Here is a 72,089-nt window from a genome sequence, read left to right on the forward strand (position 1 = left end):
TCAGTGTGTTTACAGATGCTGCCAGGCTGTAAATCTCTGGCTCTCACGGTGACTATTGATTGGTAAGAACAGCACCCTTGTTTTTGACTAATAAAAAGGAATAGTTTCTCTTTACTTTAGAGCAGATATCATATTGAGTAGTTAATTTTTCACTTTTGGAAATGTTTCCCATTTGGAAATGTATTCACTGGCTCCTTGGAGATTCCACAACTATTTTAAGAAAAGATGTGAAGTCACAGTATTACATAAAAGATCTTGGTTTGGGCCTATTCATCTTTGGTTACCTTCAGCCTTAGGATTAAAATCATATCAACAACATAAGAAGACATCCTTTAAATGCATTAATATTTATTTTATTTCTTTGCTGTTTAGGTTTGTTTTTCCAGAGAAGTACTCTAAGATTGAATTGGTGGATACACAATAGAAAGTATAGGGGATAGAGCAGGAACTCAGGTGGTTAGCACATGCCAGAAAACATGAGAACCAGAGGTTGACTTCCAGAACCCACATAAAAGACAGTCATGAGAATCTGTAATCTTAGTGTTGAGAGGCAGAGATGAGTTTGATGGCAGCTGGTCTAGCCAATAAGTGAACCTAAAGTTTAAAGAGAGAGAGAGTCAAAGAATCAAATTGGAAAGCAACAGAAAAAGACATACAACTTCAAATTCTACTCTCACATGTACACTCAACATGTATGTGAACATCTTTATACATATATACACACACATAGACAGGTACACATGATACATCTCAGACACATTTACATACACAAAGAACACATAATTTTACTAAAAGTTGCTTATATTGGCAGAAATTATTCTTTTTGAGATTTACTTATGCAAGACTGTAAATGCCAGATACCCTAGCACTCAGGATGCCAAGAGGACCATGATGTAAAAGCCAGCATGAGTAACTTACTGGAAGCCTATCTCAAACTATTACCATATCTAGGAGTATAGCTGAAGGGTAGAAATACTGCTGGAAAAGCTTTTATCAAGAAAACCAAGGTAAAAATCCCTTTAAACATTAGATACTTTAAAATTAGTGACCACATTCATCCTACTTCACTTATAACGGGGGTTTCAGTCATTTGTCCCTAAAACGAAAGGGGGAGTGAAAATATTTTCCTTTGATTTGGTCAATGTGCTTTTGGAACAGACAGATCATGCTTTTTGCCATTTATAAGCCTGGAGATTTAATTTAAAGTTCAATAATTGAATAAGATGATACAGTGACTTTTCACACATATTCATCATTTCTTATCTTTCCCAGATAACAAAATGCCCTATGTGCCATAGTCAGCACTGTTTACTTTCCTATAAGGTCTTTGCTGTAATTTCTATAACTTACCCTGTATTATGTATCTGCTGCCATAATATAGTGCAGTTTTGTTAACAAGAGCTCAGAGCTAGTGTGGAAACTAATATCTCTTTCTTAAATAAAAAACCTGAAGTTCTGTAAGATCCCTTTCCATGGGGTTTAAGCATATCACTCTCATATGCTTCCTGCTTAAAACAACAACAACAAGAACAACTTGGGAACTTTAGATTTGAGTTTCATAATTTATTTATGTCAAATGTTTTCTCTCTCTCTTTTACTTTCCACTTCTTTCTTTTCCTTAGTTTGTGCTTTTTAGAAGAATAGAGAAGGAGAATGTACTACCTATCTTGACGTTCAAGAACTATGTATTGCAAGAATCTGGAAGAACATTTAGAGATGTAGCTCAGAAGCAGAGCTCTTACTTTTCTTATATGCAAGGTCGCAAGTTCAATCCCCATTACTTAGGTGAAGGCAGCTAGAATGAATAAGTCTGAAAGTTCTTGCCATTGGTAATGATATATGCTTGACCAGATATATGTACTTAGATGGACTGAAGTTGATGTAGTGTGTTTGTAAAAAGACCTTTTCATTTGGCATCTCTTTAACGCCTTCAACGTTCATCTTTTTCTGTGTGTTACCAGTTAAGAATCAAACTAAGAAAAATATAGGAGCATTTGTGTTTATCCTATTGTTCTAGATTGTATGAGACAGATTCCATTTGAAATGATGCATCTGCCTAAATTTCACTGCTAACCAACTTTATTTGTAAAGGACTTATACACTGTAGTGGACTGAATGTACCACCAAGGCAATTGTATCTTGAACAGCTAAACAGACACTGCATCCAGCAAGGGCTTGGGGTTGGGCAATGCCATGGGCCCAGGAGATACAGCCATTGTACCATACTGGTCAGGATGACATCAATGCTGTTTCATTGCTCTGTTGCATGTCTGGAGACCTGTCTTGTCAGCATCCCATTGGGAAGTACCCACTGGAGCCCCTCTCACAGCTTAGCTTCTCCCCAGACCTTCCATCTCCACCTGCTTGTTTTTTGGCAGTGTTGTTAGAGTCTCCTTTCCTAAGGAGATTATTGAATTGGTTAGGGTCTTGTCTAATATAAAAATCTTCTGTTAGGCAAGGTTTGAGGAGCAGTTATCTCACAGCCCATCAGTCTCCTTTTTTACTCATCCATAGAAGTGTTCCCTTTTTTGAAGCGAGACTGTTCTTTCGTATGTAAATCTATCCCACACATCGCCATATATTCACAGCCTTGCTCCTAGCACTAATTACTGGTGCACTTGCCACTTAACATATCATGGCAACTATATCTTCATAGCTCTCACTGAGTACATAGCTCTCATTGGGTGAGGCTTTAAGCATCTCCAGGGTTTTCCTCTCTTAAAGCCAGAAAAGAGATTCAGTTTTTGGCATCACAACTGTCATTGGAATTTGTCTCTAAAGTACAAATGCTACCAATATTTTATTTAAAAAATATGCTGGGTGCACATAACTTGAGAAATCTCTGTTTTCCCTAGTAGAAAACTACCTAGAGAAAGGAAAATAAACCATGTCCATTATGATCTGTGATTTGGTATTAAAGACACAGCTGGATTTTTTAGCAGCTTTGATGCTTGTTCTTGATCTTAAATTTATCTTAAGATGTTCGCTGAATCAATTGGAACATTTTATGTGTCTTTAACAGTAGCCATAATCATGTACAATTTAAAAAGAAAAATCCTAAAAGTCAAGATATATGCAAGTCATTAAAAAACAAAATCTTGGATTTGTAGTCTTAATTTCATGTAAGCAACAGCTTGAACGGCTACTTCTTTGTGATGAACACTACACAAGTTGCACAAAGTCCACTTGAAGATCACACAAGACCCTTACATTTTATTTAAAATTAACAAAAATGTGTTCCAAAATATCTTGAGCATCCAGCCTTTAGACCTATGAAGGAGCAACTCTTAAATGATGAGTAACCAAGGGCAGAGCAGTATGCCATCTTATGATCTCCTCCCAGGCAAGATTCAAAGCATCTCTTCTTTGAATCATGCAGGGCTTACACTGCCTATCTAGAGGCATTTGGAAATAGCCATGTTCTATTAGAACTTAGTATTTGAGGACCAGTGACTTTAAATTACATCTTATACAGTAAGAATAATTATATAAAGCAGAACCATCTTGTGTAAATACCAACAGTCAGGATTGAGAAATACTGTCACTCATGTAACAACATGAACTCCAAGTCCATTCTCTGGGACAAAAGGAAAGTTAGTCGCATGTTTCTTTTTGAAATCAACAAAGCCCAGAGATGCTTTTCACTATCTTTTGGGTTTATGTACACTTCCTGGTCAGCTACTTGATACCTGGCAAATAAGCCTAGAGAGCAACCATATACTACATTGTCTGAAAGGATGTTCATGCATCTCCTATATCTCCTTCTATACACATCTGCTGGGTGATTACATGAAATAGTCTTCTAAATAATCCTCAGGTTAAAGACTCCCCTAGGCAGCCTGTCTCTCCCCACATTGACCTGCTACATACTCCTGGAACATCATTTATTCAAACAATTTCTCCATCCTCAAATCTTTAAGCTTTAATTTCCTATCACCCCCACCCCTTTGTCTCCATACAAGGAAGCTTTATGGTATGGCAGGTACCTCCTTCATTTTTGTATTTCCCATGTTATATAACATAGCATCTGACAACGCTAAATATGCCTTTAAATGTTGGTTCCTAACTCTCAAGAATTGTGTTCAAATGCTCCTTAATGATGTTATTGCATTCCAAGCCTATAGTTTCATCCTTCTTTGTAGTCATAACAAATTATTAGTCAAAGGAATAGAACACTTCATTTCATATTTCTCGTGATTTGCTAATACTGCAAACTTTCTCTGCTTGTTTGTTAGATCATACTGTATGCTGCTAAGTGGGCACACTACTAAGAGATTCTTGTATAGTTAATGGAAGTCTTCTAGAATAGACCATCAGTCTTCAAGCCACAACATATGGAAAAGAAAAATAAACAGATGTAAATAGACAGTGCTGTCAGTTGCATTGCTTAGCTGTAATTCAATCTGAACCAGCCTTTGCATCCAGATTATCCCTGGATACCCATTATTCCTTTCCAATTTATAAGAAAAGTACTCAATAAACAACTGTTTTTTTAAAAAAAAAACAAGAAAAATTAAACAGTCTAAACCTAATTTATTAGCATTTACAGTCAGGAGTCTGATATACAAATACCCTTGAATAATACAGTCTTAAGCAGCAGGCTTTATTTATTCTTTCATTTCATATCCACAGTACTTTGGCCTGAAGTCCCCACATTCTTCAGAAACAGTATCAATCCCAAAAGCAATCACAGCTTTGAAAATGTTTTCATACATTCTTTTTTATTTCCTCTTATCATTTTAAATAAAGAAGGAAAGTATTTATCATTTCTATTTAGTCACATAGAATTGGAACACTGCTATGTAACAGAAATCACCACGCTAGTGCACAGGGATAGAAGGACAAGTCACTTGGATCCAGGCTACATACTATAAAGTCTTGACCTTGTAAACATTTCCACAGGAGGTAGACCTTAGACATTTGACTTTGGTCAAATAGGTGATAGTAAACAATGATTATAAATTAAAGATATTGTGAAGGCATTGAATATACTTTTTCTTCTTTCAGAAACCAAAGATGAGAGAAGACAGATTTTTTTTCAATAGATTAGAAAGTGAAATATTACATCTTTGTAGTGTCTGCATCTTTAAATTTCCATTGGCTTCATTTGATAGTATTTTAAGTTATGATCAATAATGACTTTACATTTTAGCCTATTCCTATTTGTGTGCAATATAAGTATCTCCTTTCACTAATGGAGTTGTCCAGCATAGCAGTGATCTGAAAATAACATTCAGCCACTACACCTTCAACCTTCTCTTCTCTCATGGCAGCTGGAGGGGGAAGGGATATGACATCAATGCAGCAGAGCGTTTGAGTTTCACCTGCATTCTACATTGTTCATTTAAGTGCCTCCCGCTGCTGTCCCCATAAACACAGTGTTGATGGGTGGTAAAGAGGACACCATTTCTCTGTTGCTTGCTCCATTGGTGTCCAGATTATCTTGTACTGGATACTGACTGGAAATTCCATACATACACTGGGATGAAGATGAGGGAATCTGGGCTTGCAAGTTGGAAGCTACAAGGGAAAACACAAACAATTAAAACAATTAAAAACAAATTGATGTATTCTGTATTCCACAAATACCACTCCCTTTGAATCTTTTATGGTTTTTGCATCTAGCATATATAAGCTGTTTTAAATGCAAGTGTACATAATTCACCAGGAAAATAATATTTTCTTTGATTTTCCCACTTGTTGTTATCCTGTGTATTATTTCTACATATTTTCACAGAGAAAACACACATTATTATATTACATTCTGTCACTAAAATATGTCTTCACTACCTCTACCTCCTGTCTGCACCTCCAATCACCATTCCTCCTAGACCCATATAGCAGCCTCAGTCTCTCACCCTTTGGAGAAGAGCTAGGAAGATCACACTGATATGTAAAGAAGTTTCTACTTTTCTATCACATGACCATGACTTACGCTCTAGGAATAAAATCTTGTCTTCTTGCCATGATTCACAAAATTCTACACAAACCACAAACTGACTTGAAATTTATTCTGCTCTACTCTCTCATATGTTTAGCTTCTCAAGACACATTGACTTTTCTTTCCGTTCACTGAACTTTGCAAAATTTTCTCTGAATTCAAAGGCTCTGTAATGACCGTTTTTCTGTCTAGATCTCCTTCATCTGATTTTCAGTGTTTCTGGATTTCCCAGCTCTCAATTCAAATGTCTTTGCCTCAGGATTCCATGCCTGACATCTGCCTGCTCCCACTTTGCCAGTCACCACTTTACATACTTCAAAAAACTTTAACGTATCTTTTAATAAACTGTTTTAGGTGAGTGTTTCAAGTAATGGGCTTTATCATAGCATATACATATATGTTATATTCATTACATATAGTCTTTATACTTGTGATTTGTTCCCATCCCCCCACTGTCCTTCCGAATACTCTGATCTCTATCCAGCTGGTTCCTCCTTCCCCAATTAATTCTATCTCATGCATTCCATTACTATATATTTTTATGTCTATTAAGAGCCCTTCCTCTTCTCTCATGATGCTTCATGACATACATGCATACACATATATAAATGCATCTCTCTCTCTCACACATACACACACACACACACACATGTATATATACAGGTTTCACATATGAGAGAAAGCATATGGTAGTTATCTTTCTAATGAAATTATCTTTGTAATGTATTCTTTGTATATTCATTTCCTTACTCTCCCCCTTCTAAAACATAAACTTTCTCCAAGAAGAGACTGTGTCCTGATTACCTCAGTAACCTCATACCCAGGATCTGATATATAGTTGCTCTAAAAACCTTCTTTAACATGTTCAAAAGGTCTACTTCTTTCTTGCATGGTTGATCCATTCTCTAGTCATGGTAATGTGCTGTCTGTCTCTAAGGATCAGGCTTGCTACTGATGAGGACAGAATGGGTCCAGGCCCCACTTGTTCTCTTTCCTCTGATGCCCAGTTTGCAATCTGCTCATTAGTCATCTCTGACAGCTAAAGCTTAGAATCCACCATACTTCCAAGCCATGTTCCATCAAAGCTTCCATTATCTCTACAAGTAAACAGAACTAATAGTAACAATAGCAACACGGTACATTTTAGTCTGATGGTGAGGACACTTCCTGAAGTGGAATTTTCTGCTTCATTAGAGTAACCTAGAAGCAATGACTATTATCAGATAGCAGGAGATGAGCTACTAGACTGCCCAGGATGCACTTGTGATGGTCACAGGAAGGGAAGAAGTACTTCCTATTGAATTATTGGAAAAGTACACTGAGTGATGAGAGATGGAATTTATTTCATCTTTTCAGTGCTCCTATTGGGTGTCATGTGCCCTTCATTTACCCTAATGCAAAAATGAATTCCATTGAAGATTTCAGGTGTCTCATATAAACATCCACACTTGTTTTGATATGTTATGGATGCATACTTTCTCAGTGATACTTCATTATTAGTTTTCCAAACTTAATGTATACATTGCTTCGGGTTCAATACTTATCAGAAATAACTTACTAATTAAAGTAGACCAAATGTGTGTACATATTTAAGATTGTTAGCTTGATGCTAGAAGTCAAACCCTGGGTTTTATACATGACAGAAAAGTAAGTGTTCTGCTGCTGGAGCCATACGTGAAGCCCCTAAATTTATTTGGACTTGTCCATCACTCATTGATTTGTTAAGTTTCTTCTGTGCACTCAACTTGGTGGTGCATCTATAAATGAGGCTAAAATTGGAAGGAGCAGCTAGAAGACTTCCTGGAAGGCAACTGTCTTGCTCATGTTGACTTGAATTATATCTTATATATAACAATAAAGAATAGCAACAGTTTCTACAAGGATATTCAATCTCAGTTTGCAAAAAATTGAGAAAATACTAGCTGCCACCATTACAGGATTTTTGTTTATTACTGTAAACACTCAGAGTGGTATGGGGTGCTAATGGTAATTATGGGGTCCAAAGATCATTCTTGACACTTCCTAGTGAGTCTAATGATGGTCATAAGAAAGTGAGGAAAATGTAATATTTTTCTTCTCAGAAAGTTCACTATCATTTCGAGTGCCTTTGACAAGCTGTGCTAAGATTTTTATACATACTAAATATAAGTTATTATATCTGGAAGAACTAACAGATCTTAAATAGGTGCGTATTAATCATTTCAAAGAACGAGAAATGGAAATTTATTCTTTACTCAAACACAAAAATATAACGTAAAATAATGATTAAAATTACCTTAGGGCCATGCATGCCTAGTTCAGTGAACATCCACCCTCCCAACCCAGGCCAGGTCGTTTTGCATAGCTAGAGTTCATCACTTCTTAAAACACTTTCACTGACTATGAAAACAATTTACCTACTACAGGAGTCCGACATGCGACAGGAGAGGATGTGTCTGCATAGAACGAGTTGCTCTGCTTCCGGCTGCTGTCATCTAAAATGTTAAGTGGATCATGGATATCACTGTAGGGAGGCAGGGAGCGAACACTGCTGATGACTGAAACATGTTGGTTCACCATCGATCCAAGCCTATGTGCCTCTGAGTAGTTTACATTGTTTCCATAGTATCCTAGAATGGAACAGGCTGTGAATATTCTCTTTGTTTGCTACTGAATCACCCCAGGAAAGATAAAAGGAACAACATAGCTGTGTGTAGCCCTAAACATATCTAGTAGTCAGGATGATTTCTATTAGCTTGAGACTTAAACTTATGCTTTAGTATATAGTATATAAATACTATTAGTATGGTTTACTATGATAGTTTTTAGTTAAAAGGTAATTAGCATATTATTCATTTTGAAACTGACTACATGTTTTTCATAATCTGTATCTAAATTTATAAAGCATATCTATGAAGAAAGATACAAGTACTGCTAGCCCTGTAAAGCATAGCATTTTCTCAAACAAAATTTCTACCTACAGAATCATGTTTCTGGAGATATGTATGCTTACACTTAGGAGAAAGTCTTCTTAATAAATCCAACAGTCTTTCAATCTCCTTAACTTCAGGTTTTTTGTTTTATTTTTAAATAAATAGATAATATTGATTTTAGAGCCAATCTCTAAAATATACTGTTAATTTTCTGGAAGATGTAATCTCCATTGAAAATATTTTCAAAGGACAGAATATTCTTTTTTAAATGTATCTAGCATAAGGTTTGACTTTTTAAAAAATTATGTATAAAAAAACTTTAATAAAGCCACAAGAATTAAGGAATATGTTTGAGTGTGGCAGATACACTCTACAAGTAGCTAAGATTCTGTGATTTTTTTTTTTTACATTTTTTTACTGGATATTATGATGCTCAGCACAGGTGAAACTCAGTGTTAGATTTTGCTTTGCTCCCTTCTCAAAGGCCAAAAACATCTTTAAAAGTTACATACCATTAGGAGAATTAGAAGGCAGTGTTGATCCTTGGCAGCTGCCAGCTCCTGCATTACTAAGAAAGTTGAAGCTTCCTGTGTTCAAAAACTGCATGCTGTGTGACTCTTGTGTGTGGGGAGATGGTGCATAACTGGAAGATGGCCTGGAATTATATGGAGACCCAGCACAACTGCCACCAAAGAAGTCTCTAGAAAGATGCTGTTCAGTCCAGGCCATGCACCTCCCATGCTCTGCACGGTGAGCATAGAGGCTTGATGCAGGGTGAGACTGTCCCCTAAACACGGTCTGATAGTTAGAGTTGGTCCCATAAAAGTCGTGGTTGGCTGGAGAGAGCGTAGGATAAATTGGTTCTGCATATGTTGAGCAGTGTGTTGAAGCTGAGAGGACTGTGCCCACGCTTGGGGGTCTGCCAGCCATTGGCCCTTGGTTAATAACACTTCCTCTGCTTGCTATGGCTGGAGAAATAGGTGGTGTCATCAGATGGCCAGTACTTTGTGAAAGCTCTATTTGACCTAGAAAAAAGAGACCATTCTATTTGTGACATAATAAGTAGATGGAATCATGTCTTTCAAAGTATTCAAATTATTTATTAATGTACCCTTTGTTCCAACTAAGTAGTGCCTCTCTCATGCAAATAACTGGAGAATATGTGTGCGTGCAAATTCACAATCATAGAATAGGGGGTGGGGGAGCTTTGGGAGGATGGGGAGGAGCTGGAAGGAGCTGAGAGGAGCTAGAGGGTGTAAAGAAAGGGAAGAACATGATCAAGATATATTGTATGAAAAATATTTTAATTAAAAAATAACTCACAAGTAGGAAGGGAAATGCAGTGTGATGCCCACACTGTACCATAACAAAACCCAAAATGAATGAATAATGATTTGAGCTTCAGTAATATAAAAATGCACTAACATCACAATGCCCCGTTTCACAGTCAGCTGAACTCAGCACACTAGTACCACTGGTGAGTGAGGATTCACTAACATCTTCCACTCCCTGAGCCTGTGGCTTTCAATTAATATAGTTAAGCGACAGCATCTTAAGTCCCCTCTTGTTTTAACCTTCTGTATGCCCAATACATTAACCTATAAAATGGAACTTTTGTAACAGTCCATGAGCTGAAGCTATATTTAAAATAAACTCTGACATTTCATTCAAATCACTGAAAATTTATTTTGCTGCGAAGCACAAAATTTTTGCATCGTTGTCCTAAAGTGGCTGGACGATAAATCTCACTGAAGCCAAAATCAAATAAGCAACCCCATTCTAAAATTTCTTTTTTTTTTTTTTTTGTTATTTTGTTTGTATGAGTGTTTTGTCTGCATGTGCATCTGTCTACTACATGCAAGCCTGATGCTTGCGGAGATGGCAAGCTTCCATGTGGATGCTGAGAATCAAACCAGGGTCCTTTATAAGAACAATTGCCCTTAACCACTAAGCCAATTCTGCACCCAGTAACACAGTTTTTAATGGCAGAGTTTTGCTATCCAACCCAGCCTGGATTAAACTCATGACGTTCGTACCTCAGTCTCCTGAGTGCTGGGGCTTACAGATGCGTGCCACCACTCCTAGAAGCTGTCCACATTTCATCTTCAAAGTATCTTAGGGATTTTATGCATATCTAAGATATGTTTTCTTCTATTAAATGAAAAGACCTAGTCACACTTGGTATGAGTTACCATCTGTGTGTGTAATAACTACATTTCTAACGGTATAAATATGAATGCTAATGGCAAAAAAATCATAAATATAAACCCTTAATTTTAAAATTTTAATCAGCTAAAAGAGTTTTCTCCGTGGCATTCCTGGGAGTCAGCAGTACTGAGAGAAATGAAGAGATGGGTCTTCTGTGATGGGTTGGAAAGGCTGTGTTGGTGTTCTTTACTGTTGCCCCACATACCTGGGAGTGGCATGTTCTCAGTGTTCTCAGCTGGGAATGAGTGTAGAGCAGCAGGTACAGCTCCAGGCTGGCTGGAAGGCAGAGGGACATAGGATGTTTCCACATGGCTTTCATTCTTCACAGTGTCACTGGAAAGTAAGCTGCCCTTGTTTCGGTTGGCCAGAAAGCACGAGCTTGGGGAAGCTGTGAAGGCAGCTTTACTCGCATCTGGAAAGATTGTTTTAAAATGACAGGTGAGATTACATGATACTCCTTATTGACAAGCCCAAGCAAAAGACACTGAATATGGCTCCTGTTTGAGTAATAAATCTGGAAACTCCTGCATAATATTTTCCATAGGAAACAGGCTGGAGGCTTTGGTGGTTAGTGACAGTGCTGGATTTAGTAATTGAGTATTTGTGGGTAGGTGCATTCTGAAAGGCACTGAACAAGCCACTCTGGGATAAACAGTCTTCAGAATGCAGGCTTCTTACCAGAAATGGGTTAACCTCTTTTGCACCAAACTCTTGTATTTCTACATGGTATTTCTACATGTGTTGCCTTGAAATACAATGATTTGCGGGCATTTTATGGCAGAGTTTTCTTTAACTTTAATGAAAGTCTCAGAAATAAAGAACATAAGTTGTGTAAAAAGCCAGATTCCATTGAGAAACTTTCACTGCTATGTCTAAATGAAAGGGATAAGGTGCTCCCCATCAGTATTCAGGAGTGATACTAGTGGTCCTGAATGTGGAGCAAAACTGAGGCTACTCTGAACCCACTTGTATACCTGCAGATTTTTACACTTAGACCTAAACAAAGAGATACGAAAAGTATAATGGCTGTGTCAGTTACCCGAGTTCTTCATATACTTGTCCAATAAATTCTGTAGTTCCTGCTCCTTGTCATTATTAAATTGAGTCTCCATGGCCAGAAGAATGTACTCATCCAGAAGCATTCGAATCAAATGGAATGAGCCTAGTGTATAGAAAAGGGGGCACGTACAGGAGAAAAGAGAGGAAGGGGAAAGAAAAGGAAAAGGGAGAAATGTTATCTTTGTGACCATCTCTCCGCCCTTTACAAGGAACAACTGAAATAAACAAATATGTGTTGCACTTTCAATGACCTGCTAAGACCAACATGCTTAACTTGGGTCTCTAATCTTTCTGTGTACCTCCTACCCAGCTCCCTGTGTGTACTGTCCTGCCAGCCCTTTGGCCACTAATTACATCAAAGGAAAATTCGGATGAAAGTGAGACAGGCTTTCTGCTTTAAGAGGGCACACACCGGAGCATGATAAGCTTTAACCAGAAGAGAATGAGCTCTCTTCTGCTTGATTCCTGTTTACTTTGTACTAAATAATTAGACGATGGCCAACACTGTCTGAAAATTTTATCAAATAAGGTGTCTCTCCAGCCTGAACCATATTTGATTTAAAAATAAAAGCAAAAGAGTCATTTTCATGCAAAAGGTGGACTGAAAAGTTTAACCTTCTTTGAACTGTTCAATGGATTTCCTAACAAAAGTCTTTCTTCATGCTAAAGTTTGGCTTTGGTGCTCTGCATTTTAAGAAACTTGAAATATAAGAAAAGCTGTTCTAATTATTAAATCAAATTATAAAATTTTAAACTAAGTTTAATAATTTATTTCTTGTTGACTTTTCAACCCATTATCCGACTTTAATTCCATTGAACCCTAAATGAAACCTTAGTTGACCCTAACCTGTTTAGTATTTTGAAAAGTTCTTAAAATGCAATTCCATGTCTATAAGGTTAGTATTGTAATTCAGAATTAGCAAGTTCAGAAAGTTCAGGGCAAAGTAGATATGCAATTTTTGAAAAAGTGAAATTAGTCTAATTGTGGGATAATTTCATTATGAGTTTAGAGATAAGGTAAGACAGTTCAGAAATTTAGGTGCCTGTGCCTTCCAAGTTACATATTGGTTTTTAAGTGAGACTATATGGGTACCCGGGAAAGACAGAAACTGTGGCCATGCTACACCTAGAATACTTCCCCAGGAGAATGTCTCAACTATTGTTTTTTATTTGCTTGTTTTATGCAGAAAATTTAGGCAAGCATTTCTACTCCAGATTTATGTAGAGTAAATTTTTTTATTTGCAACATTTCCTCAAACACCTATGCTTTATATAAAGAACATTCCTCAGACTGGTTTAGGTAATGCCTCAATCAGAGAAACAGTGTGAGGAATTAATACTACAGGAAGTCTGGTTCCCAAAGATAGCTCCTAACTACCATTGTTAATGTGGTTGGTACTCAGATGTGTTTTGAGAAGGAAAAAGGAAGTAGCAAGCTGTTGAAAATGGACGACTAGGGAGTGAGTGAAATTATTCAGAAACCAGTCATTGTAAAGCACACTAGATACCAAAACTTGATGCGTTGTTCAAGGTAAGATTATGCATTACTCGGGCACCAAAAAAGCTCCATTTGAGCAGAAAGTCTTGAGCCCTCTTCTTCAGAGATCTTCCGTTTTGTTTGCTCATCTAAAAATAACAGAACAAACTGAAGCTGTGAAATCTGTCCTCTTACTGCACATGTGCCCTGTTTGGGCGACTAGGTAGAGAAACTGTCTAATAAGCAGATAGATGGTGTGGCTTCATACTTATTTCATCAAAGAAAGTGATTTGTCCGGGAAATCTTTAACTTCAGCCTGTGGTTGTATTTGTTCTATTTTGTCATTTTAAAGGCCCTGCATCTTTATTCTTTATAGCTTAGTTTCCTATTAGAATTAGGCTATACATTGAAATAATTTACAGGCTATTTTAATCTTCTTTTTTTTAAAAAAAAAAAAATAAAGCTTTAAGAAGGACAGACAGTAATGTACGAAGTGAGGGTGGTACTTTTCTGTAGATGATTAACTGGATTCCCTGGTTCTGAGTGAGTCTGTTTTCCTATAGAGTGGCTTGAGCCAGCTAGTGAGGGACGTATTTGCTCTCAATACCTCTCTTCATGATGGATGACTTGAAGGTTAACTGAAAGAGTTGAAGAAACCAAATAGAAAACATAAAATTGTGACCTTTCAAAATCAGAATTTCAAGTACACAAGATGACAGTTTCAGTCAGTCTTAAGAAAATTTGCTTTTTTGGAAAGACTCAAATTTTTTTATTTTCTAAGTTTATTTTTAACCTAAATCCTCTCATACAGGTGTAACTTTAAACATTGATACAGAAAAAAATAGCATCCTGTAGCCTTAGATTAAGAATGAAACAGAACCAACTTCAGGTCTAGTGCTTTCAAACCAGTCATTTTCCTGATTTTGATATTTGGGTCATTTAATTTTATATGGTTTCAAAATATTCAAAGTATTTTAAAATTTTAAATTAACATACACATTATTAAATATCATTATGACATTGTTAAACAAAGTGCATTTTAATAGATGTTCCTTTCCCTTGTCTCCTCTCCTATTGCTATATTCAAGTTCCCCATAATCCACCTGAGTCTCTTACCTCTTTTTCTCACTTGTCCCTTTCCCATCCCATCCTTGTTTTCAACCATTTCTTGGCCTCCTTTCTTTTTATGGACACTTATACTGTGCTGCATATGCATATTCAGGCCCAGGATCAAGTATGAGGAAGAACATGTGGTATTGCTTTTTTAAGTTTGGATAGCCTCACTTAATACTATGCTTTCCAGACATACTCATTTTTCAGTGAATTTCATTTTTCTTTACAGATGGAAAAAAATTTCACTCTGTATATGTACCACATTTTCCCTACCTATTCACCTGTTGATAGCCATCTAGGTAGGCCTCATTTTCTTGTGATCACAAATACACAAAACGTGGTTTAAAAATACACTGTCTGGACCTTTTCCACATGCATCAAAAGATTACAGCCAGGTTAGCATTTTTTCTCTTAAAAATATTTTCTGAATTATTCATAAAAATACCTTAATAACTCTCTGTTCTACCACAGTATCCAACCATTCAATAAATGCCTCCACTGTAGCATTCTTCTTAAGGAGATCCTTCAGTTCTTGGAACACAGTGATGGAGTCATCTACCATGTCAAAAACAAGAGGAGGATGACGGGGAGGAAAAGAGAAAGACAGGAGTGGGAGGAGGAGGAGGCGCAGAATGGGAGGAGGGAGAAGAAGAGGAAAGAGTAGAGAGAAAAAACAATAGTTGTGAAGAGGAAGAGAGAGAGAGAAGAGCACTAATTAAGGATAAATATGATCTATGATCGATGTACATTATATACATATGTGAAAATTACATGATAAAACTTGCTATTATGAATAATTAGCAGTTGGTAATTAAAATTTTAAATAGGTCACAACCACTATGAACTCATGATACAACCTTGAACTATAAAACATTAGTAATTTTGTAACATAAAGGGGAAATGGAGATGGATAAATGTGTGAAATAAGTTAATGTTTTATCCTGTTAGTGGTAACAAAAATATTTAGTGTAATCATCACTTTATCTGTCTTGGGATATACTGAAATATAGGTTTATACATTAAGTATGTACATTTATACATGTTCTTGATGGGAATCACTAATATAATAAATACTTCTTTTTAAATCAGTACTTTCACTTGCTGAAAGTAATTCATTAGATGAGTCAAAAGCTAATAAATGGCCCAAATGAAGCTTGTTGGTTTTCTGCTTTCTGAAAGACTCTATCTTTTCCAAATTAAGGCCAGCACTGAAGAACTGAGCCATTTACACAGATAACAACCTTAATAAAATTTAAGAGGACAGACTAGGATTACCACTGAAGAGTTTGAGGTCTTGTAAACCATTAGATGTAACATATCATTTCTCCCAACAGAAATGAGGCTTGATACCGGACTCTAAGAACAAGCCATTGCTTGAGCCAGGATTATAGAGAGGGCAGTTCTGTCTGGCAGACAGAAAGTGATGGAAAAATAGTCTGGTGCTGCTACCCATTGATATCGAGCACAGCTGTGTAGTCACACACATTGGTTATGTTAACTGTCAAATAGCCTAATACTGAACCAAATCTCTGCTTTTAATAGCATTGTACTGACACACAATCTTTATATGTTTCACATGCTGTACAATGACAGGAGCATGGAACACATACAAATGTGTTCATACGACATATAACAGTGGAAGAAAATTAGAAAACTCAAGGCCATTTGTATTGCTTCCAAGTTATTTTGGTTATTTCTAGACAGTGAAATAAACAGTTACTTTTCTTCACTATTTCAGACAGTAAGTATATCTTTTAAAAGAGAGCATTTTTTTTTAATGAAAAATGTTTCTGTAGGAGTTTCTTCAATAGCTGTGATTTTGCTGCCAGAGGCATTCAGTATCTCCTAGAGCAGTCATTGGGTTCTCAACCTTTCGAATACTGTGTCCCTTTAATATAGTTCTTCATGTTGCAATGACCCCAAACCATAAAATTATTTTCATTGCTACTTCATAGCTGCAACTTTGTTATTGATATGGGTTGTAGTGAGAATATCTGATATGTAACCCTGAAAGGGTCATTGATCCCCCCCCCCATTCCCAAAATGGGTCACAACCTGCAAGTTGAGAACCTCTGATATAGACACTTTTGGTTGTCACAACTGGACAGACTGATTCTCCTAGCACCTAGTACACAGAGATGAGTGATGCCCTTAAATATTTTACGATGCATGGCATAACTTCCCCGTTACACTACCCATCAAGAGGTCAGTATTGTCCAAATTAGGAGATTCTGTTGTTAGCTAAGCAGACTCACGTTCGCTGTAGATGTCAGATTCCGTGTCTGTGCTGTTGGATATGGTAAGAAGAGCCTGAGATCCAATACTATTTAAGTCAACCTTCTCAATATCAGATACCATGGCATTCACCACATGCTGGTCAAAGAGAGCTGGTCTGGCAATCTACACATAGTCAAAAAAGAAAATAAACTATATCAATTATAGTCTACTTAGAAAAAATTTTAGCTTTGATAAAATTGTCTCTTGAAGAAAGATAACCATAAATAACTTCTCTCTTGAGTGTATCTGCTTGTAAATATACATTTGTATCTATGTATACATATGTGTCTGGGTGGAGGTCCATGATCTGGATTGGGTGTTTCCCTCAGTCTGTCTCCACACTATTTTTGAGACAGAGTATCTCACTGAACCTGGAACTCACTGATTCAACTAGCCTGGCTGACCAGAAAGTCCCTGGGATTTATATCTCACTCTCAGTCTCCCCCACACCAGGTGTGAGCTGCTGTCATGCCTGGCTTCTGTGTGGGTGTTAGTCCTTGAATCTGAATGGCAAATGCTTTATTGACCAAATCATCTCCTCTGGTCAAACTCCTTATGCAAATTTTAAGATAACTGAAACACATGATTGCTTGTGAGACAAGTTTGAATTTTTTTTTTTAAGATTTAAAAAATGAAAATAAAATTTTTGATTAATCATCACAAAGCAAGGAATATTAAAGTGTTCATTTAAAAATAACATTTTAAAGCTGGGGTGGTGGTGACCTGTGCCTTTAATCTCAGCACTCAGGAGGCAGATCAAGACCAGCCTGGTCTATGAAGCAAGTTCCAGGACAGCCAGGGCTACACACACACACACACACACACACACACACACACACACACACACAAATCCTCTCTTAGAAAACCAAACTAAGCAAAGCAAACAGAAAAGAAAAATGGAAAGAAAAAGAAAAAAGAAAGAAAGGTAAAGGAGAAGAAAAGAAAAGAAAAATAACATTTAAAACATAACATTTCTTATCTGGACCTATGACTAGGGTTTTTTGTTGTTGTTGTTTTGTTTTGTTTTTGTTTTTATTCAGGACACTGAACACCTCCCTAAAGCCAAAAATTATGACACAGTAAAAACTGTATGTGGTATTCCTATCTATGAATTAGTTTGCTGCTCCCTGTCTGACAGTGACTATCAGTAGCAGTTTAAAGTGCAGAAGACATGAAGGTTTGAGAACATTAAATATCACGCAGACGGGATAGTGAGATGGCATGGAGGGTAAGAACACATACTGCTCTTCCTGAGGGTCTGGTCCCCAGTACCCAATGCCAGTCAGTTTACAGCCCCCTGTAAGATCTCCAAGAGTATCCAATAGCTCTAGCCTCTGCAGGAGCCTGCACTCACATGCACATACCACCACACAGAAGAGAACACACATACCCAATTCAAAAGATAAGTCTAAAAGAGGAATCACAGAGCCTTACTACTTACAACTTTAACTTGTACCAGTCGGTATATTTCTTTTGAGATTGCAATAACAATAACTTTAAAAAAAATTTTTTTAGATAAATTTGAATCACAGAAACTTTGCAAAGCTAACGTAGAATTTCAGAATTCTCTCCATCCAGCTATACATCATACTATCCACATGGTATCCATTTCCTAAACCAGGAGATTAATGTTTGTACTTTGTAGTTAGCTAAACTGCAAACACGCAGATAGAATTTTGTTTCTGTACATCCTCTCAGGTGTAGCGTTTATAACTAGGTTACACGTTACATCTTGATGTTGCGTACTTTGTCTCCTTCAAGTTGTGCGAAATCCTTGATCAGAAGAGACCTTTTGATTTGGGTGACTCGTATTCTCAGCTGACCCCATACCTGAGCAAGATGCAAGAAAGATGTCTGCCGCTTCAGAGAAGATACAAATCTTCGCAAAATGGGGATTTTCTTGTCAATGAGGGCTTCTGGCAAGTTTTCCAAGGATGAAACAACCCACTGTTCCCAATTTTTAGCAAAATTTCTTATATCTGCTAACAAGCTGCAAAGAAAACTCTGGGTTAGGTGCTACATTGCTCAAAATTATACTGAACATACACTTGTCTTCTGGGGGGGATTTTTTTTATTTTATACACACGACAAGATTTTACACCAATAGTCAGTTAAATAGTACAAATTTACATTCAGGAGGAATGTTTAAAAAATTCAACTAAAAAAACACTTCTTCCTGTGACCCATAATCCCAACATTTTACAGTGCAGGGGAGAAGGAGGCCTGGGGAGCATCCAAAACAAGTCTCTCAAAAGAAATGACTTTCAAATTTTACATTCCCTCTCCACACAGGATTCATAGTGAGATTATAATTTACAATTCATCCTTCTCTGTAGATTCCTTTTCTGTTTCCTGTTCTTCCTCTTCTTCTGTCCCTGCTTCTATCTCTTCTAACATACACTTTTCAATAGAGGGATCCTGTTGCCTATGCTTCCAAAAACATGAGTTTGAAGAAGCCAAAACAAAATCAGCCTGGGGCTGCTATTCATGATCTTCAATAAAATAATCAGATTTTATTTATTAAATGGGACTAAGAATCGTATCTCGTCATTTGATTATTTTGAGAATTATAACAAATAACTCATGGAAAATATTCTGGTTTGAGTCTAGCACAAAGGGGACACATAAGTGCCATATTATGATTCATGACTCACTAATTTCTGTGAAATACATTTCTTGGAAAGTATGTCAGCTTTGTGTTCCACATTTTGACTCTTTAGATGATATTATACTGGCAATATAATATATTACATTTAGTATCATTTTGACTCCTTAGATGATATTATACTGGCAATATAATATATTACATTTAGTATCATTTTGACTCCTAAGATGATATTATACTGGCAATATAATATATTAAATTTAGTATCAGCTTTATTAATATATTCTTATCATCTAAATTTTATTCAACAAGTGACCAAAAACATACAACCTAGAGTTCACTTAGAAAATTGCAAATTGTGGCCAAGTGTGTATAAGAACATATAAGTGTTTGCAACTCTAAATCTTCATATTTGTTTCATAAGAGCACTCTGAGTATTGTTGCTGCAGTTTGTGGTGGTAAGAGTTAGGGAAAAACTAAGCAAAGCTCCAGGTCAAACTCTGGGGTTTAGCTGGCTCTGGGATAATAAACGAGTTTCTCTCTACTTCCAGGTTTTCCACTTGGTAATTTTGTGATTATAATATCTACTTTCAAAAAATATTTCAGCATTTATTTATCATTCAATGAAAAAGAGTTGATAAAATAAAGTATAGTATCCTTTGAATGCTGGGAAGGTTTGCTGTCTCTTAAATGGAAAGTGCAGAGCCAAACTTACTTATGTGGGAATGTTCTTGAAGGAAGTGCTATAATGTTAATATTATTATGCCTTCAGTTTTTCAATTGTGCATAGTCACAGATGTTTTGAAAAATATGATTTAATTTATCTCAGCTGTTACTGCTGTTTTAAGTAGTCACATAACCAGCTGCTGACCACTAAATTAGTATAGCTATTTGACTGTGACACTGAATCATTGTATATAAGTAATTGCAAATACAGATTAGATGTGTAAAGTACACCAAGGATAATTAAAAGAAACTATTGACCAGATCAGAGACAACTATTACATAATAAAAGAAAATAATCCCATGAAATTGTGTCAAAGTGGATATTTTTATCAATCAATATGCATTGGAGCACTATGTCAAGCCATAAATTGGTTTGTTGCCTCTGTTTAAAAAATGAACTTATTAGACCATTTTCAAGAGAAAATTTTGGTCATTTTCAACCAAACTTCTATGTTTTCACCCTGGAGAAATGGCTGTGTGAAAAATCTTCTCGTATATTTTAAATTAAGTATTTAAAAATCTGTTTTGTTTTTTTTTTTCTAAAAGGTCATAATTTTATTATACCATTTTATGATTGTGGAGAATAAGTTAATCGTAAATGTATAGTAATTAAGAATTTTCCAAAATTTCTTTACAGGGTTTATTATTGTGCTTATTTTCCCATTGGCTATCCCATGCATCCACTATCTAACCTCCACTGAAGAATTTCAGAAGCCCGTTGGAGGTCAATTATGCTTGGATACCAACTTATTTACTTTTGCAGGCCTCACACCGAAGGGACTTTAGGTTTTTATTTTACCCATTTTATTCACTGATGCTCAAATACAGAGATTGGAGCACACTCCTTCCGGGTGATAGAAAGATATAAAAATTCTATTTTTGATAAAAGGATGAGTTCCAAGCCAATGGTTTGCATTAACAGTCTATCCAGTGAAACTATCATTCTTACAAGGGACTGTCCTGCTTTATTAGCTGAACATACCTTTCAGGCATTTCTTGCATTGTTGCAGGAATGAGGACATCTGTAAGAACCTTAACCAAAGCAAAACAAAGGTTAACATAAAACTTTAGAAATGACTGTGATTGGAGTTTTGGAAGAACAGGCTTGTGTCTCATCATCCAGGCAGAGCTGGGAACTGAACCAGGACTTGCAGTATTCTAGGACAGCACTCTGCCCATGGATTGCATCCCAGGCACCAGAAGTGATTATTTCTAATGCAAGGGACACTATTTGTCGATCAGTTTTACTTGTTACCTTCCTAGAGAGTAACATGATTCCTTTCTGAATGTTAGCTTTTTTTCTCCAAACTGAGTGTGAGTTGTCTGTGAGCACATGAGACAGCAGATCAACACCCCTGGTATGAATAGCCCATGCTAATTAGCCTTGCTAATCACAGTTTCCTAGACTAGACATTGGATACTCTCTGTACATTGGTGAAGACCTCACAGATGCTCAGTTTACAGTTTTATTTGCTGTGACCTCTGCTTCTCTCTGGCTCTATAATGAGGTAGAAAACTAAATGTACCTAGTGATAACTTAAAATCAAGTTTTGTTGCACTGGACTAAAATAAAAAATAGTTTATGTGTGCGTTGGGCATGAAATCTGTTTCTCAGAAGAACCAAGTGGTAGCCCCAACGTTGCTGCTGTGATGGTGACAGCTGACCTGAACCTAGGTCTTTCCTGTCTTCACTCAGAACTAGCTCTCATCTAACGATTGCTTTTTCAAGTGGTAAGAAATTACAGTCATGTTAGTGCAAAATGAACTAACATTCTTTGTAAATACTGGCCTTTATTCAATTAAAACAAAAACAAAACCAAGACAGTTCTTGCTCTCCCTTGTCATTCAGTATAAGCCTGAAGCAAAGGCAAGAATACCCTGCACTTAGCTCTGCATTTTCTTCCTCTGTGGCTACTGAATAGGGCATGAAAATGTGGCCCTTTGGTTCTCATTCTTCAGACAAGCTGTCTGACATTTGCAAAGTTGCCTCTGAATGATGCAGCTGGTGTTTCCTTTAGTTTTCTGCAACGCTGAGAGTGCAGAAGCAACTAACTTGCCCAACAGGTTTGAATGTTCTTATCAACTGATAATGTTTTCAAATGATAATTTATATTTTTCCTTATGACAATTTGGCAGGTAAATGTGGGTACATTTATTTTAAAGTACCCAAATTGCAATATCATTTTACCCTTCTGTTTGGGCCTTCTTACTGCTCAGCTGAGGAAGATAACCTCCCCTTCCCACTAAATGTTTGGCTATGCCAACCTAGTCCTCTTTCCCAGGATCACTTCTTGTGACCAATCTAAAGAAATCTATGGACTCTTATTAGGTTAAATACAGAAATGAACATTAATGCATTTAAACTAGAAAAATTTAAAGGTGTTAATTCTATGAGGAATAGATGAGAAATTCCCCTGAGAAATTAGATGTCATAGTATGTTAATCTGAATACACCTCACAGAAGTAACAAGAATTAATAAATTTGATCACATATTAGCCAACATGTCTTATTTTAGATTGTTCTTAACTGTAAACAGAAATTGAGCTGGTTTTGTTTACTACAAAGTTTTTAATAATTATAAATAAGTTAGAGGCATTAAGAGTGTTATTTAAGGATATAAAGTGTGCTTAAGACACCCCAAGAGGCTTACCTTATAAAGAATTGAGTCACAAACACAGAAAATGTCAATGATAACGGGATTTTCAAGCAGGGGAAGGAGATGGTCTGGCATTCCTTGCCAAAAGTGTAGTAAGAAGTGCTGGATCTAGTCATAGAGCAAAGAGCACATTGAACTTCTTAGGAACAGGATGTGAAGGTTTATATAATGTCATAGAGAAACATTCAGTCACCTCACCTCTTCAAAGTTCCCATTGATTGCGTTGTCAAGTATGCACTGGCAGTGAGTTTTGTACATCATTATGAGAGTATCAACCTACATTAAGGAATAAAAAAGCACTTGACCAAAGAGTCTTCTAGTGTTTATTACTTGTTCAATCCACATTTTCAAGCTCCTGTTATAGACCAGGAATTTTGTTCAGTGCAGATTTGGTACAAAGATTAAATCATTTTCCCAAGGATCTTTCTCCCCAGTGAAGGAAAAGGACAAGGAAAGTGGTAATCTGACACTGTGTGACATGATATGATGCTCTATGATGCAGCATGATTGTAATAAGGGCATTTAAGATCTAGTAGCAAGAGAACTCTTGACTAAAACAACATCTTTATTTTCTTTGTGAGAAAAAATATCTTCAGAGAGTGACAGACAAGTTTTAGCTCAACTGTGGAGAGTGAATATGGAAGGAAGTTGGCCACCACTTTGAGTGTCAAGCAGCCCCTCCCAGCTCTTGGCACAGTTGTTTACTGGGATCAGCTTCACACAGAGCATGCTCCAGTCTTTCTGTCTTAGCGAAAAGGGTGCTTCAAGCCCTTGGCTTTAGAACCAACCTCTTTCTAAGAGATGATTGGCCACCTGTGGATCCTGGAAACTGTGGGAAGGTAAAAGGACTAAGTTGTCCTCAAGAAAATGGGTGTCAGTTCTTAGACACATATAAGAGTCCACTGGGAATGAATTCGGAAGCCAGGTCTCTCACAATCACCTCTGGAACCTGAGTGAGAAATGATGTGCCAATGTGAAAGGTTAGGATTTCTTGGAGACCAGCAGAGACGCTGAAGTAAACCATTGGCACACGTTCCTCGACTCTCTATTTTTCTTTGTCACTTTCCTCCCTCTCTGGTTCTCACCAGGTAGATTTACACAGTAAACATCTTTATTCCTTGTATGCATGCAAGCAAAGCTTGCACAGTATGCATGCACAGAGGTGAGCCAATACCACTCTTCCTCCAAGAAGTGCAATCACACTGACTTCTACCACTCTCCCTACAAGCTGCTACATGGTAATATTTACAGGCATTTTTTTCTAGTGTGAAGTCACTATATCTATGAAGAAACAGTATGTTAACCTTGAATACTGTGGTTGTATGAGAGAATAGAAGGAAATGAATGCATTCAATCTGAGAATTATCTTCACTACTTGGCCTGTTCTTATCTAATGAGGCTCATCTGTCATCCAAATGTGTCCTTTGCTTCTCTACTTATGTATAAATAGCTTAAAATTCAATTTTCCATTTTTATTTCCTCTATCTATAAAACTGCTAAACTAGTTCAGTTTAATTTACAACATTCCTGTGTTTGCACCTCAGAATATAAGTTGTGTTAAAAGCACTTTCATCCAATGTGAGCTTTACCTGAAGGAAACTATATAAAGATTATTAAACTCTGATTCAATAATGGTATCCACTAATAAATGGTGGATATTTTCTCCAACAAATGATTTTAGAAGTGCAGAAATAGAAGACAATTTAGAGGGAGACTTTATTAAAGAAGCATTGGAAATTAATATTGAGGAATACCCAATGAAAATGCTCCCTTTTGTCGTCTTCTGTAACACTTATATTTATTTAATGTTCCTTCTCAGTGCTAGAAACAGATTATATCCTAGAGAAATGCTTGGTGACTATTTATTGAGATAAAAATTGAATTAAAGCCAACCAAAACCAAAATGCTTGCCATTGAAAACCAGGATGAAATAGTCACATTCTAGTATTTTTTATCCTCAATTTTGAATTTTAAATAAAAATAATCTTTAGCCCTTGGGATTTACTTTACCACCTTCTGATTACACACTATCATAGAGATGGTAAATAATTAATTGGAAAGTGTTTAATCAATGTTAGTAAACATTTGTCTCTCCTATAAATCAATCAATTCTGTGTGATAATGCAGATTTCTGATTGCTTCCTGCAAGTGCCATAAGATTCCAAACAAAAAAAGATATGGAGTCAACATATCAGAAAATCGATAGAGAAGTGTCTTTAATTGATACCTTGTCCTTAGAAATGCATCCTTGGTACACAAGATGTTGAGCACTGGGGAATTCTGGAAGAAGTGTTCCTGTTTTTGAGCTAAGTGAGTATTTGCGAGTAAAACCACCCTGTAATTAAGAAAGGCACAAAAAATTGTCAAATCCCAAATTTGGTAATGAAACAGAAATAAACACTGAGAGTTTTGTTTTGAGTATTTGTCAATTTTTGCAACTTTTAGAGTAAACTTAAATTGATATTTATTAATGGTGTAGTTTGGAAGATCTACTTCTGGAATTGTTAAAATTATTTTAGCTACAAAATCAAAGATTGTTGGATCCCAACTCTGCATTTACCAGTAATATGAGCAAGGTGGTGACAATTAGATTCATTTGTTCAGTCTCAGGTGGGCTAACTACTGCTAGAACTTTACTAGAATCTAAATCATCTCATCTCCAAACTATTTATCTGTACCTCTCTACACTGTCCGCTACACTGAATTTGGGTGTTTGTCATTCCTTTGCATTTCCAGAAGAAATTTGTTTTCAGCAAATTAGAAAAAGAATGCAAATACATATTTGTAATCGTGTGTAATGCTGCAGAGCTGGCACCTGTAAGAAACCTGCACAGGAAGAGTGAGTGCTTTTTTACAATGAACCTGAAGCCTCCACCAATGTTCCACAGGAAAGAACTGATTGCTCCAGCTCCAGAAACGGACTTTAACAAACTTTTCAAGAGCAGTAATCCTCGGGAGGAAGAAACAGAAAAAGTAGGAGTTTGAGGACAGCCTCACCTAGACAGAGAGCCTGAGGCAACCTGGACTACCTGGGACACTGTCTCAGAAAACAAAGACTAAAACTGAAATTAAAGGATTTAAATTAATTAATTTAATTGTCCAGGAGTTAAGATCAATGTGGAACCTCAAAAAATGAAAAAGCTTCTATCCAGCTAAGGAACCAATGAACCAAATGAAGAGCAAGCTCATGGACTGGGAAAAAAAAATCTCACACATCTGACTGAGGATGTATATTCAGAAACATAAATAGCTCAAAAAACAAGAGTCAAAACCCACAACACAACTAAAAGGGAGACTATAGATTTGAATGGAGAGTTTTGAAATGAAAGAATGCCATAGAGTACCTGAAGTTGCATCAAGAAATAAAGAGCTAAGAAAAAGGGGAAATAAATACAAGGTAATTATAAAAGTCAGAGGAACTCTACTTCCTTCTTTCAGTTGAGTTAAGAGTCTAATACATAAAGAAAAAAACAATTATTAATATAAACATTAGTCCTATAAATTTTACTTTTTATCTCCACATTTTATTTTCTATATAATTTAATAAATAGTAACTATTAATTTAGGTTTTGGAACACACACACACATATATATATATATGGTGTAATTTTGTGACACCACTGAAAAGCATAGGGATGGAAACATAAAGTAGTTGGTTTTATGTGTTACAGAGATTAAGCTGGTATAAATTCTGACTGGAATGTTATATCATTATTATGTTAAATATGGTAAGAAAAGAGTCAGAGAATATATCCAAAAGGTGGTGAGAAGGGAATTGTACTCTAAAAATTAAGGACAAAGGGGACATAGTAAAATGAAGTGAAAGTATATGCTAGGATCTGCATTACCGCTTATATACATAAGGGTCTGTGAAATGCTCACATCAATATTGCTTTTCATATTTAAAAATATCTCATTAAATACATAATGAATACATTCATCTTGGTGTTTTTCCATAATGGAGGTCTGTATAATAGTACAAAATAAAGGAACTAGAACTTTATATTTAGTATTTGAAAATCACAAACCTGAGTGTTAAATAAAAACAAATTTGCTGAACAAATAATACCATTTTTATAGAGAGTAAAACTGAACAAAAATTAAGCAGTAAGTTTGGCTGGGGATGCATTCTTAAGCCATAAAACTGAGACAGAAATATAGGAATGTGTCTTGGAGATTGCTAACCTTTTATTAGTAGGGAAGAAAAAAGACAAATGCTGTATAAAAGATGTCTCCCTTTTAATTAGTTCAGTAGGACATGGTTGAATACCTCTGTGTATCAGGGTATTAAAAATAGAGAATTTCCCAGCAAAATTGCTTAGCATGATAGAAAATATTAAGGAGCAAACTATATCATTTTATATTAATATTTTAAATTTTCACAATGGTAATATTTTTGTGTAATGGAAGGTAACAATACAGATAGAAGATCTCCAAGAATCAAAGCAGCCCAAGGAAAAACTTACAAACCCACATTTCTTTGGACATATTATTAAGTGTGTATTAGATGCCAAAGGTCAGAAATGATACTATGTTTTCTAGAGTGTGTGACACAAAAATAGAAAGGACTGGCTGTCTTTTCATATCCTCGTTGCTGGTGACTGTGCTATAGGAGGTGCTGGGTTACGTAATCCAAACTGGCCACAGAGATCTGCTTTGTTTCTTTGGTTTTCTGCTTTGTTTTGGTTTGTTTTCTTCTTTCTCAGCTAATGACTTTAGTATTTGTAGGTAAACTATTAACCTTATTTCTAAGCAAAAAGAGGGATCCTACAGAAAAGAGACACATGTGATTATAAGGTAACAGAGTCTGACTTGTGAGGAAGAGGTAGAATCTAAGTGGCCCAGTGTGGCTACATGATGACAAAGGGGACATGATAACAAATATTTGCAAATATTTGAAAAGTATATCCCAAGGAGGGAGGGGTTGAGATTGATCTCAATATGGCATTGTTCAACTAACCATAAACAGTTAATACGAAAGAGAAACAAAATGGCTATGGGGAAATTTTCCTCGTTGTAATATATGAAATAAGAGCTTATTTTCTAAGGAGTGATGATGACTTTGTTATCCTACATGTGTGAGATGAAATTTATCCCAAACCAAGAGTTGTAAAAAAAGGAACTCACACTATTATCACCACCTGATTTTTTGAAGAAGATGCCAAAAGTACTCATTGAACAAAGGCCAGAACCTTCAGCAAATGGTACTGGAAAAACTGATTATCTACATATTGAAGACTGAAACAAGATCCTTTCCTTTTGCTCTGAACTACATCACCTATAAACAAATCACAGAAATTAAAGTAAGACCTGAAACTCTAAGATTGCTCAAGAAAAAAAAAAGGCAGGAAAATCTTTAAAATCCAGGAAAACCTTTGAAGACAATGAGGAAGGTTTTAAGTGGGAATCTGGTTGCTTGGGGAATAAGGCCAACAATTGACAAATGGGATCTTATGATTTTTTTTTAAAAAGGTTCTGTACAGCAATAGAAGCAGTTAGCTGAGTAAAGAGACAGCCCATAGAGTTGGTGAAATCTTTTTATACATCTGACAGAAAACCATATCTACAAGAAACTATGAAAACTAAGCCCAAAACACCAAAAACCCATAAAACAAAACAAAACAAGATATAGAATAAGAAATTGAAAGAGTGTTGAGAAGAAGAGAGTTACAAGATTGACAGAGATGACTCAGTGGGTAAAGGGGCTTGTTGTGCAGATGTGGGGGCCTAGATTTGATCTGCTTTAACTCACATAGGATCAGAAAGGTAGCATACATCTGTAAACCTGACCCTCCTAAGGCAAGAAGAGAAGTGGAGACAAGAAAATCCCCTGGACCTCTCTCGCCAGCTGTCAGGTTTTTGCAGTACCTAACAGAGACTTTGTCTCAAAGTGGAAAGTGAAAACTGACAACCACTGTTTTTCTCTGACTTTCATAAACACACTGTGGCTTGAACGTGTCTGTATTCACACACACAATTGTACGTGTGCACACACACCCAAATACATACTCTACTTTGAGGATTCCATTTCACCTGATCATAATTGTTTCTCAAGAAAACAAATTACAATAAATGCTTATGAGGGTGTAAGGAAGACGAACCTTATTCACTGTTAATGAGAGTGCAAACAGGGTAGTCTCTATGGAAATCAATATGGAAGTTTCTCTAAACATAGATCTGTCCTAAGGCTTAACATATGCCCAAAAGATTCTATATCTTATGACAAAGCAAAGTGTGCATCATGATACTCTACTTATAGTAGCAAAAAATGGAATCAGAGTAGATGCACATAAATTAGAATGGCTAATAAGATATATACATATATATATTATATATACTATATATGATATAGAAGATATATTTATGATATATATCATAAAATTTTATCTAGTAAAGAAAAATGACATTTACAGAAAAATTGTAGGAATTTATATTGTAGGAAAAATATATTAAATAGGTAACCTGATCTCAGAAACACAAATATCACATGTTCTCTCTCATAAGAGAATGTTAGTTTATAATTTTTATGAATGTGTATTTATGTCTAAAATCCAGGAAACAGAAAAGGGCCCATTAGAATTCTTTGAGAGAGAAATAGTCTTTTGGGGAAGCAGCAGAGGGGAGTAAGTATGTGTGATGTGAAAGTGGTAGCAGACATACTGGGAGTAGAAAGATTTATATGAGAAGAGAGAGGACAAAGATTAGTTCAAGGATGGAGTGAGGAGAAGGTCAACCAAAACTAAGCATATATTTTAAAATTATAAGGAAACCTGCAACTTTATAAGTTAAACAAAACTAACATTTTAAAAAAAAGAGCTACTCCCGAAAACCATATTATTAAGTTAACATCGCAGTGTCTGGAATGGGCTACCTTTTTATAAGCTGTTCATCATAGAGGGCCCTGGTACCTGAAAGTAATAAAGTTTACCACTAATGTTGATTTAACTAATCGTTAAATTGTAAGACCCTATTGTTAAAGGTACTACACACTTTACTTGCAAGAGATAGAGAAATTAAACTGACATTGAACTGTAAGCTTCCTCCTGGCTGACTAGCTTTTAGGGTATCAGTGGGTACTGAGAAGATCACAAATTATCCACTCAACTGTGGAGCCTGTGTGTTGTGCTACCTAATGGACAGGAAAGATGTATGCACTGGTGCAATAGTGGCACGTATGTTATGCAGATAACCAACCACCCCACAATTGAACTTGAGGTATACTTCACAGAAGGGAATTAACAACTTTTATTGTAAATCTGCTCAGAAGCTTATGGATGCAAAAGACATAGGAAGTGGGGCCGGGGGCTAATGTTGTTTTGCTAAATGGACTTGAGGGGTTTGCCAGTTGTCTTCTAAATAAGTACGTTTATACTTATGATTCTCTCTTTTCTGGTTAGAGGAGAGTTTTTGCAGTGAGCAGCAGTATCTACAGAAACTCACAACTGGTCAACTTACAGAAAATAACTGTCTTTTCAGTGCTCATCCTGCCCAAGGCTCAGGAAACATTATGGGAGATACAGAAGAAAGATTATAAGAGATAGGGAAAAGAATCAAGTGTCGTTAAATGCTGTCTGTCATCCAGGCATGACATGACCATGATTATGGCACTCTTGAACTCTCAGTGAATATGACTATTTATACAGACCTGCAGAAGACTGAGCCTTTCTATATTCCATCATGGTGTTGAGAGGGGCTAACAAAGCCCTGTGTTTACCTGAATGTTTGCAGATAGTATATACTTGGTGTTATGCAGAGTTGGAATCGCAAGTCTCTGCCCTTTTCTATAGACATATTTATAGGTAATTTGTGGTTTTTAAGAATAAATGAGATATTTTCTTCAGTGGTAAGCCACTAATAAATTGCTTGGCACCCCGTAAAAAACTCCCTATCCAAGATCCTTTAAGCAACTCAAATTAAACTCATTGGGTCACCAAAAGATGAACACAGAGACACAAAAGTAGAAGCGCAACTAAATAAAAAGATGAAGGGGATGGTCTGGTACAGCAGGGAGACATGAAGGAATAATAAGGTAAAAATAATTTATTCATTCCATTGAATAAGAATACCTACTTATTCAAAAGATAAATTTGAAATACTGTAATATAGGGTAACATACATTATTAAAATCACTCAACTCCAAAGTGCTTTAAAAACAAAGTCAGACATTAATAAAATTGCTTTCTTATGGAAACCAACACAACCACAAAACTTTTGACCTACAATCTGTTCTTCCTGAAAGATATTCTAGGGCAATGGGGGCACAGAACTTGTGGAAGTACCCAAACAATGTCTGATTTGACTTAAGGCTCAATCTATGAGAAGGAACCCATATTCAATGCTGCTTGGGTAACCAAGAACTAGTATAAAACTAAACACTACTAGTCTGAAAAAAGTATCAGCAAAATGACTCCTAATAAGATTCTGCTACACTCATATCAGTGATGCATTCAGTCATCATCAGAGAGGCTTCCTCAGATAGCAGATGGCAACAGGTTCAAAGACCCTCAGCCAGACATTATGCAGGGAGACAGAGACAGAGAGAGTGTGTCTCTAATGGGATGTTTCCATCAATTCCCTCCCCTCAGAGATTAAGAAATCTCATGAAAGAGAAAGAGAGAAGATTGTAAGGCCCAAAGTGGGTAGAGGATACCAAGAGAACACGGTCCTCTGAATCTTAACTAACCAAGGCACAAAAGATCTCACAGAGAGTGAACAAGCAAGCACAGGGCCTATATGGGTCTACTCCAGCTCCTCTGCATATATTTTATTATAATTATTATCTTAGTCTTTTTATGAGACTCTTGATTTTGAGAACAAGTGTGTCTCTGACTCTTATGCCTACCGTTGGAACTCTTCTTCCTGTTGAATTGCAATGTCCAACTTCAGTATGATAGTTTTTGCTATATCTTACTATATTTTATTTTGTCAAATTTGATTGTTGTCTCTTGGAAGCCTGTTCTTCTTTCATGAGAGACAGAAAGGGAGTAATTCAAGAGGGAAAGGGAAATGGGAAGAAACTGATACTAGGTGAGAAAACTGGGTAAAAGGAAACTATAACTAACAATATATCGTGTGAGAAAATATTCTATTTTCAATAAAAGGAGATAAAAATATTAAAACCTGGTTTCTAACAAAAATAATAAAATATATTTCTTCACCAGGACAATATAATTGGATTTTATTTTATTGCAAGGGATTAAAGGTTTCTGAGAAATTCTCCACGATTTTGAAATTTAAAACATGTATTTATAAACCAAAATTTTAAGTCAATCTAAATTCATAAAATTACAAATGAATTAAACTTACTGTCCTGTTTCTGAGGGTTTTTTATTGTTGTTTAGCTTGTACTGTGGCTTTTCAAAGCTATGTAGGAGAGATAATAAATGTGCTTATCATCCTGACTAAGATGAGACATTTCATATGTTTAAATAGCCTTTGCAGTCCTCCCTATTCAGATTACTTTTCCTTTCCACTATAAAAAGTCAATGATCTGGGTGTGGTCTAGATCACCACTATTCATACATTAAACTATATTTCCTATAAATAGATTCTGAATCAATATTTATTATTTAAAATTAGTACCATACATAATGTATCCTATATTGATGTCCTTTGTAATCCACTCACTATGGTTTCAAAATTACTCAGATTCTAAAGACAGTTCCCTCATTCCCATTAAATCACAATAAATATTTAAATTATTTTCCAGCATTCAAATACAATGCTGATAAACAATGCTGAAACGAACATTCTTATATGTGCCTTGCTGTTCTGTGAGGGTTTCTTTAAGAATGATATTAAGCACGGTGCTTTCAACTTCATCAGATATTGCCTCTTCTAGTATTCAGGGGTTGGTTTTTTTTTTCCATATTCTTAGCTACAGCATTTCTTCAGACCTTTTATTGTTTTGAATTTAATAATTGTGAAAAGTTATTCATAATAGTTTTAATAATTTTGCATTTCCTTTTTCTTTTCTTGTTTTTTCAAGACAAGAATTCTTTGTGTAACCCTAGCTGCTCTGGAACTCACTCTGTAGACCAGGCAAAGTATCAAGTGCTGGGATCAAATGTGAACAGCACCATGCCTGGCTTGCATTTTTCTAACAAATATTTGTATTGAGTAATTTTATTGACAAAGATAGTACTCAAAATATTATTTTTCATTTAGTATGGGTCCTAGCCATCCAAAATGGGTGTCTTGAACATCAGCACTTTATAGTAGTCATTCTTGTTATTGTTATATGAATTGCCTATATTACTCTTGGTTATATGTCATTTTTAAAGATTTTAAAATTTTTATTTAATTATGTGCATGTGTGTGGTTATGTGTAAATGAATTCAGGTGACCATAGAAACCTGAAGAGGATGTCAAATACTCTAGGACTAGATTTACAGGATATTGTAAACTATCTAATGTGGTTGCTGGGAACCAAGAATTGTGGTCCTCTGGAAGAGCAGAAAGTATTCTTAATCTTTGAGACATCTGGTCCACCTCACTCTGTTACATTACTAATGTATCACATTTTTTACACATCATGAAACAGTGCTGCTCAGTAGAACTTCTCTAATGTTAATGCTCTATATTTATTCTGTCTAAAATAGTAACCATTCACCAGAACACTGGTTCCTTCCGGTCTGGGCCAGAGCACTGAGCAGATCTTGGGTGGCAGCTCTGCCCCCAACCTCCAAGAACCCAGAGGAAGCAGGGATCCCAGGCGCTCTAACTCAGGCAGTATTTTAGGTAAGCAGACAGCAGGGCCCGCCCTAAACAGGGAGTAACTGGGAACCAAAAGGACCCAGGAAGTCACTCCCGGCCCGGAACACTGGTTCCTTCCAGTCTGGGCCAGAGCACTGAGCAGATCTTGGGTGGCAGCTCTACCCCCAACCTCCAAGAACCCAGAGGAAGTGAGGATCCCAGGCGCTCTAACTTGGACAGTGTCTTAGAAACTAGTTCTCAGATCTGAGGCCTGGATCAGACCTCTGCCAGGTCTGCTGTTGTGTGGACCCCGGATTCCACCAGAGACATACTGGAAGGTCCACTCAACCCAGAGCCACAGAGGAACAACTGAACTCAGAGCGTCAAACAACATATCCTGAGATATCCTAGAGGAGACACTGCACCCAGAACAGCAGACAAATAGCTGGACTGCTACCTTGGAGGCACCATATCCTGAGGCATCCTAGAGGTACCACTGTAATCAGTGCAGCTGGAAAAGATCACAGAGATATCTGGACCCCTAGGAGATCAGACACAAGCTAGATAACTGGAAAGACAGGCTTCAGTCAGAGACAGCAAGCACAGGCAGCACTAGAGTTAACCAGATGGCAAAAGGCAAGAGCAAGAACATAAGCAACAGAAACCAAAGTTACATGGCATAATCAGAACCCAGCTCCCCCATCAGAGCAAGCCCTGAACACCCCATCACACCAGAAAAGCAGGAATCAGAATTAAAATCACTTCTCATGATGATGATAGAGGGCTTTAAGAAAGATATAAATAACACTCTCAAAGAACTTAAGGAGAGCACTGGTAGACAGATAGAAACCCTTAAAGAGGAAACACGAAGATCCCTTAAGGAATTGCAAGAAAATGCAACCAAACGGGAGAAGGAATTAAACAGAACCATCTAAAAATGGAAGTAGAAACAATAAAGAAATCACAAAGGGACAATACCCTGGAGATAGAAAACCTAAAAAAAAAAAAAAAAAAAAAAAAAAAAAAAAAAAAAAAAAAAAAAGATCAGGAGTCATAGACACAAGTATCACCAACAGAATACAAGAGATGGAAGAGAGAATCTCATGTGCAGAAGATACCATGGAAAACATTGACACAACTGTCAAAGAAAATGCAAAATACAAAAAGCTACTAACCCAAAATATACAAGAAATCCAAGACACAATGAGAAGGCCAAACCTAAGGATAATAGGTATAGATGAGGGGGAAGACACCCAACTTAAAGGACCAATAAATATCCTCAACAAAATTATAGAGGAAAACTTCCCTAACCTAAAGAAAGAGATGTCCATAAATATACAAGAAGCCTACAGAACTCCAAATAGTTTAGACCAGAAAAGAAATACTTCCTGCCATATAATAGTCAAAACATCAAATGTACAAAACAAAGAAAAAATACTAAAAGCAGTAAGGGGAAAAGGCAAAGTAACATATAAAGGCAGACCTATAAGAATTACACCAGACTTCTCACCAGAGACCATAAAAGCCAGAAGATCCTGGACCGATATCATACAGACCCTAAGAGAACACAAATGCCAGCCCAGACTACTATACCCAGCAAAACTCTCAATCATTATTGATGGAGAAACCAAAATATTCCATGACAAATCCTAATTTACACAGTATCTCAACACAAATCCAGCACTTCAAAGAATAATTGGTGGAAAACTCCAACACAAGGAGGGAAACTACAACCTAGAAAAAGCAAGAAAGTAATCTTCCAAAAACCCCAAAAGAAGATAGTTACACAAACATATCTCCACGGATATTAGCCCAAAAGCTTGGATTAGCGAAGACTCAACCCACAGACCACATGAAGCTCATGAAGAAGGAAGACCAAGAGGGGATGCCTCAGTTCTACTTAGAACGAGAAACAAAAATGCTCAAGGGAGCAAATAGGAAAACAAAACATGGAACAGAAACTGAAGGAGGGGCCATCAGGAGACCATTCCACCTGGGTATTCATCCCATGTACAGCCACCTAAGCTAAACACTGTTGTGGATGGCTGGAAGTGCATAATGTGAGGAACATGATATAGCTGTCTCCTTAGAGGTCTGCCAAACACTAACACACTCAGAGGACGATGCTCACAGTTAACCACTGATATGATCAGGGGTTTCCCAATGGAGAACTTAGTGAGAGGACTGAAGGAGCAGAAAGGATTAGTGACCCCAGGTGGAAAGCAACAATACCAAACAACCAGAGCCCCCCAGGGTCTAAACCACCAGCCTGGGAACACATAGGGAGGGACCCAAGACTCCAGAGGTATATGTAGGGGAGGATGGCCTTGTCAGACATAGGTGGGAGAGGAGTTTCTTGGTCCCATAAAAAAAAAAATGAACACACAGTGGGGGGGGATGTGAGGGCGGGGAGGGGATAATGGGGGGGTAGGTGCGGTCACTGCCTCATAGAAGCATGAGGAGGGGGATGGGATAGGAGGTTTCTGGGTGGTGGGAGGAAGTAGGGTAAGGGGATAAAATCTGAAACGTAAATACTACAACCAATTTTAACAAGTGAAAAAAAAAGTCGTCAGAACCAACATCTTTAAAAAAAAGTCAGCCCCCTGGGGGTGGGAAATTTTTTTTTTCTTGATACTAAAACTTGTTCTGAGAATTGTATATTGCAGAATACACAGCCTTGGTGTATCTACTCATCAAGCATACTGAGCAGACCTGCCCAAACCTCCGATGTCCTGGAATTCCATCTGGATTCAGTGAAGACACAGCATCAGAGGCTTATCAACTTACTCTTCCCCCCACCCCTCTTCTAAAATCTCAATGCCCTTAATCAGCTTGAAGAAGTTAAAGAAGAGTCAGCGCCCCTATTCCCTGAGCTTGGGGACTAATGTGGTTAATAATGGTCTGTCTTTCTAGGGAAAAGTAGTGGTTTTGTTGGAACAGGGGGGATTAGCTAGGACTTATTGCATAGCCATAACCTATTGGTAGAAATCTGTATAATTATTATCAAGATGAAGTTATAATTTCTTAAATGGTACAAAATTTACTTTGATTTCAAATTTAAGGTTTTCATTGGTATGAGCTTCTTATTAATATAAAAATGAGATGAATATTGATACTCTCATGGGCATTGTGCCTGTATAACACATTTAGGAATACAAGGCCTAGACCCAGCCCTTTTTTAACTTTTTTAACAGATTTGGGAAGGGTTAACCTATGAGTTAAGGGACTATAGCAAATTCATGGTTTTTGAGTTTATTGTTAGGGTGTTTTCCATATTTTATTTAGAAATAGCTGAGAGGAGTGAACAGACAACAGTCCAGGTTACCTTACATGGATAGTTGGTTTTCAAAACATCAGAAGTCCATAGAACTGATGCTACAAATATTTATATATTAATGTTCATTTTGATTAGAGACCTGTTTGCTCCTGACAGCTTCCTGTCGTGGATTCTAAGAAGAAATTGAGCATCCTTGGAGATACTCCAGTTGTGTGGTGACAGCCACTAGGCAAGAATTGCCTCTCTCCATCTACAGACAAATTACTGTCCAGAAAAGGACACACATGCAGAATAGTCGACTGATTATATCTGCCTAGACAGAGTAATCAACCCTTAATAATTCTGCATCACTAAGGTCTGTCAGATGATTCTGGGCCAGAAGGCTGAAGATTTGATGCTCCAACGTTCGGTAGTATAGGGGCTTTTCAGGTGTTCAGCGGTCTCTATAAGTTGGCTAAGTTTTAGAAGCTATGCTTAGTGCTTCCCATAACTTCAGTTAACTCAGTCATTCTGGATTTCTGATGGGGTTGAAGACCTATAGTCTCATAACCAATCCTGGCTATTTACTTTGAGAGAAAAGATCTGAGTAGGTGGTTTTCAGCTGACATTCATTCTAAAGCCAAAAAGCCAGGATCAAAAGTAAGTGTTTTAGTTAGAAGAGATGACAGAGGTTCTGGTTAGTCAACAGAATGATGGACTGGGTATTAGGACTATCTTGTACCTCACTGGTACAATTAGGAATAAGTATGCTCTAATTGTATTTTGAGAGAAAAGTTATACTGTAACAGGAAGAGTGATATGTAGGAGGAGCTAAGTGGGAAGGAGTACTGAGAGGAAGAGATGGAACAAGGAGAGAAGATGAAGAAGAGGAGAAGCTAGGTGATGAGAGAGAGAAAGAGAGAGGGGGCATGGAGGCAGATGTTCACATGTCTCTACCAGTCAAAGATAGTTTTTATATTTAGGTTAGGTATTGGGTTACAGTTCTGATTGAGCATTACCAAACTTATAAATCCTTTGATTAACATTTAAAAAAATCGTATAAAAGCAAAAAGGAAAGGGGGGGCATGGGACAGGGATGTTCTAGGGAGGGGAAATGTGGAAAGGGGATGGCATCTTAAATGTAAATAAAATATAAAATAAAAAATAATTGTTTGAAAAAAATAAAATAAAAAATAAAATAGTAACCATTCACTGCATATAATTTATAATCAATTAAAATAAAGATAGTATGACTACAAATTTTAATTTTTAGTTTTGTTTAATGGTTTTCATGATTAGTAGCTACCATATCCCAGAATATACTTATAAATACTATCTCTGTCTAGGCAAGTCAAAAGTCCTAGATGAAAACACAATACTGTTATTCTACTAAATGGCCATAGTCCTAAAGTAATTCTTAATGACTCATCACTATACACATAGATTAGTGTGTCTCTCATTATTTATCAGAAAAGCTTCTTTTGTATTAGATAGCTATTAGTATAGAGACCTAAAACTGGCCAATATGCAGAGCATAAGAAACTGTGGAGTACATAGCATTCACTGGGGCATCTATATCACACCTCTTTTCTTCCAGACTTAAGGGTCATCATGGTACAGGATGTGGAAAGATTGCAAGTGACAGAAGTCATATACATCTCTAGCAAAACAGTATTTGCTAGAAATTATTGTCCAATTGCAAAAATGAACTCACAGCTGCTGTGATTGCATGCACAAGATCTGCGCAAGATCAAGCCAACCAAAGATCCCAGCAGGTGCTGGAGAGGAACCCACGAAGCCCCACCCTAGCTCAGGGGCTGTTTGTAATTGGTGGTACCTAGGGGAAGTAGAGTCAATTTCTGATGGGATGCCATCTGTGAAAACCTACCCAAGTTTAGATGAAGAAAGGAAAGTGGGTAAGATTTTATCAAAAAACAATCTATGAATGTGTGAAGTTCTCAAACAATAAAAGAAGAAAAAGCAAGCAAACAAGGAGAACAAACAACCAAAACTATAGGTTTGAGATGAAACAGACTACAAAACTACTATCATCATGTCTTTCTTTCATACATATCAAGTGTGTAAGAGATCAATGTGTTAAGATTATTTTAAGATCAATACCAAACATATTAGTAGAAATGCAAAACAACAGTAACAACAAAAATAACTTTTTTTTCTCTTGAGGAAGCATCAAGGCAGGCTTTGTGCTGACAGGTATAACTTGTGTTACCTTTTGCTTTGATAAGCCTACTTTCTCTAGCAATGACTTGAAGCAAGTCTTTGAAAAATATCTTCATCCCTTTTTATTGTCGTCAACCCTTAACACACACTCAATCTTTATTTATACTAGAGAATTTTCTCAGCTACTGAATCTCTACTGCATTTTTTTCTGTCTACAGTTGAGTGCATATCAGATACTCATAATATTTTGGTGTCTATTAGATATGTCCTTTTATGGAGTCTTCTGATTTTTTCTTCTTTTAAGTATTATTTTCTATATATTCTAAGTTTATAGCTACTTTGATTATTTTCAAAATTAATCATATAAAGGTGTCTATTAGAATAATATACATAAAGAATTAGCATATTTATAATATCAAGTGGACCTAACCTGTAGTATCTTTTATAATTTTAATTTTAATATATTGTGCTTTTTAAATATTATGACTTTCCTTCAATATTTCTGCAGACTCCTGTCATCCAATTCTATAATTCTGTAATTTCCTACCATTCATGTTTTTTAAGACTGTTTTCGCATGTCTCAACAGAAGATCCATGAGAAATGAAGTATTATCAAAAACTATTTGAATTTTCCTACTTCTCCCAGAAAGATACGTAACTAATATGTGTCTTTCAAAAGAGTTCTGCATATGGTGAGTACCTAGGGACATTAGGACTGAGTTCCCTACCCTGGGACTAGTGATTGAGAAAAACTGACTTTCCTAAAGCTCCCCAACCCATTTCTTCTCATGCTGCTCCACAGATGGTGACCTGACAGAGAGAAACAGCGCCTTAGGGAAGCTGCCTCAGCTTGCTGTCATAGAGTTTGCCACATCCATCTGAATTTGCCTTTCTGCTTTCCAGTTTGAAGGGAAGAGGTGCACCTTAATTCCCATGTCTTAGTCTGGATGGTGAGTCTATGGGATATTATTATTTATTATACATGTCTTTGCAAAGTGTTAAGCACTTCAGAATGTAAAAGCAAACAAAAGCTGGACATAACAAAAGCTAAACAACAATTAAAATGAAAAAGAGAAGATGAAGAAGTTAATGAGCACAGTGGTTTAGGAATTTTGATTGTCTTAAATTTTAATTCATCAATACATGTTTTAAATTCCACACATATATCTACATACTATCTTGTCCTCTAGAACTTGTAGTATTATAAATATGTAAATTAGTTGCCTTGACTGTGGATTTAAAAAGCAGAACCCCACTTGGTGTGTATGCCCACGAATCTCTCAGCCTTGGTAGCTTTGGCTATGAATCAACAGGATTGTCAGCTACTCAGTCTACCTCAGAATTATTAATATTCAAATGACCTAACATATACATAGATTTGTACTGATTATTTTTTGTCCTTATCAAACAGGAATTGTTGATCACCTTAAGCACAAAAACAATTTTAAAATTTCAAGTTTGTTGTGCAAATATCTCATTTAAAGATCACTTTAGGCAAATGAGGGTTCAGCTCAGTGGTAGAACCTGCCTAACACATGCAAGGCCTCTAGTTCAGCCTTCTGCCTGCAACAGATACTTGGCTCTGAGCTTTTGGAAAGCTCTTTCATGGTTAGTCATCATTACAAAAATACATTACTATTGTTGCTGGTACTTGTAGAAAATAACATGCCACAAAGAGTTTATAAAGAACTTTATTAGCTAAATGTGAATTAGCAATGTAGTCACCTAAGGAGGAACAAGTAGATCTCAGATGCATTTTCCTTTTACTTTGTAAGCTAAAATATGCTGCACACAGGGCAGATCAGTGGATGCATGAAAGCTCAGTGACCATCTCATCAGACTCGAAGAACACCTGAGTGAAATCACTGACAACCCCTATTGACCTAATCTTAAATGAACCAACGTGCATTTCTAAGTCAATATTTTTGCAGTTTCATGATTGTTTATTTAATAGAAGCTATTATTTCATTGACCAAAAAAACCAATCTGGAGTTTATTGTGTAATTAACCATTAACTTTTTAAAAAGTACTGGAAAGAAACTGGTCATTTCAGAGGGTTGGGATCTTTTATTATTTCTTACAACAATTTGCTTGCATTATTTCACCAAATTAATGGATGAATTTACCTTGAGTTCCACTTTACCTTGAGTTATGATTTACCACACAACACATTGTCATGTGCCTTGAGTTCTATGGTGCCTTGTTTTAATGATTAGTTAAGATGAAGATAATGAAGGTCTTATCATGTGCCTAATTAGCCATGCAGTGCCTAATGGTAGTCTCACTCATTTAGATAAAGTCAGTTTGCTGATATGTTCTTTAAGGAGAGGTTGGAGAAGAAGCCAAGGGAAAAAGATTTCATATCGTGTGTTTGTGAGTTATGTGCATGTGCAAGTGCATGTGTGTGGTTGGATGCATGCATGTGAGTATATATGTACGTACGTGTGTGTGAACGTGTATGCGTGCAAGCATGTACGTATGCTTGTGCATGTGTGTGTATGAGAGTATATGTGCTTCTGTTGTATTTGTGTGTGTGAGTGTGAGTGTGTGTGTGTGTGTGTGTGTGTGTGTGTGTGTGTGTGTGTGTGTGTACCGAGCGGCAGAACAAACAGCAGGGCAGTACAGCACTGGGGCTTCCTGACAAGTATGAAAGCTTTTCCTGAATCAATGTAGTTCAATTACCAATTCTTTCTGTACCCTCTACTTAAGCTTTTCTAGTCACTGAAGTAGAAACTTTTAGGTCAGTAGTGGCCTACTTTTTAATTTCCAAGTATATGGTATTAAATTATTTCAGTTAAACGGAAAATTATCCCTCGCAAGCAAGCTGGAAACTCTTAAACAGGTCCATGCAAAGATTCTCACTCTAAGTCTAACATAACTGTATTTGAAGTTCTTTTTTTCAATTGGCTCCCAATAAATAACATTTACTTTTATACTTAAGTAACAAAACTTTCTGACCTTCTAAGATACATAGCAGATGCGAAACAGAAGAGAAGCGTCCTTACCTCATTCTTCAGTTTGCTCCCAGAAAACCTTAAAAATCATAAACTTCCCATTAGTTTGAAAGAAATTATCATTACAGCAAGATAACACAAAGGACATTAAAAGTAGTCTGTTTCATAACATCATTACTGTTCAAATGTCTATAAAATGGAGTGATGAAGAAAATTAAAATGGAAGATATCTCAGGATGTTGGGTTAGATTTAAGACAAGCAAAAACACTTTATACTAAAGTTTTGTGTGTGTCCTAGACTGTATTTACATTGTGGATATTTACCAGTAACCTACTACTATACTACTCAAATTAATCTTAGCATAACTCAAGTGACTAATTTTTCTCCTAAGATATTTTACTATTAAAACTAGTTCTTCTTTTAAGAGTTATAAGTCATTTTCCATAACCATGTCATAAGAAAATCTTGGGTGAAGTTTTAATTAGTCTATTCCAACATTCTTTTAAAACTGTGTACCCACTGGTCTTGTTGATTATAATGTCACATATTAATATCCTGCTCCTGATAGCTCATGGCAGCTTAAAACAATGCTCTCTTTATAATAACATGTATTTTTGTCATAGAGACTTAAATGAACAATCATACCATACTGTCTTAATAAGTAATATGGTACTCAAAGATTATGTTTAACAATTATTATAATAAACTTTTTGTATTGCTAAGGTATTATTTGAATATACAGACTTTTAAAACAACTCTTTTTAAAAGTATCACATTTTAAACTTTATTTTTATTCAATCCAGCCTGAAAATAGACTCACCTTTATTAATAAATAAAAATATTTAAAAGATTTGTTTATGCTATGTGTATGGGTGTTTATGATTGCATGTATGTCTGTATGTCACGGATACCAGAAGACACCATTGGAACCTCTGGAACTGAGTTTTGGATGGTTGTTAATTAGAGGATGTGAGTTCTTTGCAAAACCAAGTGCTCTTAACCCTACGCCATCTTCCCTAGCCCCTGAGTAAGTGTAAACTTAAAGGCAATTCTCCTTCCTTGCATTCTCTTCCTTATCTCTTGGGGGACACTTGGTTCACCATTACTTTCTCATTAACCATTAAAATTATATAAGTTACCAAGTAATCTAGACTATAGCATAATAATGTTCACACTATACTAACATTAGGTTTGATAATTAGAAGAAAAAAATTTCATAGTAAGCAAAATTACAAAGCAATTCATTGAATAGATATCACATATACTTAAAGAAATGCAGAAATGTATGGTGAAATATGTTATCACTCTACCTTGTCAAGCCCTTTCCAGAGTAAACGGAGTGGTAATATGCACTGCTTTCTTTGATGCCAATCCCATAGTAATGATACCTATGTTAAGATAAGAACCATTTCTGCATTAATGAAAGGGAACCAAAACTTAGGGATACCTGCACTAGCCCAGTAAGACCTGCTACTCACAGGAAACCATCCCTGTGAAGTACCACTGCCCATCTTCCTGCCATGCTTTTCTATCCATGTGCATTTAAGGTCAGGAAATAGATAAAACTAAAAGATGAGAACATTTTCATTGGACTCCAGACTAACTGGAGCTCAAGGGGAAAAGCTGCTCAGATGAGGAATGTCAGGGCTCCAGGGCCAGAGGGGAAAGATGTAGTCGTTTAAGGAAGGCATTCACATGGGCTATGGAATGCCTGATGACAGACAGATCAGAGCCTTCAGACACAGGAACTGTGGTAGAAAAGCTGTTTCTATTGATTTAATGTCACTTGACTTAAACAGTGGTTTTAAAACTAATACACACACACACACACTAAAACAATGTTGTATTTTTAAAACAGTTAGGAAGAATGATATTTTGTAAGTCTGGAAAGACTAAGAAGATTTAAACTATCAGTTTTGGTAGAAGGAAAACAACTATTAACCCGAACAGAAGACTGCCATAACTACTTTACTTTTATAAATGGTAAAAGCTATACTATATGATTTGAGGCAAGAGGATCTCTAAGGTATATTGAAACAAGAACGGAGATTGAAAAGTAGGAAATGTAAAAGCTCAAAACTAATAACTGACTTTACATGTCTATGGTAAAAGAAGAAACTTAACTAATAAAGACCCAATCAAAGGAAGTTCAGTAATAGAAATAATTAAACAGTGAATAACAAATAATAAACACTATCAGCAGTACTTAAACTATGGGTAAACTAGCAGATTTATATGTAGTTGGTCAGATATAGTAGTAGAATTCAGATTATGAGCTTGGGAGTTTGAAATAATTATTAATATTTCCTTTTCATGACTTTAGAATAAGATACCAGTACAATGTTACTGCATTAGAAGAAATAAACTAGTGGTATCCAAAGTTGAGAGAATTTTCTTAAGTGGAAAAATATTATAACTTCATGTACTTTTGCTCTCCAGACTCTGCAGTTTAAACAACTACAGTTTATCTCCTTGCTAAAACAGTATATGCTAAGCATCGTTTCAAACATTGATAAACTTCTATCTTTTTGTTTCTCATCTCTAACCCTCTTTTCAACCAGTAATAAAATAACTCTATCCCATGGTAAAGTGGTTTGCCATGCCATCTATAAACAACTATACTGCCTTCAAAGGTGACAGGCAACCATATAATGCCAAGATGTAGCCATGAGTTCAATAAACATCAAAGCATGTCTATCATGTCTGGCCATTGGGACAGTTGTCAGCATAATGATGAATGCAATAGACATGAAAAATAAGACCAGCTGTTCATCCCAGTTCATGGCCTCCTGAGCTAGATGCCTGCTGGTCCTGCTGTAGTGATCACACTGAGCAGCACTGAGGAAAGTATACTTCTAGGTTTTAAAATTACCTGATAGTTGCATTAATTGCAATTAACTATAGTTGCATTAGTTATTTTATATTGCAGCATCCTTCAAGACCTTGGCTAGTGTGGATTTGTAATTTATTTCATATTTATGACATTAAGATTGTTCTCATATATACTTACTAGTACCTTATTTTTAGAAAATAATGTCATTATTGTTGTTTATTACCAATGCAACCATTAGAGCATGAAAGTTTACAAACTTGAGTTCAAAGTCAAGGTCTTGTGCACTTTATTCATTTATTTATTTATTCTGGTCCAAATGTAACTGACATCACAACCCAGATACCAGAATTCTGACTTGGTCAGTTGCCTTCACCTCCACAATGCAGTATCATGAACAAGCCTGGAAATAGGGAATCAAATGTTATCTATGTGCTAGATTGTGAGGATTCAGAGCCAGACAGAGGAGGGTCTCAGACCCAGGAGAGTTAGCAGTCTTGGAGCAAAAAAGCATGCAAAGCAACTGCTTTGTCTGCCTTGAGTGGGAACAGATGCACCTAATCCTGTAGAGACTTGATACCTCAAGGAAGTAGGATGGGGGTGAGGTGTGAGTGGGTGGGTGAGGGGGTAAGTAGGTGAGGGGTGGGAGTGGGTGGGTGGGTGGAGGAGCACCCTCTAATAGGCAAATGGGAGGAGGGATGGGGTGAAGAACTTTTGGAGGAGGGACTGGGAAGTAGGCAACATTTGGAATGTAAATAAATAGAACAATTTTAAAAAGGAAGAAAGACAATTCTGAATTAACACATGGTACACCAGTTGAAGACAATCATAGCAAATGATAATAGTAGTTGCCATTTATTGAGTTCCTACTGCTATAAAGAGAACTTTGTACATACATGATTTCAAATGCCCACAGTCTATAAGTAATATATTATCTCAACTTCATAACAAAGCTTGAAAAAAATCTGTGATTTATGTCAATTTTTATTTATTTATTTTTGTGTATATGTGCACATGATGTGTGTGTGTGTGTGTGTGTGTGTGTGAGTGTGTGTGTTGTGATGTGACTGTGAGTGTCTGTGTGTGGAGACCAGAAGGACAACTTTGAGGAGTCAGTTCTCTTCTTCCACCAAGCTCAAATAATCAGGCTCGTGTGTCAAGTGCTATTACCCAATGTGCCATTTTACCAACCCTGTAGTTCATTTAAAGGCAATTATCTAGCTGCTGTATGGGTTTGATGGCAAAATTCAAGGCCACAGTTTTACAGGGCAACTCTGTACTTCAACAGTGTATGTTGCCATCCCTGAAATTCAGAAGATGCAAGATGCAATACACATGCATTCTCTCTCTCTTCTCTCTCTCTCTCTCTCTCTCTCTCTCTCTCTCTCTCTCTCTCTCTCCTCTCGAGTCCTCATAAGTTAGAGTAGCACAAATAGAGTGAATCCCTCAGACCTGCTGCAGTGATCACGTGTTTCATATTGGACCTTCCACATGTAAATAAAGCCTTCTAGATTGCAAGCTTCCTGTAACAGAGAGTCAATAAACTTGTTGAATAACTGAATATATGAAAAAAGTTTTAAAACTAACAATGTGTCATAAAAGAGACTATATAAACAACTTGCCAATTAAGGTCAAGCAGATATAACCATGTATGTAAGTGGGAGTGGCACAATCTAAAATTTGGTGAAGATCAAAATATTTTATCACACATGATATATGGAAATTACTCATTCCCTTCACCCAGTCACAAGCACTTTGTAAACTTGGCTGTTTCTGCCTGGATTACTGGCACTCCATAGAGAGCTTGCGCTGGCTCCAGCCATTGTTTTGTTGAATATCTTTCTTCCTTCCTGGGATAGGATTGTTTCTTAGTCAACTTTGAGGTATATTGTTAGTGAGTGAAACTGCCTACTCTCCGAGGCAAAACTAATCTCTCTGTCCACTGAATTCCATTCTTGGCCACTTATCCCGCTGTAGCCTTTATCCCTGTAATCATTAGTATCTTTGTCAATGGCTTCAACACTAAGATTTGAAGATATTTCTGGGAGTTTATCAATATTTGTCTCCTGTGGATTTGAAAACCAATAAAACATAAACGTGAATCCAGTAGGAGTTTTGTTTTGGTAAAAACCTGACATTGTGAATTTACATGTTACCAATAAAACTCTTGAGCGAAGCCAAAGTTGAATGTTTAAATATTTTATAGGACCGACACAAGGTCAGCAAGTTTAGAAAGGAAGCTGCTGCTGACACAGATCTTAGGATTTTACTCTGTCCACTTGTTGTTCTCCAGTGTCTCCTACCTAGGTTCTTTGGGAGCAAATAAAACAATCTTTTCCCCTTAAGCTTTCTTTTGGTCTAACAAAGCACTTGTTATCATCTTAGTGATGATTTAGTGTCTTTCAGAAACTAGGAGAGATAGCACATGAGCACCGCCGTCTTCCTAGAGTTAAACATAAACCCCGTAAAACTGGGAGGAGTGAGTTCACGAAGGGTATGCGCAGATTCTTCATCACTGCTGTAGCATTTTACAACATCGTTTGTCATTAGTAGATTTGGCTAAAACAAACCTCAGTAGGAAATGTTTCCAGGAACATTACAACAAAGTAACATATGCTAATACATGGTAAATAAGAGTAAAATTTGCTTCACTGTTTCTGACTTATGTATCCCTGCCTGCTTCTGTTTTGAGAGCCATTCTAACAGATCACGGTTCTTTAACACTATATGATTAGACACATTTTATTAAGGGAAACATCTTATAAATACCATTACAATCTCTGAGTATGATTAGTTATGTTGTTTTGAAAAAATAGTTTGTCACAAAATTAATCTTTCTGACTTTCTAACAATATTGTGTCTATTCATTAGCACCTCTGTCCTCTGCCTCATGCTTTACATCAAGTGACTGATTACATTTATAAGTTATGAACACAAGGGAATGATTAATTAATTCACGGGCTCAAAATATAATTATAACAGATTCCTAGTAGATTAAGTGAAACCATTACATTTCTCTTTCATGGCCAACATGTTGACATTCTGTCCACACTTTTCTTCATCGGCTGATCAGGATACACCTATGCTTACACTTCTTCTTTTCCTCATCACTTCTCACAGAGAATTCCTGAAACATATGTTCCCACTGAGCTAGAGGCCCTGATGTTAGTTGTTTACATTACACGAATGATAACCGATAAGGAAATGATGGGGTTAAGCTGCTCAGAGACTTGCAATAACCTGCTGTGATAAGAGCAGCTGTCATATCAGGTTTTATTAACCCACTAAATCACCACTAATAAATAAGATAATAGCTTTTGCCCATCATGTCTGAAAACCAAGATTTGGTTGATCAAAGTCTACCAGAAATTAAAATGTAACTTTGATTCAAACAGTCTACCTTGTACATGGTATCTGTTAAAGAGCTGATATACAACATCCCTTACTTTATTCATCTATTTTGAGCAAAGATACATACAGGCTTTTTTGTTTCATTTATATCCCCAAAGGCTAGCCACTACTGAGACTGTTAATATAATGCTTATTAATATTAATAGTGAAAATTCTTTGATAGCAGATAACCTATCTTTTCATTCTTTATACCTCCAAGACAGACTTTTTAGAACCATGCTTTGTACCTCAATTCCAATTTAATGCATCAATTATTTCTGAATACTCATAATCAGAAAATATGCATGATGTATTCTGTGGTGCCTATAGAATTTTATTTTTTGGAGACTTAAATTTAAAAATGTAAAAGAAACCACAGCTCTATGTATTCTTTTAGCATCAAGGAAAAGAGAAAAAGAAACATGAAGATAGAGTCATTTTCTGTCTTGGTGTCTACTTATAGACAGAATATGTTACTGAGACTAAAAAAATAAGGTTTAAGAAACAGAAATGGCGTTCACTTGATTTGTAGAGTTTGCGGTCACTTTGCTACACCTTGTCACACAGATCATAGCTTCCCAACCTGTAGAGTCCACATATTGCTAAGAAATGGAAAGAGACTTTACTCCATGAATCCCAAGTATATCTGAGGTCAGTTTCAGAAACTGTGACCCCCACTTCCTGTCCAGAACACAGAAGAGCTGATTAAATCCATCATCACTTAGCAGCAATTCCATCGGCCATGCCAAATGAAATATTTAAAAATTGATTATTCTATGAAAATATGGCAAAATTGAAAACTTACTCAACACTACAATACAGTCAGGTAAAATTCTGGAAGGAAGCATAATTTCCTGATTTTTCTAAATAAGATTCCTTCATTTGTACTTACATCTCACAGTTGTCCATGTTTGCAATAGTCATAAAGTATTTTATAAAATTTAAACCTGCAAAATGCTAAACACCTAGCAGAAAGAATAGTTGGAAGATAATGTATTTACCTTGAGAATGCTTAGGGTTAAAATAGGAGGCTGAGAGTTCATTGGTTGTGCAAATTTGCTTTCATACAAAACGTATATCACTAAAATTAGTTACTAAAGAGTAATAAAATATTATTTTCTTTAAGGAAGAATGTAATATAATTACTCTTAAAAACTGCTTGAGCAGTACAAAATTTTTAAAGAAATCTCAATTAAAAGGATGAAGATAATAAAAAGTTTAATAAATTAATTAGGTAATATGATTGATATTAGAAACAAGTGTTTTTTTAGTTTTACTACTTGATAAACATATAGTTTAGAGTCAATTGAACCTTGGTATAAATGCCAGCATTGTTAGTGGGTTGTATCCTTGTGAACTTAAGCAAGACAATAACCTTCTAACTACAGTTTCTTTATATATAAAAATGCAATTCCTGCCTTATATCATTACTGAAAAATTTATACCTGAGGAATATATATATATATATATATATATATATATATGCGTGTGTGTGTGTGTACAATTCAATAGACAGTAACTTCATTGCATTGCTGATTGTATGCTTTCAGTCAAAATTTTCTCTTATAAAAGAGTATCATCATAAGGTGGAAAGTATACTTGATCTTCCACTAATATTATTTAATTGTTATTTAATTCTCAAAATAATGATATAAGGTATCACAATCCACTTTACTGATGAAGGCTGAATGATCTGGCCCTTCTCATACAGTTACATATGGAAGCCTAGAATTCACCCTGATTTGTTCAACTTTAACTCATGTTCCAACCATTAGGCATGATGTCTTAGATGTACTGTCTTCCAAAGTAAAATCTGAAGATGCTTTTTAGAAGCAAAACCAGAAATGTTACCTGGATAAGAACAATCATATCAGAACATTATCATATCTAGGATGATCCTTGCTGTATCTTTTGACATACTTTGTTTGCACAGTGGACATTATTTCTACTTACAATATAAAAATGCCCAAAAGGGTGATAGCCATGTCATAAAAAGCAAATGGTATATCAATAAGGCAGAAAAAATTTAAGTCGTTTGGCCTCGATCATGTCAATGGCTCTTAATTATCAAATAAGTTGCCAGAAGTCACCAAATGTTGCTATATCAACGTAAGTACTGGAGTGTGGCTGTCTCACAATGGGCACAGTTAATGATTCATCTCTAATCCTAAAGGCTCCTTTGGGGACTAATTGACTTTCTCCGCAGCCTGCCCACCCACCCTCTTCTAGGTCTTGTCAAGAGGATTGCTTGTGTTGCTTTGCCTCTTTGCTCCCTATCTTTCTACTTCAAACGCTGTCTGATCTCACCTCTACTTACACAATATAGTACTTTAGAAATCATCAAACCAGACTGAGCCAAGCTTGACATAAAGCTGACTTGGTTAGAAGGAAAAGGCTTTCCCCCCCCACCCCCCAGTGTGGTAGTTTATACTTCTTTCACAGACAATAGTATTTTTTAAAGTACTTAAAAATCAGCAAAGTAAGTACTGATTGATAATAAATTATTTGTAAGACAACAGAAAGGACTAAAAATGAATGAAACAAAGTATCTTTCCTCAAAATAGTATCTGCTTAGGAAGGAGCTAAATTAATATCATATTTAGATAGATACTAACAAACAACCATGAGAGTGCAAAGAATCTACCCAAATTAACAGAATAATAGGACATTCAAAAGAGAAGCTTCATAACGCATACCTTTAAGTGGTTAAGATTTCAAAATACATACAAGGGCAAGAGTGTCCTCAGCAGGGGGGAAGCTAACATGGAAGAAAGATATGTGGGTGATTCTAAAGGTACTGGGGTGATAATTTAGGGACAAACATAGCAATATACCAATAACTGAGAAGTAAACTATATGGGAGGAAAACTAAGTCATAAGACAAGGTAATGAAGCTATTTTTAAGAGTAGAAATCACGAAGTAGTGAGAAGATGCAGATGGTGAAGGTGCTTACTCCCAAGTCAAACTGATTTCAGTCACCAGAACTCAGTAGGAGGAGAGAAATTGACTCCCAAAGATATCCTCTGACCTCCCCACGTGTGGCATGCATGGTACACATATAAGCACACAGACATGCACGCACACTCACACACACACACACACACACACACACACGAGAGAGAGAGAGAGAGAGAGAGAGAGAGAGAGAGAGAGAGAGAGAGAGAAGAGAAAAGGGAGAGGGAGAGGGAGAGGGAGAGAACAAATAAATACATACATACATTTTAAAGAGTTTAAAGAATTGAAATTGTAAGCCTGTGTAAGTCCCTGAGCATCAGGGAGAAAGGATGGAGTCAGAGCTTCAGAAAGTCAATGTGGAAACACTGTACTGAATGACTAGAGTCAAGGTGATGAAGAAAGACAACTTCAGGAGAATTCAAAAATTAAGACTTAATGTTTTGCAAGTGACCAGAGCTGGCCAGTGTGAGACAGCTGCTAGTACAAGTAGGAAACACTTGAACTGTGGCTACTTTTGAACAGAAATGTGTAAATATATATGAGATTTTTAAAACAGTATGAACAAAACAAAATATCTTCTCAACATTTTATATGGATTACATACTGAAATATTTTTGTATACCGGTCAAAATAAAACTTTATTGAAATTAATTTCACTTGTTGCTTTTTACTCTTTTGCCATGGTTACCAGAAGATTTTTAACTAATATGAGGCTGCACTATGGGTCAGCGGTGCACTGGAATTCAGGAGGCCAACTGCAAGCTAGAAGGATGAGAGGAAGCTGGGAAGTGACTCAGAAGTCATAAGTCAAGGTTCTGTGTTGTAGAGGGAAGTTGTTGGAAAGAGCAAGTGTTAGGCAGTAGGCAAAAAATGAGTAATTGTAGAAACAGACTATTTGGCAGAATAATGTACCTAGCACTGGGAATAGTGACTGGTAACTAGTCTTTCGAGGAACAGCAAAGAGAAGAAAAACAAAAGGTAGTAGAGGGAATGACAGGTCTGACCTGATGCTTTTTTCAATATGGAAGATTTGATTCTGTTCCAAAATGAAAATATGGACAGAGGAACCACTGGTGAACATGGGATAATGGGGATCTACAGAGAGTTACAAAAGAATATCCAAGAATGTCAGGAGGCAGGATGCATATAGCTTACTGTATGTTTATATTTGTAGTGAGAGATGATCAAGCAGGTTATTGTACATGCCATTTCGCTTGATGGGGGAAGATGGGATGTTATGTGACTGACATGACCATCTGGATGAGAACAGTCGAGGAGGAACTTGAAGCATGCCAGGGCTCCCCTTGTGTTATTGACCTTATCATTTAGGGGATGTTGTCAGTCTCCTTGGTCATTAAATTTTGTCTTGTACATATTTTGTTCAAATATCAAGACTATTCACTTCATATATTTCATGAGGAATCATGATAAATATTATGAATAGTGTTTATAAATTTTTCTTTCTAAACTAAATGTGTGTGTGTGTGTGTGTGTGTGTGTGTGTGTTAGTTCTTATAGTTGGTCTGCTTCTACCTCATTAAGAAGAAAATACATGGTTCCATTCACTGCTACGACAATGTTACCTTATAGCAATAAGACCTATTATTCTGTTCTTACTTTGAATGCCCTCTTGTTCCAAGTCTTCGTGTTGTTAGAAGGGGAAATTTTTGGCGAATTGTCTAAAAAGAAAGACAAGATTTAGAATACATGTTGTTCTAATGCAAAGTACTCATATCTTAATTCAAGAAAGTAAGTGGTAAACTAAAAGAAACACTTAAAGTAATATGCATGTGTTGATAAGAAATACATCAGTTATCATGGTTACTTTATTTATGCCAAAGGAGGGTTGTTTAGATTCCTTTAAAATAATTCCATCCAGAGATTTACCCATATTAAATATCAATCACCATTCTGAAAGGATCCTTGGATCTCAAGAGAGCTCCATGAAAAATTTGATAGGTAAATTACTTCTAGTTTAACTGGATATTAAATCTGCTCTATGATTCCCACTTAGGCATTATCACCATAGGGTAGGCTCAGAAAAACGGTACTGCTAGTATAGACATCAGAAGCTGTTTCATCCAGCTTTAAATGGTATACTAAGCCTTGAGCAGATCGTTTATCAGCAAGTATCACAATAAGCCAATCAAAGACATGGCCAGATCCTAGGCTCCTGCTCTACATGTAGAATGCTATACTAAACATCACACTGTCTCTGTAAGAAAACATGTTTTCAAAAATAATTAACTAGTTTTTAGTATTATTTTATTTTATATGTATAGGTTTTTTATCAGCATGTATGTCTGTGTACTACATGCATGCGGTACCCATGGAGGCCAGAAGAGTCATGAGATGTCCTGGAACTTGCTATAATGTGTATATAGCTATATGTGTATATAGTTACAGCAGTTCATTTAGAAGAGCTGTCAATTCTCTTAACCACGGAGGGATCTCTCCTGCCCCCCAAATAAACTGCTTCTTTAAAGTATGGCTTTGGTCTACTTTTAAAGTGGTGAGTTGGGTATAATGACGCATGTCTTTAAATCCAGCACTCAACAGGAATGAGTAGGGGGAATCACAAGTTCAAGGCCAACTTAAGCCAGATAATGAGTTCAAGATCAACTTAGGGTATGTAAAGAAGTCCTGCTATATAGCTATATATAAATCACCTGCCTCCATCCCCTCCTAGAAAACCTGAGGAGATAGACCATAACATTCATTAATTTGGACTTCGGAAATACAGTACTTGAGACCCAAACTCCCTACAGTTCTACTAAGATACCCTAGATTCCCAGACAATAGATGACTGGAAGAGGTTTAAAGCTGAAAGCTTTACCAAGCATTTGATATTGTTCTCTAATTCTCAAAATTATATCAACATGTATAAGGCATCCAATGTCAAATTCATAGATTTCTATCCTAATGATAGAAATGTTAAATGACAGAAATGTAACCAATCCTATTATAAAATATGTTAATTCTGTGGCATAAACATAATCAAACTAAGACAAAGATTAAGGACAACTACTTAAATAATAGAATAAAAATCTGTCAAAAACTCAACTATATAAATAATAAGGAAGGCCTGCATTTACGGGTTCACCTTCATTTGCTTTTACATTCCATTATAGTTTATACCAATCTCTTGAATTCATCCTCTTTGAAGAAACAAGACACTTTTATGGAGCTTGCCTTGAGCTCACATTAGATCTGATAGCCAGTAATCTGTGACTCAAAAAGAGAAATCAAGATATACACGTATAGCAGTTCCAAACATAAATTTCACTTACACCTGTAAAGCAAATGTTTCAATATTGTCTAAGAGAACTCATTCAGGTAAATTTAGTTACACATTGTCTACCCAATATGTTAGTGATAAGGCAGTATAGCCAGTACGTGTTATATACCTTTCCAAAGGTGGCTGCACAAGCTGGCTCCAGTTTCTCTTTCCTGCAGAAATCTAAATAGTGAGCATAAAGAATGCACCGTGGGAGACAAACTCCTTCACACACTATGTAATTGTCTTCAAGCCTGAAAGAAAAGGCCAAGAATTAGGTCCAACTTTTTAACTAGTACCTCCCCATCGCCTCAATGACTTAACTCTAGTTTTGAAAACAGACTATATAAAAGTGAGATAATGAGTAGATATACATGGGCTTTCTTTGTTTAGTTGCTATTTAAAATAATACCAGGAAAAAAAAAGAGTAAAAAGTTATATGCTATATATCTCAAAATTGCTAAGAGGGAAATTTGCATGTGATTGCCATTAAAAACACCATAAACTGTTTATGTTAAGGAGTATATAGATTAAACTCCTATGCTCTTGTTACTATCCAATGTTTACATAATCAAAACACACCAGTGGCCTTTAAAACTGTGTACAAAGATTATGATAAGTGTTCATTAATTTCCTAGATAAGAAAATTCTCTTTATGATACCATTTCACTTAGCAAGCCCTGGAAACAATGTCTGGGAGTCAGAAGCAGAAGGATGATCTGAAGTAGGAGCAGACACCCTCCACAGATCTGGAGAAGCAAGTGACAATTTCTTGAAGAGGGCCATCTCTAAGAGAATGGTAGGTTAACCATAAGTGCTAACGGCCTCAGTTCTAGAATTTAGGGAATAAATTCTGTCAATAACCAATAATATTAAAGAAACAACAGTAAAAAGGTCTAGTGTGAACTCTCAGCATCAATGATTTCTTCATCTCTATCTGGTATGACTATGAACTTAGGGTCAAGGTGACCTGTTTAGACTCCTGACACACAGACGCTCAGAGACAATATGTTATGATGTAAGCAAGTGCATACATGTAACCACATGAACACAAAGAAATCACAAGGATTAATTTTAGAAGAGAAAAATCAACAGCAGACACCTGTTAGTACAATTACAATGTGATATTAATGTAGAAGCCACGCCTTCCAGGCCATGATCTCAGATACCAGGTCTTACTTCTGTATAAATCTTCACTGTTGAGTAGTTTACTCTTTGATCTAAGACTATGAATGGTGAAATTAAAGATGCTGTGTTTTTGGAAGAACGTCTTCAGTTTGAAAGGACTTCAGCCTGTCAAAGCTTACATGCCCTTACTTTTATCCACAAACTACTGAACAACAAAAGGTACCGGATTTGTTTGGAAAAGATACCAGAGTAAACTCATTTCACTGAAGCTGAAATGACTATGATCTATTTCTACTCTTACACCTTTTTACTGTGATTATACCTACATTCAACTAAATTATAAGATATAACTGAGACAGTATTTATAAAAGCCTCCAAACATAACATATACAATCCTAACTCTGCAATATAGATATAACTATATAAGCTTTGAAAATCTGGGTAGATTTCCACTTAATTTCAACTACATGTAACGTAATAAATAATCTGCGTTGCAATCATCTGAATGACAATCTAGAAACCAAAGCTTCTAGATTCTATTCCCTTTTTCCAAACATTTCAGTAAATTATTTTTACTAAAATGCACTTATATTAATTTCATATTTAATAAAACATAATCATTTACAGCACAAGATCAATGTAATATGCAGTATTATTCAGAATAAAATTGGGTCAAATCTTTTAATACTTTAGATTTAACATACTCTCAATGCACACAAAATAAAAGTTAGGGGACCTGTTCCAGGAGGTTCAGACACTAAATTATTTTTTTTTAATTAAAAAGATCCAATGCAACTATGATATAGTATTTCAAAAACAAATAAATTTACCCACCTAGATTTGAATAGCTAACTGACAATTAAAGCTGCAGTTAATAAGTCATAGTTTTACTTCGATTTTCAGCTCTAATTTGTAACGCTCCAACCACAATTCCACAGCCTCACAGATTTCTCACAATCAAGGATCTTGAGTTTTTAAAAAAAAAAAAAAAAAAAAAAAGTATAACATTCATTTGCTTTGGAAAATGTGCTCAAAAATGAACATTCTTACGAGAAAAAAACAGATATTTAAAATTTTCAGTTTAAAGGTACCTACAGTCCATTTATTTGGATAGTTATTTTTATGTTTATTGTTTTCTTTTCAAAACACTAGGTTAAGCTAGACATATGTACGGTTTAAATTTTGACAACTCAAGATTGTTTCCGATTACTCAATTTGAACTGAAAACTGAGAGTGATCATTCAAAATCCTCTAAAATAAATTCAAAATTAAACATTTTTTCCAATTATCCTGATGGCATTAGTTGTTTCCTAAATATTTCAGATAATTTCTCAATTATTTACAGTTCAGGATATTTTCAACTAGTAATCATGACATCAAACTTTATCAGCTAAAATGTAACTTTACGGGCATATTTATTTTCTATTTCAGATGCTGAAAGGGTTTAAACATATATTTTCAGAACTTCTGGCTATAAAATTAGAACTTAATGTTTAAATAAACAAAAATAAAGTTTATAAACATTTATAGATTCTATTTTTCTAATCCTAGAATAATAATAAATGGTATAGATTGGTAGATAGATAGATAGATAGATAGATAGATAGATAGATAGAATAACTAACCAGTAAATAAGTATTCTTCGTTTATTACTTGGAATTGGGAGGAGAAATTTGTGCCCCTAATGCAAGGGTTCTTAATGACACGTTCTTATTTAGATATCTCTTTCTTTTGTCACAAGTATTACAAGACACACTTCTTATGTAGACCTACTGATAATTTCTCAGTTTTGAAAGATTTGGGGCAAAAAGTTAATTTATGATGTTTTACTATAGTAAGTCATATATGTGATATGCTGTAAAACTGAAAATTATTTAATCATGACAGCTTGAGTGAATTTTTTTCCGTTTTGTAATTCTAAATCCATCTGTTTTCTGACTAACACAGTACCTGCCCTTCTACGGATTAAAGCAGATTTAAGAGCCTTCCATTTTTTGTTGTTCTGAAGGATCATATCTCAAAAGCATAAAAATATCAAAGAAATACATTTTATGTTAAGCAAACAATCACAGAAAAATTCATCACGGCTTAACACGTGAAGAACCTGTGATTTTAGTCAAGAACGTATGCGGGTTTTCATCAGGGTCAGAATAGTTCTCTCTGAGCATAGGCAGCGCGAAAAAATAAATTCATTTGTCGTGGGTTTTTTAAACTTGTGGAAGTTTTAAGGAGAATCGAGTTGGGGAAAACCAGGGTCCTCGAGACATGGGCTGGTGAACATTAGCCTGTGCGGGCGCCACGGCTAGCTTACCACTGCAGGGTGAGCTGAGTCTGCTTCTTCTTGTCCTTCATGATCTGCGTGATGCTCTTCTTTTGAGAGAGCTGTGGGTCAGCTGCTTTGATCTTGCCCTCCTGAGTGTCCGCATCCTCTTCTTCCGAGGAAAAGTTGCCATTGTTTAAATGCACTTCTGAGGGCGAGTTTAAGGAGTGACAAAGAACAAGGGAACAGGCCATCAGTCCAGTGACTTCCACACCTACTTGCTTTGCACCCAAGGAGGAGCAAGGCAGGAGTTGAGCAAAGCCCTCCGAGTTAACATTAACATTTTTCCCGGTGAAATAAAATGGTTCCGACAGAGCACCCTACTTTATATGTATTCAGAGTGTGTTTCTTCTTTATTGTTGGACACTCTTAGGACTCAGCACCGCAGCCGGGAGAGTGGAGCACTCACCTGATTTAACTCCCACCTGCAGCCCGGGACCTTCGCCTTTCTCCTCGCTGCTCCTGGCGCCCGCGGCTGCTCCGGCCACCAGGTAAGCACTATCCTCAGGGTAGACCAGCAACCCCTTGCCAAGCAGCTGCGCGCAGCACTCCTCCGCGATCTCGGAGGGAAGTTGGGGAGAAGATTGCTCCGGTACGAAAGCTTCCTCCAGTTCCCGGACCTTAGCCATCCTTCCCACCGCCGGACCTCAGCACCCCGGGCTTGGCGGAGCTCTGTGTTGAGCCCAGAGCCCCGGGGCAGGGCGGGGCGGGGCGGGGCTGGAGAACCAGCGGCCGCTGGGCAAACTCCCGAGCCCCGATGGTGGAGAGGGGACAAGGTGAACAGGTATCGCACAGATGGCAGGGTGGAGGAGGGTGGAGGCTATCCTGCCTTTTTCCAAGTGTCTCAGTCTGGGTAGAAGCTTGCTCCCAGTTCACTTCCACACTGGCTATCAGTCACAAGGAGCCCTTTCCTCCTGTTCTAGACCCAGGACCACTTCCCTACTGAAAACTTCCTGAAGGATCCTATAAAACTTAGCTCTCCTCTCTAGTGGGGCAAGCAACTTCAACTGTCTGTCCGCAGATTCTCAGGAGACTTAACAGAGGCACCTGCCAGGGTCTTGATTTGAGAATAGGATGGAAGGAAACAAAACTCAGAGTATCCTTCACCAGTATGCATTCCCAAAATAATGCAAGGACTGAGGAGCACCCATTTTATTGGCTGGAAGACAGAGACACTGCTCTGTATTTTGGATACTTGGGCCTCACACCCCTCTAAACTATAGGAATTGAAGGAAAAGATGTATCCCCATTCATATTCGCATGTGCATCCCTTACAATTCATTTCATACCCAGCAGTGGAACAGGACTTTAATAATTTTATTAATTATTATTTAATTATTAAATTATTGAAATTATTTGATAATTATTAATAATTTAATAGTATTTCAGTCCCAAATGACAAAATATGTGTTTGTTTTAAAGTAGGTTGGGCTTTCTATAAAGAAGGGTGCTGAGTGGAGATTTGGGATCCTACTGCTTGGCTGACTCGCAGTTTTCCTCCTTCTATTCTCTGTCCTTTTGACAAACGGGACCTCCAGAAAAAGAAGGGATCCTGTCTTGGTTTCCATTGCTTCATCGCAGCCAAGCCTGTATCTTCTTTAGGGGGATTAGCAAGGGATGACACCTTCGATGTTAGTATGACATAATATTAAACTAAGGTCACACAAAGAAAGCAAAATGAAACCCAGAGTAGCACATGACTAGAGGAAGGATTACAGGAGTCATCCAACAGAGAGAGCAGCATTTGCCAGGTCAGCTCAAACTGCCTATGTGTCTACTTACGTTTTCAGCAACACTTGCTGGAAAAGGCATCACTTCTTTCGAAGCTCGAAGCTCCTTTCACATGCTTGTCTTCCTCTGGTTACTGGACACCGGCTGTAGCCCCACACTTTCCTGCACACCCAGTGTTCCCTACCTTCTCTCCCTAGTCCTCTGAAAGTCTCTCAGCCTGCTTCCTGTGTAGAGCTTTTCACTTTAGTGCTCCAGTTAACAACAGGCTACCTTTACAGAGACACCCTCAGGGGTATTCTGTAACGGAAGTCCTCTTGGTGTTCACAGCAAGGCTCTACCCATTCATGTCACATAACCATGAGAAAAAATGTTCAGAAAATGAGTAGAATTTCTTTAATTTTAAAATATAGCCTACTCGATATCCAGGAGCTGTGTTTGTGTATGTGAGTCATATAGACACTAAGTGAATAGTTGGCAATTTTCCAATTGAACCGATCAATGAAAAAAAGCAAAATAATATCTTGTAAGGCCCTAAACAAGTTTTTGGCTGTATTTTTTTAAATAAATTGTCTTTCTTATAAAACACATTGAGGTTCTTTGTGCTTCTCTTTAGAATTTAGGAACCATAAATAGGCACGTAACAGTAAATGTATTAAATCAGTGACCAATACTTCTCCGACATTAAAAATCCCAAGACAAGGTTGGCTTCAATAGTAAATTGCATCCAAAGTTTGAAGAATTGATACCAACTTCCTCTACGGGGCAAGTCTGCCATCATTCTGGATGAGTGTGTGTGGGATTGTAATAGCCTTCATTTCCATGGGGATGTGTTTTAAGATCCCAAGTGTTACTTGAAACTGTAGATGGTATCAACCATGGAACTAAAGCCAATCTGTCCTCCTTAATTTTATGTGCTGGTGTCTCCTCTGTCTTTCATTTGGGGGTCAAGAGAAAGTAAAACAACTGTTTAAGGAGCCCAAGTCCAAACCATGCAACACCCCAAGATTCCATCTCATAATCAGAAAGAGGGTTACATACACAGTGCTGCTCATCACGCGGGCCAGCATATCAATCATTCTTTATCCATTACATTTCTTGCAGGGACTCTTGTCCATAGTGTTAAGACATCACTTTGTCAGCCTTTGAACATGAAATTGCACCATGCCTCTGAAGTGGAATTCCAGGTCTGCAGCTAGACTGTCACTACACTTTTGGTCTCTTTTATTTGTTCTGAGGCTTCCAGCTTCTTGAACTAAACTGATACTTTTTCCCCTGGTTTCCAGCCTGCCTTTGGCCATTGTAGATCTATTTCTGCATATAATTATATATGCTAATCCAATGAACCTTCTTATTACTGTGTGTACACTGTGGGTTCTGTTCCTCTAGAAAACACACTTTTTTTTTTTTGACAAGGGCAGAAAGATTATCCAATGAGAAAAGAAAACTTTTTCAAGTCACATTGCTGAAACATTTTTAAAGAGTAAATGTAGACCCCCTACTTTATGCAATTCACAAAAATCAAGTTAGACTAAAGATCTAAGAATAAGATCTGCAACTGTACAGCTCTTGGAGACCTTATCATGGATCTCCCTGACTTTGGATTTGTCCCAGGTTTCTTAAATATGACAGGATGAAAGCAGCTAAAATAAATAAATAAGTACATAAATAAATAAAAAATAAATAATGAAAAAGAAGACCAATTGAATTCCTTCAGCATATGTACACCCGAAGACTACTAGAAAGGTAGATAAATCAGTGTACATGATGAGAAAATTTTTTTAAATCATCCCATAAGGTTCTAATATCCATAATACATAAAAACCCTTTATGGCTCCAGAATCAAAATAGCTTTATTTTACAATGAGCAAAAGAAGAGGATGCAAAGCTGGGTGAGTAGAGAAGAAGTAACTAGGGGAGGGAGTTAATATGATCAAAATACATTGCATAAAATTTTCAGAGAACTAAGAACAATTTCAAAACTGTCCTACAAATGAGTGAAATGATAATGCAGACATTAGTTTAACATACATATATACAGCTAACACTGGAGTAAAGAGATGTTGAACCCTGCTCATATTAGGAGAATGCAGCCAAACTCTCAGTGAGGTGCTACTTTAAAGCACGGGGGCTGCTACAATCTTAGAAATTCGAAGCACAGAAAATAATTGTTGGTGAGTTTGTGAAATAATTGCAATTGTCCTCCACTGCTGGTAGAAATATAAAACAGATGAAAGAAAGTTGAACACATGGTCCAGTAACTTCATTCCTAGATTCTCATTCTGCTCGAGCAAATGGAAACTCAAGCAAGAATGTTCAGAATGGCATTGTAGATAGTACTCCAAAAGGTGATGAAATACAAATGCCTTAAGAGCTGTTAGATAACAGGGACTAAATCACCAACCAAAGAGTACACATGGAGGGATACAGGGCTGCATATGTAGCAGAGGATGGACTTATTTGGCATCAATGGGAAAGGAAGCCCTTAGTCCTGTGGGGGTTTGTGGAGGGGAAACTGGGAAGGGGGATAACATTTGAAATGTAAATAAATAAAATAACCAGTAAAAGATATATATAAAAACAATTACCATAGAGGATATTTCACCTTATTATAATTACATATTAAGCATATGTGACACTGAGATGAAGAAATAAATTAATGTAAAATTCTGTAAAACAGAATAAAAGAAAAAAAATTCGGCATGGTACAGCACCCAAGGGAATAGTATTCAATCATAAAAAATAAAATACCAACATATGGTATAATTATATGTGATCTTTCAGAACATTATGCAAACTGAAATAATATACCTGCAAAAGCAACATATTGTTACATTCACAGGAAATAATCAGAGCAAGCAAATCCATACAGACAAAAAAGTAAATCAATATTACTGTTGGGACAAGTAGGGAGACATTAGGAGTTACCCTTTGACAGACACAGGCTTACATAACAGTGATGGTTGGATAATGTTGGCACATAAGAAACTATATAATTGTACACTTTAAAATTTTTGTCTCAGTAAAGAGAACTACTTTCCAGGGGCAGAGCAGATGACAGGCCTTTGTTCATCCTAGCTTGATGCCTGGCTTAGCGGCCAAAGCCTTCTTATGTCTAGGACTCATACAAATCAAATCAAATCATATCCAGGGAGCAATGAGTGAGAAGAGGAAGATAAAGACCTGAGGACCACCTTGCCATCCAAAGACCTGCCCTCTAGCACACAGCATAGGCAGGCTAAAGACATCTGCTTGCCACCATGCCACACAGCATGGATGGCAGATATCTCCAAGGAGCTCACCAGCCCTGTGGCCAGCCTGCAGCAGGAGCCACCACAATGTGAGAGTATGTGGTGGTCACATGGGAAAAAGAAAGTAGAGAAGGTTGAACCTCATGAAGACAGATGAAACTGGACCTCCATGGTGGAGAGAAGTAGCCCGTTGTTAGTGGCCAGCCCCGACACTTGGGACTACAGTGAGGTCCCAGCGAGAGCTACTGCTGAGAGCCATGTATGGGTCTGTGGCCTCACAGCTTCAGGGGTCAGTGTCGATGTCCGTAGCTTATGCTACCACCAGAGAACATGGGGATGTCCCTGGTGTGGGCAGTGCTGGGAACCACATGGATATCCAGGGAGGGGCTATGCATGACTGGCCCTGCTCCTCACTGGATTTGATGCTCTGGAAAATGGTCCTGCCTCTCCCCAGCAGCAGCACTATGGAGAGCAGGCTCTGTGCCTCACCCAGGCAGTTTAGTGGAGCTGTCCCCTGGAGTGAGGGTAGGGGTAAGCTGACCCCAAGGGCACGAATGTGAGAGAGCTGACCTCACCACTCAACTGCTGTGGCATGGCACAGGCAAGAGGAGGAGAGGATGCCCTCTGCCACTTTGCCCCTCACCACCTGAGGCAGTCAGGAAAGTTGACCCCAGGGACATATGGGAGAGTGAGTTGGCCCAGTCCTTTGCAGGCAGGCTGCTGCACGCAGGGAGAGTGACCCCTGCACCTATCTGGGCAGCACAGAAGAGCTGGGCATGGTGGAAGGGGTGCAGGTGAGCCAGTCCCCAGGGATGAAAGTACAGGAGGGATGGCCCCAGCACTTGCTAATAGTCTGGCTTGAGGTGGCATGGGTATGAAAATGATACGTCACATCACCACCACCACTACCCCCACCACCACCACCACCACCAACAACAACAACAACTACAGTATCCAGTGGATACCTGGCCCTGGGATCATGCAATCCAGAGAGCTAACCCTGCCTCCTCACTGGCTGTAGCATCAGGAGATCAGAAAGTGGGCCCTGCACCTCACCAGTCCAAACTGTGTGAGAGCAGAAGAGCTGGCCCATGCTACAGGCTGCAGCACTTGGGAGAATAGGCCTCTTACCTTGACCGGGAAGCACCCTGGAGGCATGGGTACAGGTGAGCTGACCCTATCTTCTGCAGATGTTTGCACTGGGTGGCCTAGCCAAAGCAGCGCTGGAGAGCTCTCATGGTGTAGATAAGGGAGAGCCAGTGAGCTGACTAGTTCAGCTACCACCCAGGCCCAGCTCCAGGGCTCTGAATTGGTCCACCCCAAAATTTATATCATCCATGAACAGTTGAGATTCATGAAAGGGCGAGTCAAACTGTTCCAAAGCTGCAGGATCTCCATGACACAAGGCAACACAGGAACACAGAGAGGAGAACCGATCAAGATCCAGTATTGATGGTGTCACAGAAGCCCCTCGAACCAAGCCAATGACTCACTGCAATGAACATTTGCAAGTGAAGAAGTATGAACAGAGGACTTACTGTGGGACACACTGTGACACACTACAGCTTCCACAAAGTGATGTTTTCTATGCTTTGTTGTTGTTGTTGCTCTGTGTGTGGTGTGTGTGTGTGTGTGTGTGTGCGTGTGCATGTGGTGTGTGTGTGTGTGTGTGTGGTGTGTGTGTGGTGTGTGTGTGGTATGTGTGTGTGTGTGTGTGCCTGTGGTGTGTGCGTGTGCGTGTGGTGTGTGGTGTGTGTGTGTGTGTGTGTGATGTGTGTGGTGTGTGTGTGTGCGGTGTGTGTGCGTGTGTGCGTGTGTGTGGTGTGTGTGTGGTGTGTGTGTGTGGTGTGTGTGTGGTGTGTGTGTGTGTGTGCACACGTGTGTGCGTGTGTGCATGTGTGTGTGCGTGTGTGGTGTGCGTGTGTGTGTGCGTGTGTGGTGTGTGTGTGTGTGGTGTGTGTGTGTGGTGTGTGTGTGTGTGTGTGTGGTGTGTGTGTGTGTGTGTGTGTGTGTGTGTGTGTGTGTGTGTGTGTGTTATATGTTATTTACAGGGGGCGTTGCAAGAGTGAAGAGCAGCTATGAGGGAACAGGGAGATGAGTGGGACTGGGATTCATGATGTAAAACCCACAAAGAAGCAATAAAAAGTTTTTTTTTTTTTTTAAAAAGAAGCCTACTTTTAAAAAAGGAAGGCCACTTTATAAAGAAATAGCTTGTGAATCTGCTACATTCTGACTAAGTAAGAATTAATATTTCATGTGAAAAGGACGTGTAAAATGGTTGAAAAAAATCTCATTCTTGGTTCTTAAAATATGAGCTGTCAGTCTTGAGGTGGACAAGCCTAGTAGATAATTTAGTGCCTTTGAGACCCTCACTTGGTTTGGTGTTATGCAAACACACACACCTCGTAACTTGCACTTGGCAACTTAGGTGGTATTCTTTAACCTTTATATATTATGCATACACATTCCTCTCAAAACAATGCAAGTAGCGTCTGTTTTCAACGCCTCAACCCTCTAGCTACATTGGGCCACACTCACTCCCAACTCTGTGTCCATTCTCTTGGTAATGATCACATTTAGACCCTGCCTTTCGGGTACATTCTCAGCCTTGCTGGGAGTGAAGAGTAGAAGATACGTTCTGACCTCAAGAAGTATTGGGAAAAGCAACACAAACTGTGTCTTCAAGCAACACTTAAAGGAGTGTCCTATTTACCATCTTATGCCTACGCAAAGTGGGCATGTATATGTTTAAAATCAGATGTACTGTGAAAAAGTACATCTATCAATCAAAGTAGACAAGCTTAAGTCACTTTGCAACCAGCCTCTCCTCTTGAACCTAATAAATGGAGCCCTGAAAAAATATCCAAATACCTTGAGTATCTTTACTCATCATTCCCACTGCCTTTGTTGTTTGTTTGTTTGTTTGTTTTTGTTTTACAAGACAGGGTTTCTCTGTATAGCTCTGGCTGTCCTAGAACTCTTTCTGTAGACCAGGCTGGCCTCAAACTCAGAAATCCACCTGCCTCTGCCTCCCAAGTGCTGGGATTAAAGGCATGTGCCACCACTGCCCGGCCCCACTGTCAATCTTAATGTATTTTTCTTTAATCTGCATTATCTCTTATCCAAATAAAACTTATTTACTTATCCAAATAGAAGTATTTTGCTTCTTTTACAAATCTATGTGGGGCCTATGTAAAACCAGATACACTAAATCTATAGAGAAGAAAGTGGATGTGTAGCCTTGAACTCAGTACAGGAGACAACTTCCAAAACAGAACACCCTTAGCTCAGGCACTAAGTTCAACAACTAATAAATGGGGCCTCGTAAAGTTGAAAAGCTTCTGTGACACAAAGGGCACTGTCAATAGGACCAAATGGCAGCTTACAGATTGGGAAAATATCTTCACCAACCCTACATCTGGCAGAGGGCTAATATCCAAAATATATAAAGAATTCAAGAAGTTGGATACTAACAACCCAAATAATCCAACTTAAAAATGAGGTACAAAGATTATCAGAGAATTCTCAACAGAGAAATCTCTAATGGCTGAGAAACACTTTTAAAATGTTCAGTGTTCTTAGTCATCGGGGAAATCCAAAGCAAAATGACTCTGAGATTGCACCTTACTATGTGAATGGATGTTTTGTCTGCATGCATGTCTTTGAACCATCTGCATGCAGTGCTCATAGAGATCAGAAGAGGGCAACAGATCCCCTGGATGGTTCTGAGCCATGTAGATGTGGGGGGACGGGGGTACTAATTCAACCACTGAGCCGCCTCTCCAGCTCAAGAATGTGTCATAATCTACACGAAAGTCTAGAAATGTAGAGACCTTGTAAATAGTGCATTTAGCCAGATTGCAAATGACCACTGGGCTTATTTAGTAGGGCGGGGTAGGGATACTGGGGAATGGTGATCATATTTTTTCTTCATGTTCCTATTCTTTCACACCAGTCATCCATATGACCATACACTGTGCCCAGCACACTGAAATAAGCATCACAGAGGCCAACACGCCAGAGACTATTCCTGACATGGGAGGGAACACATTGAAAACTCTCCAAGGCACATTCAACAATTTCTCTGCTAACATACTCACTGCAGTATGTTGCCAATATTGCCTGTATTCTGGCTTTGCATTCTTAATCTAACATGTAGCCTGATGTTAGGAAGTTACTGAGTCATTCTTCAGCTACTTGTCTCCATTTCCAAGGATAATTAGTGAACTATTAAACTGGAAATTTCTTGTAGAACATGACACACAGAAAATTCTTCTTAGCTTATTTTAGTTGACTTTTGTAATATCAATAATTTAATAATTATTATATAATCTACCTGTATTTTATTTTCTGTTAGTGATCTATGACAGCTCAAAGTGAAATTTTAACAGTATGAGAGTCATAGGTATAAAATATATAAAAGTGATAGAATCTACTTTTAATTATTTTATGTGATGGTTGTTTGCTGCATATGCAATATGTAAGCTGTGTCTTAAAAATGAATCAGGTAAATAAACATTCCAATCTAAAATAAGAAGTACTATCAATTAGAAACAGAGCTGGAGATGATAGCATTGACATTGATGCTTATAAAATAATATAAAATACTGTGATTAATCTTTCAATGCAAAGGCCAATTAATCAGTTTTCTAAATGATGCATTACTAAAACTATGGGTTTCCATTTATAATTCAAGCTTTGTTAAATTTTAACAATGTATCTTTCAGTACTGATTGGATATATTACAATATTAAAACATTGCATGATAAATCAGAAAATATGTAACATTAAATAGCCTATGTTATCTTTTAAAACACTGAATGGCATTCAGAACTCAAAAAATTATTATAACATTTGTATTAACACAGAAAGCAAATAGTCACATATGATTAGACCTTTTAGGTTGACCTATTTATAATTCCTCTTTATACAGATTTTCAGAAACAAATCACTTACAAGCAGGACAACATAAAAGCAGATATAAAAGCACAATAAATATAAGCCTATTCATGAACTTGAAATAAATGCAAAATAAGATTTAGTTTATAAAGTGAATAAATAAAATCTTCTATTGTAAATCTTAACTATTAGAAGTATTAATCTACAACCTAATCACATTACAAGTGTATTTATCTGTTTATAACTATGAATTAAATTTAAAGGGACACATGAGAGATGGAGCAGCTAACGGTTCCCTTCAGAGATAGTAGGTATAATCATCAAGGCCATTATCTGACTTACTTGTTGATCATATGAGGAAAATTAAGCTAACGGAAAATTATCGTATGACAAGTTTCCATTAAATAGTCGATAGATTGCCAACTGCCTTCAGTTCTCACTTAGTGCTACAAGAAGAGGATTGAGGAAGACGGTAAAATAACGGAAACTACAATCACTGATACAGGAAGTGATGAAGTAAAGTAAGGATTTTAATAGAGTGAGGGTCACATTAGGGTGGCTTCTGTTTTGACCCTGTTCCGGTATAATGATAATTACAAGACTATGGAGAGTGAAAGTAATTTTATAGCACCAACAGCAGACACACTGTAGAATTCCAATCATGAAAACTTGTGTAAATATGAACGTACATCACACATAATAAAATTCTGAATTTTCACTTAAAAGTTGGGATCATATCTCCTCCCCTAACTCCCTAACTAGGTTGCCTTATTGAGCCTCTGTGGGAGAGAATATGTTTAGCCTTGGTGTGACTTGATGGTACCACAGGAGGCCCTCCATTTTGGAGGAGAGGATGAGAGGAGGGAGTGTGAGGGTTGAACTGGGAGAGGAAAGAGGGGTCCTTCAATCAGGCTGTAAATTAATGGGGGAAAATGCATGCTTGGCGTCAGAAGCAATTTGTGATGCTTTGAGAAATTTGTGAAAATCACTTTAAATAAATGTTCTTTCTACTTAAAAAAAAAAAAGTTGGGATCATAAAATGAACATTTCAAGTCTGTGGCCTCTTCTCATTTTGTTAAGAATCATTGAGTCAGGGTCTGTACTAGAAGGCTGAATTGTCTTCGTAGATTTATCCACTGAGCAGCAAATGTAGGCTGTACCTTGCATGGATACTGTGCCCTGGAGGAAGTAAGAGGCTATCAGAGGTAGTCTTTAGTGTCTGCACTCAGAAGACCTCTCTGGGCTTGCTGAGGAAGAAGGCTGTATCATCTTCACAACCAAACAGGCCTCCTGGATAAGAGAGTTCCTGACTTCCAATAAGGTCACAATGCTCCCTCTACCTTTTTGTAGCCCTGAAATGTAGCAGGAACATAATACATATGGATGGGTCTATGGACACTAAGAGAAAAGGAGACTGGTGAAGGACTGTATCTTGTATGTCTGAATGCAAATTCCAGATCTAGAGAGAATCATCAAGAAATATTTAAAGGAGTAGAATTTGGTATAAATGGGAAAAACAAACGATGTAATGATAACTCCCAAACTCTGCAGTTTAGATGGAATGGAGCTGTAAATCCCTTAGAAATGACAAGATAGCCACAACATTCCTCAATACATCCACTGTCATTAGTATACTGGAATGCGTCTCTAAGGTTGAATACCACACGAAAACTCTTCTGTGCTTGTACTTAAATAATTATCTTCTAGGCTAATAGACCAGAAGTCCTGACACTGTCACACACTGACAGACCTTCTGGATCTTCCTTTGAAGTCTGGTTGGAAGGCTCCCTAATCTGCTACCTATTGTATTCTGCAAGCCCAGCAGCATACGGATAATGTCACAGTCTCCTGTCAACTTGAATACTATCTTGGAACCCTTGGACCATGTCTGTGGCAGCTACTGAGTGCTTGAGCAGCTGACTTAATAGAAACCCTTCCCTAGGCAGCCTGTATAATCAGGCCACCCCACAAGCCACTGACTTCTAGGGAAAGAGCCATGTATGTATTTATACTTTCCCACCTTTCTCCCCACCAACCCCACATGTTTTTTCCCTCTCTCTTGACAAAACAGTCTTTTATTCCCTGGAAATCTGCAGGCCACCTTGGCCAGGAAAGTAGTTAAGCCATCTTGAGACATCCATTCTCCATCCTCACCTCCAAATCCAATCCAATCCCCAAACTCATCTCCAGCTCTAGGGCAAACCACTCCTCTTCTCCACTGTCCCTATTCTCAGAAGAGCATATAGTTCTCCTACAGCCTTTCTTGACACTCCATCCCTTTATCTCAGCCACCAACTTCTGTGATCATTTCCTGGGTACCCACAGGACACACTAGCCAGGGAAACAAGCAGGCCTGAGAAACAGGTAAGTGATCTTCAGATCTTTATTCTCCTCTCTTTCTAACCCAATGCTCTAGTCTCAGCCCCAGCTCTGTAGCAGAGTACCTGCTGTGGCCTCTTCTCCCTTTCTGCCAGGGGCCTATGCAGATTCTAGTGGCACACCCTTTTTTCCTCCTTCCTTTGGTCCTCCTCAGCACCACCATCTACTCAACCCATTCACATTCCAAAGTGTCAGCTCTCAGTATATAAAAACAATGAAGTCACAAAGTTTGAGGCAGTAACCAAAAAATATCTGACAGAGAGTGAGTGAGAGAGAGAGAGAGAGAGAGAGAGAGAGACAGAGAGACAGAGAGACAGAAGCAGAGAGAGAAGAGGGTAGGAGGGAGGGAGTGAGTGAGGAAGGGATTTTCTGGATCAGAGTCATGTCAAGACTTAGAAGATGTAAATACAACTAAAAGATTTCACTTCTTTTAATTTAATTTTCATTTTATTGAAAAGAGATCCTTTTTATACAATATATCCTAATTGTGCTTTCCCTCTTTTTACTCCTCCTAGTTCCTCCCCACCTCCCGCCCATCTGGATCTTCAACCTTTTTTTTTTCCCATTACAAATAGGCCATATTGATTTATTCTGAATATCAAGGCATCTCTCTGTTAAGGCCTTTGAGATGTGTAAGCATAAAATTCATTACATTTATTTTATTATGCTGCATTATGTAGCAGTGAGGAAAGGAGATGTTCAAGTGCAATAGTATACATGTGCAGGTGAGAGGACAAGTCCCATGGGTTCTCTTTCAACATGTGACCCAAGTCACCAGGCAGCAAGTACCTCCCACTTGGAGCCATCTCAGCAGCCCATACCTCTTCCAGGAAACAGTTACTCTTCCCATTTTGTTGTCATATACTCAGGTATATAATTTTACTGCCTTCCTTTTAGATTGGTCCGTTCTTATTAAGGATGTATAGCTGGATGCTATCCTTAATACAAGAGCTATTTTACTGCTTATATCAAAAGAGGCTATCATGAGATAACACAGAAAGTGCCTTCTGTCTATATCAAACAGCATTATCAACCTTACCATTTCACTGGAGGCTACAATCAGGAAAAGCCAGGTTATAGACAGTTCTGGCAGAGTGATTTTCACATGTCCCTAAAGGTGCTCGGGAATCAGGAGGTTGCAGAGGTCTATTGCTCTCTTTTTTCCCACTGTCCATTCTGCTGAAGAGTGAGGTAGAATTTCATAGTGGTGGGACCATATGGAAGAGAAAGCTACTCACCTCATTGTGGCCAAGGATCAGAGAGAGGTGACAAAGAGGGGGAAAGGACAGAAAAACCCCAGACTTACCCCAGTGACCCACTTCTTCTAGTTCGGCTCTAACTTCTAGAAATTTCCCAAAACACTAGCATGAGACCAAAGTTTTAACACAGGAGCCTGTAGAGAACAGTTTATATTGAAACCAAAACAAATGCTTCAAAAAGAGAACCAACAGAATTTCTTTTCTCCAACAACAATAAACAATAAACTATACAAAAGATTAAGAGAGAAAGCAGGTGGGTTCCTTCCTGTCTGGGCAGCACTGAGCAGGTCCCGGGAGGCAGCTCTGCCCCCAATCTAGCAGAACCCAGAGAAAGTGGACATCCCAGGAGCTCTAACCTGGGCAGTATCTTAGGTAAGAAGACAGCAACACCCACCCCAAACAGGGAGTAACTGGGACCCACTAGGACCCAGGAAGTCACTTCTGGCCTGGAGCACTGGTTCCTTCCTGTCTGCCCCTGAACACTAAACAGATCTTGGGCCCCAGCTTTAACCCCAGTAGTAACACCCACCCCACACATTTCTGATACAACCAAGATAATAGGAAAGACAGGCTTCAGTCAGAGACAGGGCAGGTAGCACTAAGGAGATCC

At 37.3% G+C, this 72,089-nt stretch overlaps 1 protein-coding gene across 1 annotated transcript; it reads right to left on the reverse strand.

The window, feature by feature from the left end:
• Positions 1-4,629: 4,629 nt before the first annotated feature.
• On the reverse strand, positions 4,630-58,592 carry Rfx6 (regulatory factor X6). Its single transcript, XM_034524479.2, has 19 exons — positions 58,373-58,592; positions 57,955-58,111; positions 54,646-54,769; positions 52,856-52,917; positions 43,373-43,450; positions 42,113-42,140; positions 25,203-25,310; positions 23,174-23,251; positions 22,970-23,083; positions 21,301-21,350; positions 18,818-18,977; positions 16,966-17,110; positions 15,156-15,265; positions 13,629-13,746; positions 12,101-12,223; positions 11,267-11,473; positions 9,366-9,878; positions 8,338-8,550; positions 4,630-5,520 (listed from the first exon to the last, which is right to left on the reverse strand). The coding sequence occupies exons 1-19, from the start codon at positions 58,590-58,592 to the stop codon at positions 5,345-5,347; spliced, it is 2,784 nt and encodes a 927-aa protein (XP_034380370.1). The 3' UTR covers positions 4,630-5,344.
• Positions 58,593-72,089: the final 13,497 nt, after the last annotated feature.

Source organism: Arvicanthis niloticus, chromosome 20, assembly GCF_011762505.2.
Source record: "Arvicanthis niloticus isolate mArvNil1 chromosome 20, mArvNil1.pat.X, whole genome shotgun sequence".
Taxonomy (NCBI): domain Eukaryota; kingdom Metazoa; phylum Chordata; class Mammalia; order Rodentia; family Muridae; genus Arvicanthis; species Arvicanthis niloticus.

Bases quoted from the DNA above. Each gene is read 5' to 3' on its own strand.
- Rfx6 (XM_034524479.2), bottom strand. From the start codon at position 58,592: ATGGCTAAGGTCCGGGAACTGGAGGAAGCTTTCGTACCGGAGCAATCT. The intron at 21,351-22,969 runs GTAAGCCTCTTG...GCTTTGGTTAAG, and splicing joins GTGACTCAATTCTTTATAAG to GTTCTTACAGATGTCCTCAT. The intron at 12,224-13,628 runs GTATCTAGTGTG...TCTATACACTAG, and splicing joins GAACAACGCATCAAGTTTTG to GCTCATTCCATTTGATTCGA.